The sequence below is a fragment of the Engystomops pustulosus genome, chromosome 1 (genome assembly GCF_040894005.1).
Source record: "Engystomops pustulosus chromosome 1, aEngPut4.maternal, whole genome shotgun sequence".
Classification (NCBI taxonomy): Eukaryota; Metazoa; Chordata; class Amphibia; order Anura; family Leptodactylidae; genus Engystomops; species Engystomops pustulosus.
Window position 1 is genome coordinate 202,696,091 of NC_092411.1, and position 72,089 is coordinate 202,768,179.

The 72,089-nt window shown below is 43.0% G+C and overlaps 1 protein-coding gene across 1 annotated transcript; it reads left to right on the forward strand.

Annotated features, from left to right (window-relative positions):
- Positions 1–17,547: 17,547 nt before the first annotated feature.
- On the forward strand, positions 17,548–36,696 carry LOC140103554 (alcohol dehydrogenase 1-like). Its single transcript, XM_072126702.1, has 9 exons — positions 17,548–17,640; positions 21,262–21,363; positions 24,683–24,824; positions 28,724–28,808; positions 31,194–31,413; positions 32,694–32,954; positions 33,259–33,394; positions 34,030–34,168; positions 36,525–36,696. Exons 1-9 carry the CDS (start codon positions 17,623–17,625, stop codon positions 36,547–36,549), a joined length of 1,128 nt encoding a protein of 375 aa, XP_071982803.1. The 5' UTR covers positions 17,548–17,622; the 3' UTR covers positions 36,550–36,696.
- Positions 36,697–72,089: the final 35,393 nt, after the last annotated feature.

Genomic DNA, 72,089 nt, shown 5'->3' on the forward strand with positions numbered 1-72,089 from the left:
GCCACTCTGAAAAAAAGGGCATGCCCATCATACTCTCAGTTCAAATGCCTAACGGTAGATTTTAACCCAGTATTTGTCCCCTGTTTTACAGCCTTTAATTCCAAAAAATCTAAACCCCTTTATGACTGGTTTGCGTTGTCTATTCCAAAGGCCTTTTCTTTGTGGAGCTCATGCGTAATAGCATATGTCAGTCACCTCTGTATTAGATATTTTATCTTTACATTAAAAGGACTCGACCTTGTCATGTAAGCTGTTCCTCACAATGGCCATGACAATATGAGATAAGTATTTGAAGCTATGTTACAATTTATATTGATAATAATTTACTGCACACAGTACTGTAACCTGTGTGCCTGGAAAGTCTATGTAAATACTTTCTGTCTGTGTATGTCCTACCTCCCGTCTGTTATCCGGCAAACAGCAGATATATACCAAGCTCCAGGCTTCTCTGCAATCTTTTTCACTTTGCACCTTGTAAATAAGATGGCGGCTGATGGTTGGTTCATGGAGCAACATCTTTATTTAGTAAATTATTTATTAAATTATTTTATATTGTTCCCTTATAAAGAATGGCTGGACCATTATACAACCTCTTGTGTCACCCCCTCATCCTCATAGTCTGTAAGCTCTTGTGAGCAGGGCCCTCACTCCCATTGTTCCATATGACTGTTTGTCCTTTAATGTAATATAGTTGTATATGTCCCCTATTATTTGTAAAGCGCTACGGAATTTGATGGCGCAATATAAATAAAGATATTATTATTATTATTATTATTATTATTATAAAGATCAAATAAGTAAAATGTCTAGGGAAAAAATTAATATAATATATGGTTCAATAATGTCATAGCATGCTTCTCAGACTGCATCGACGTAGAGTATTTAAAGAGAATGTGGGGGATGAATAGACCGTGCAGATTTAGACTCCACAGTCTTATTGATTATTTATCCGGAATAGTTTAACCCCTCAAGGACCAAGCCACTTTAGGGCTTCCAGACAAAGCCCTGTGTCAGCCTGCTGTGGTTGCCGTGGACTTCATTCAGGAACTTGTTGGAGTTCCCAGTTTGGATATTGGGCTGAGCTGACTGAGATTTCATCCCCCCCCCTTCCTTTGGTTAGTGTGTTGTTCTTGTCTTGTGCTGGATGAGTGGAGTTTGATTGTTAAGGGCAACATTAGATAGGCGGGCGTTCCATTGAATACCAGGAGGAGGGGCTTTGAGATTTATGATCCTAAAGCATTATGTCCAGAATTTTTTTTTTAAGTTCAGGAACCTAACCAAGGGCTCACTACATTGGTATAGTGTGAGATACTTTAAGTGGAGTCTGCATCCCCCCTGTTATTCTTTTGTTTGTGATGACCACAAGTTGCACATTATTGTTTTGTTACTTCATGTTACAATGTTTTTCAGTGAATGGTATTGAACCATAAAAAGCATTGTCCTTATTCCTAAATGGTCTCTTTCCATAACTGCAATGTTAGAAAATCCATTTGTATACTTATATGCGACTCACCCGAGGTAAATCCAATGTCAGTTAATCCTGCATGTTCATTGTTCCCTGCATCCCTCTTTGTGATTGCCACATCTCACTGCTACCACCATGCTGTTGGTAGGGAATGTCTGCCAATATTCAACTCCAGACATATACAGCTCTCTTTAATTGTAGCCAGAGACACTGGCTATATGAAGAGAAATGAACTTTGTTCCTCATGGTAGATAGAGGAGAAGAGATGACTGGCACCACCTGACACACAGAAGCCGGGTCAAAGTCCACGTCCTACCAATATAGCCACCCGTCGGGGCCGGTAAAGGGAGTCCTGCTGCGGGGTGCACATCCAAACTTCGCAGTCAGCATAATATGAATATCCAGGAAAGATAAACAGAGATGGCACTCACCGAGCTCAAGCAGCAAAGACTTTATTAGGAAGGTATCAGGACAGGGGTGATCCACGCCACGGCAGGCGACGGGCCGTTTCGCGCTAGGAAGCGCTTTCTCAAGCCTCGGACATCGCGAGATCTCGGGACGCAGGTGATATACCCGCCCCGAGCGCGCGTAGTCCTGGCAACCAGACAAACATAGGAAAACGTGCAGTATCATGGGTGCAGGTATACATCAACAACAGGTACGTGAAATACAAAAAATGGCAAAACATGATACATGATTAAAAGCAACGCCGCATATATAGCGACTCACGTTGTACAACATATGCTCAGTACTATTAGACATTAATGAACTATCTACTGGTGAAGAAAATAGAAGAGCACAAACTAGAGAAAAGAAGACTAGAGTAAGAAGGAGCAATGCATCATAGGCAATCAGAGAAGAAGACAGGTAGGTACGGTACACTGGGAAAAGGGCATACATAAGACAATATAAGGAGTGTAATATCTCCAAATTAGGTTGTGAGTATATACCATACTAATAAGGTGTATAGTTTATAGGAAGACACTCAGGTCATTCCTGTCATTTAAGCCCATTGGTCCTAATGCATTATATTTAATGATAAGTCTGGCCTCTAAACGGAGTAGGGCTTTGGAGCGATCGCCCCCACGGGGGTCAGTATCAATTTTTTCCAGGCCAGCAAATTTTAGTGTATCCAAATTACCCCCATGGCTATCTTTAATATGGTTAATGAGGCGAGGACATCCTTTGCCTGTCTGGATAGAGTGGCGGTGTTCACGAAATCTGATAAACAGATTCCGAATGGTCTTGCCAATGTAAAAGAAACCACAGGGGCACAATATTACATAGACCAAAAAGGTGGAACGGCAATTGATAAAAGAATTCACTGTATGCCATTTGTCTCCCAACCTTACCATTTTGGTTTGTAGGTTATAGCAGCAGAAATTACAGGACCCACATGCAAAATTTCCACTAGGAATGCAATTTTTTAGCCAATTGGAGTCAAGCGGGGAGAGGTAACTTGTAACCAAATGATTCCTGATGGACGGGCTGCGTCTAAACGTGACCAAAGGTTTTTTAGAAGTGACTTCAGCTAATTGGTCATCTCTTTCTAAAATCCTCCATGACATCTTCATGGTATGGGCGGGTGATGAGAATGAATTCTTTAATTTTGTCTCCTTCTTTAATGAACAGAATGCAATGAACATGCGGTTTACCGCAGTATTCGGGGGTAAGACTCTAGAATTTCTTGACGTCCAAGTAACAGCATGTGAGAATCGTCTCACTACGACTGCTTTTAGAAAGCCTACTGCGACTAATGCGATGTTACACTTCGACAGCCATCACCCATACCACACAAAAGAAGGGTTACCATACAGCCAGTTCCTTCGGTTAAAGAGACTGAATAGCGACCCCGATCTATTTGAAGTACAAGCACTGGAGTTAAAATCACGATTTATTGAGCGAGGGTACCCCCACCATATCTTAGAAAAAGCCTTGATTAAGGCACGCAATGCCCATGGCCACACTACCACTCACCACTCCCAGGGTAACATCATTAAGCAAAAAAATAGGGGTAAGGGACGTATCGCTTTCTCGTTTGGCTATAGTCCACACGAACGGGCGATACGCACAGCCATTAATAAAAATTGGAGGATTTTAGAAAGAGATGACCAATTAGCTGAAGTCACTTCTAAAAAACCTTTGGTCACGTTTAGACGCAGCCCGTCCATCAGGAATCATTTGGTTACAAGTTACCTCTCCCCGCTTGACTCCAATTGGCTAAAAAATTGCATTCCTAGTGGAAATTTTGCATGTGGGTCCTGTAATTTCTGCTGCTATAACCTACAAACCAAAATGGTAAGGTTGGGAGACAAATGGCATACAGTGAATTCTTTTATCAATTGCCGTTCCACCTTTTTGGTCTATGTAATATTGTGCCCCTGTGGTTTCTTTTACATTGGCAAGACCATTCGGAATCTGTTTATCAGATTTCGTGAACACCGCCACTCTATCCAGACAGGCAAAGGATGTCCTCGCCTCATTAACCATATTAAAGATAGCCATGGGGGTAATTTGGATACACTAAAATTTGCTGGCCTGGAAAAAATTGATACTGACCCCCGTGGGGGCGATCGCTCCAAAGCCCTACTCCGTTTAGAGGCCAGACTTATCATTAAATATAATGCATTAGGACCAATGGGCTTAAATGACAGGAATGACCTGAGTGTCTTCCTATAAACTATACACCTTATTAGTATGGTATATACTCACAACCTAATTTGGAGATATTACACTCCTTATATTGTCTTATGTATGCCCTTTTCCCAGTGTACCGTACCTGCCTGTCTTCTTCTCTGATTGCCTATGATGCATTGCTCCTTCTTACTCTAGTCTTCTTTTCTCTAGTTTGTGCTCTTCTATTTTCTTCACCAGTAGATAGTTCATTAATGTCTAATAGTACTGAGCATATGTTGTACAACGTGAGTCGCTATATATGCGGCGTTGCTTTTAATCATGTATCATGTTTTGCCATTTTTTGTATTTCACGTACCTGTTGTTGATGTATACCTGCACCCATGATACTGCACGTTTTCCTATGTTTGTCTGGTTGCCAGGACTACGCGCGCTCGGGGCGGGTATATTACCTGCGTCCCGAGATCTCGCGATGTCCGAGGCTTGAGAAAGCGCTTCCTAGCGCGAAACGGCCCGTCGCCTGCCGTGGCGTGGATCACCCCTGTCCTGATACCTTCCTAATAAAGTCTTTGCTGCTTGAGCTCGGTGAGTGCCATCTTTGTTCCTCATCCCTCCTTCAGGAGTTCCCTTTAGCCGAGTTATTAGTGTGAGCTTCAGTGAGGAGGCTAGGGTAGCTTAAAGGACCAGGACCAAGGATTGTAAATGCACTGACATACTGGTGTATGCCCCCTCTGACAGGATCCACTCTTTTTAAGCTTCTTATGCACTACTTTTAAGAAAAAAAATGCTTTAACAACTGTGCAAATGAGCCTAAGGTGCTCTAGGCTCCATTAACACCTATGGGGCCCAAAGCCCCTCAGGCTCATTTGCATAATTGTTAAAGATTTTTTTTTAAACCAGGACATAAGAAGCTTAAAGAAGAGCAGATCCTGTCAGATGGGGTGAACACCAATATGTCAGTGTGCTTGGTTTACAATCCATCATCCTGGTAGTAGATGTCCTTTAACTGTATACTGCAGCTCCCCGCCTACATGGCTGGAACAGAGGACATCAATAAAAGTAATTTTTTTTTTTTTTAAAGAATGGTGGCTCTAATCCCATGGACAGAGGCACCAGTGGCACATGTATAAAGACATCTAAAAGGTACTGGGTAGGGGATGTCACTAGTGTCACAGGTGCTCTTTAAGCATATAACTAAATGCTGCTACCAGAACCCAAGCAGGATGGCCACCCCCGTAATAATGTACAGATAATAGAATAGCAAAACTTTTTTATTCTCCATCTAGTTAATGTTGGTGATTAGTGATTTGCGAACCCAAAGTTCGGGTCTGTACCAAGTTTCACTGCTTAGGCACCCAATGTACTCTGAGCCTGAACTCACCTTATCATTTAGGATCTGGTCCATGTTCAGAAAAACACGCAAAGCTGCTTTATTGACTGCTGAAGCAACCACAGACATGTCCTCTGTTGGGATGTCTGTGATTGGCTGGGCTAGACATGTGACTCTGCAGTATATGAGCTGGGTCAAATGTCCAGTCGCCAATAAACACAAGATTAAGCTAGGGAAAGCGTGCTACTCCTCAAAGGGTCATTCAGCTAGAAAGGGACTTGTGAAACAGCAGGACTGACCAGGGAACTGAGGTGTTTTGAAGAGACTCCTGTTATTAGGGACATGTGGAAATTTGAAATAATTGTCCTTATAAGGGTACTGTGAATAATTGCATCAATGAAGAGATATTTATACTGATTATACAAGATTCTTCAGCAATAATTGCAAAGACCAGACCTGGTTATTAGCATTTACAGCATCATTCAGCAAGATCTTCAAAATTTTGTCTCTGTATAGTATTCAGCCACAGTAAAAGTTGCTCTTGTCAGTGTGGTCAGTGAGAATAGCACACACTAATACGTGGATCAGAAAAGTGTGGTTAGTAAGAGTAGTACACACTAATACATAGTTTAGAAAAGTCCTGTCACCAGAGAATATTGTGCTTTTATACATGGTTAAGAAAAGTCGTGTTGTCAGAGAATATTGCACTTTTATACGTGGATCATAAATGTCTTTTCAGTCAATGGTCCACATTTATTAGTGTATTTGCACCAGTTTTCTGACTTTGCACTGAAAAGAATGTGAAAACTGCTTGCACATTTATTTATAAAGTGCTAGTGCCAGTATTGTGTTGCTGCTGTACAATGTCTGCTGCTCCACAAAATTTGGCACCTAAAGGGGCGTTCGATTGACAACCCGGACTATACTCTACATTATATTTTAAAGGGAACCTACCACCACGATTCTACCTATAAAGGTAGAACGGGTGGTAGGTGGATGAATGGGACGTGAGGATAGCCCTTTTTTGGGCTTGACATGGGTGGAAGGCAGTGATACTTCAAATGAAGAGGTGATGGCAAAGAAATCACATGCAGCCAGCAGAACAAGCAAACGGGGGCCAAGTCTTATGGGCCAGGCAATTGTGAAATTCCTGCTTCTGGACACCTGGGTTAAAGTGGTGGTGACCAGCACTTCACCACTAATGACTGGGCTTCCAATATGGAAATTTGTTCAGTTCTGAACCTTTTGCAATATGCCACCAAAATTGTCAGCTTCAATGAAGCAATCGTCAGCTCTACCATTCCCATCCTCATAATGCTTTTGGCAGACTGTACTAGGATATGTCGAATAACGGGCTTCCAGCTGTCTCTTACAGGCTCCCAGCTGTAATGGCAACTAATTGATGCCCTCTGATGATGATGATGGGGGTGACAATTATAGGCCAATGTGGTGGCACCCATGTGTGGCACTGTATAGCACAGTTTAAAAAATGTATTTCAGGCCTGAAGGGTGGCGCCATAAAAACAATAAACATCTTATACTCACCTCCTCTTGCACTTTTCCTGCAGTGTTGCCCATCACTGACGTGCCCATTTGTTTACAGACTTGCACGCCCATCCTGACTACTTCTGCACGCCTGATACAATTTGAAAGAGATGCAGTGGTTGGACAGGAGCACCTGCCTTTGTAAACAAAGTGCGGGAGGTGGCGAATATAAGATTTGTTGTTTTTATAGCCCAGGCCTGATATATAATTTTTTTAAAGCCGGATGCCTTTTAATTTTTATTGCAGGCACACTACAATTTAGAGATAGAATCTAAAAATTCCAGAAAATCACATTGTATGATTTTAAAATAATTAATTTTCGTTTTATTAGATGAAATAAATATTTGATACAAGAGAAAAGCATAACTTAATATGTTGCATAGAAACCTTTGCTTGAAATTACAAAGTTTACATGTTTCACGAATTTGTCACATATTGCATACAGATCTACTCCAGACCTTTCAGGTTTTCTGACTGTCCCTCCGCAGCGTTTCAGCGTTTCATCTTTGATTGGCTTCGGGACCTTGAAATGCTTTTTACGGTGCCACTCCTTAGTTGCCCTCCCTTCAATACGGTTCAGTCGTTATGTGCCCTTTACAGAAAAGCACCCCAAAGTATGATATTTACATGCTTCATGGATGGGATGGTGTTCTTGGGGTTGTACTCATGCTTCTTCTTCCTCCAAACATGGCAAGTGGAGTTAATTAAGTTCTATTTTGGTCTCATCTAACCACATGCTGCCTCTAGAGCATATAGATGGTTCTTGACAAACTTTAAACGGGCCTGGACAAGTGCTGGAATGAACTGGGGGATTTTGCTTAACCTGCAGAATTTTAATCCATAATGGCATATGGAATGTATCATCACCCTTTTTACTCCATTCCCGGTTTGGACATTGGATGTTGGGGGCGGGAGAGCAGAATAACATGAGACGTTTGGTTCCGACTCCTCCACCCTCTCCACGGAGCGTGCGATGCACATGGAAACGCTACGCTTAATAGAGCCCTACAGGATTCGGCGTGCCCTGGCCGTCTGGATTCCCCTGCAGTAGGAGAAGGTGTCTGCGGTTGGTGCTTCCGGAAAGGGACAGGTCGTTATGGAAGGGTGGCAGTGATCCCAGTTGTGGTCCCTGGAGCACCGCCTGAAGGAGAAAGCCCGACATCATAACGGGCTGGTGGCAGCTGTTCTGGTCGTGATCCCTAGTGTACCGCCTGGAGGAGAAAGCCTGACTGCGTGGAGGATTTGCGTTGCCTACGGCTTTGAGATCCATCTGCTCCTACTGAGAAGTCCACGACGAGCATGGGAATAGCTGGAGCTCTTCTATAGTCTACGTGGGGAGCTGAGAATGCAGGCTCACAGCAGCATAAGGAGTGAGCTTTACCGATGCAGCACGTCAGCACAGATACCCATATGATATATTAATATGCTCCATGTGGAGGCTTGCCTGACCAATCATTTCATTTAAAAATAAAACAAAATGAAAATCCTGTTTAATGAGAAGTTTTGAACTTTTCTGAAAGTCATATCTAAGTTTAATATGTGAGTTTGGATACATCTAAGACTAAGGTAAATAAATGATATTGCAATTGATGACTAACCGCTGTGACTAACCTTTGTATGAATCTCAAAATGACTAACCAGGGGATCAAGGCCTTGGCTAATCCTGGTTGGGACAACTTGCATTATTAACCTATGTTCTAACAAAGATAAGAGGTTACCCCTGCTGCTTAATCAACCTTTGCATGGATATCAAAAGGACTTACAGTATTACCTGGGGATTAAAGTTTTGGATAATCTTTACTGCATTACTAACTTGCAACTTGCATTACTAACTTGCAACTTGCATTACTAACCCTCCCATTTAGAAGACAAATTGAGTGTCAAATATGTATGGTGATATAGACGGTGATTGACCTCTGTTGGCTTATATTTCTGATTAAGGGCCTACTATTAGTAGACCACATGGCAGTGGTGGGAATTAGAGGTGTCAGGATTTAGTATACAGATCTTGATAACCAGAATTTGGAAGATTGCCCCCAAGAGTAGGAAATCTGCAGGAGGTGGTTCTCCTAAGGAAACCAAAGATTGGTCAAGGTCGAAAAACGAGACATCAGCTAAATTAGATAAAATATGGAGTTCTCCAATTACCAAAATAAGACAGATGGCAAAGGTAGCCCAAACAGTCCCACAGCCAGGGCCAGAAGACCCAGAAGCCTAGGGAGGAGGGTACACAGATACGCCAGGAGGCGAAAATGTCTATCCCATCCTGTCAGAAATCCTATCTACTGTACAAAAAACAGGGGTGACAGTTGAGGACCTAGTGGTACAGGTGGAGACCCTTACTACAGAGACAGGCTTAATTGAGGAGGAGATGACTAAGATACAAGAAAATATATCAACTACAGTGGCTCAGGTCAAGGTCTTAGAAGTAGAAACAAAAGGTATAAAGAAAGAGGTGGCAGGGATTATCAAGGAAAACTAATTTTTAAAGGAAAAATTTACTTACCTAGAAGATTGATCATGACGGTCTAATATTCGAATTTTGGGGCTTCCTGAAAAGGTTGGCTTAGATGGGTTGGAAACACAGAAATGGTTATCAGAGTTAATCGACCCAGATCTGCTCTCTGGGATGCTTATGGTGGAAAGAGCCCATGGCATCCCCAGTAAAAGACCCCCACCTGGAGCGACTTCTCAGGTTATTTTGGCTAATATGTTATGTTTTTAGGATTATCAATTTTCCGAGGAAAGGAAATTACATACAATGGTTCTAAGTAGAGATGAGCGAACATACTCGTCCGAGCTTGATGCTCGTTCGAGCATTAGCATACTCGAAACTGCTCGTTGCTCGGACGAATACTTCGCCCGCTCGAGAAAATGGCAGCTCCCGCCGTTTTGCTTTTTGGCGGCCAGAAACAGAGCCAATCACAAGCCAGGAGACTCTGCACTCCACCCAGCATGACGTGGTACCCTTACACGTCGATAGCAGTGGTTGGCTGGCCAGATCAGGTGACCCTGGGATAGACTAGCCGCTGCCCGCGCTGCTCGAATCATTCTGTGTCTGGATGCCGCTAGGGAGAGGGCTGCTGCTGGTCAGGGAAAGCGTTAGGGTGTTCTATTAGAATAGTGTTAGGCAGGAGTGATTCAACAAGAACCCAACAGCCCTTCTTAGGGCTACAATAACGTTATACTTTTTTTTTTTTGTTTGCTTGTGGCTGGGCTTGCTGGCACTAGTAGTGCAGCTAGTACCATATTGTGAGGAATTTGCAGGGGGACTTGCTACCGTTGTGTTTAGCTCTTAGTGACACACATATCCACCTCAAACACCAAAGTGGGAAAATTTATTAGGGGTTTGATTTCAATTAGGCACAGTCTGCCATTTACTTTTTATTTTACGTTTATTTTTTCATAACTCAGCATCATCTCATCAGTGTGCTTTCATACTTGGCTAGAAAATAGCCATAGTAGAATCCAAACGGCTTACTTACGCCTACAGTAGCGTTATATATATTTGATTTCTGGTTGATCTGCTGGTGGCTGTCCTTGCTGCAGTGCATCTACTAGCAAATTGTGAGCAATTTGTAGTGAGAGTTGCGACCGCTGTGTTTTGCGCTTAGTGACGCACATATCCATCGCAAAGACCGAAGTGGGAAAATTTATTAGGGGTTGGATTTCAATTAGGCACAGTCTGCCATTTCCTTTTTTATTTTACGTTTATTTTTTTAATAACTCAGCGTCATCTCATCTGGCATAGCAGTGTGCTTTCATACTTGGCTAGAAAATAGCCATAGGAGAATCCAAACGGCTTACTTACGCCTACAGTAGCGTTATATATATTTGATTTCTGGTTGATCTGCTGGTGGCTGTACTTGCTGCAGTGCATCTACTAGCAAATTGTGAGCAATTTGTAGTGAGACTTGCGACCGCTGTGTTTTGCGCTTAGTGACGCACATATCCATCGCAAAGACCGAAGTGGGAAAATTTATTAGGGGTTGGATTTCAATTAGGCACAGTCTGCCATTTCCTTTTTTATTTTACGTTTATTTTTTTAATAACTCAGCGTCATCTCATCTGGCATAGCAGTGTGCTTTCATACTTGGCTAGAAAATAGCCATAGGAGAATCCAAACGGCTTACTTACGCCTACAGTAGCGTTATATATATTTGATTTCTGGTTGATCTGCTGGTGGCTGTCCTTGCTGCAGTGCATCTACTAGCAAATTGTGAGCAATTTGTAGTGAGACTTGCGACCGCTGTGTTTTGCGCTTAGTGACGCACATATCCATCGCAAAGACCGAAGTGGGAAAATTTATTAGGGGTTGGATTTCAATTAGGCACAGTCTGCCATTTCCTTTTTTATTTTACGTTTATTTTTTTAATAACTCAGCGTCATCTCATCTGGCATAGCAGTGTGCTTTCATACTTGGCTAGAAAATAGCCATAGCAATAGGATAGCATCGTTTGGTTTTAAAAACTAAAAAACACAAAAAAAAACAAAAAACACAAAAAAAAGTTAAAAAAAAATTAAAGTTATAACTCTCATTTTCAAAATGTTTAACCCGAGGGCTAGGGGTAGAGGACGAGGGCGGGGACGTGGGCGTCCAACTGCTGCAGGGGTCAGAGGCCGTGGTCCTGGGCGGGGTGAGACACCACCTGCTTATGAGGGAGCAGGGGAACGCCGCAGAGCTACACTCCCTAGGTTCATGTCTGAAGTTACTTGGACTCGTGGTAGAGCACTGTTGAGGCCAGAACAGTGCGAACAGGTGATGTCGTGGATTGCCGACAATGCTTCGAGCAATTTGTCCACCAGTGAGTCTTCCACGCAGTCCACCCATGTCACCGAAATCGGCACTCCTCCAGCTCCTGCACCTCAGCCTCCTGCCCCCCAGTCTGCCCCCTCCCAGGAAAATTTGGCATTTGAACCGGCATACTCTGAGGAACTGTTTTCTGGACCCTTCCCACAGTCACAAACCACTTGTCCGGTTGCTGCTGAGCAATTTTCCGATGCCCAGGTTTTCCACCAGTCGCAGTCTGTGGGTGATGATGACCTTCTTGACGTAGTGGAAGAAGTGTGTAAAGAGGTGTCCGACGATGAGGAGACACGGTTGTCAGACAGTGGGGAAGTTGTTGTCAGGGCAGGAAGTCCGAGGGGGGAGCAGACTGAGGGATCGGAGGATGATGAGGTGACAGACCCAAGCTGGGTTGATAGGCCGGGTGAACACAGTGCTTCTGAGACGGAGGAGAGTCCTCGACCAGAACAGGTTGGAAGAGGCAGTGGTGGGGCCAGACGGAGAGGCAGGGCCAGACCTGGTGCATCAGCGCCAAATGTGTCAACTAGTGAAGCTCCTGTGGCGAGGGCTCCTGCGGCGAGGGCTAGATTTTCAGAAGTCTGGAGGTTCTTTAAGGAAACACCGGATGACCGACGGACTGTGGTGTGCAACATTTGCCAAACCAGGATCAGCAGGGGTTCCACCACTAATAGCTTAACTACCACCAGTATGCGCAGGCATATGAATGCTAAACACCCCACTCAGTGGCAACAAGCCCGTTCACCTCCGGCCGTGCACACCACTGCTCCTTCCCCTGTGTCAGCTGATAGTCAGCCCCCTGCCCAGGACCCTGGCACAAAAACCCCATCGTCACCTCCACGATCCTCCACAGCATCCACCAGCGTTCAGCTCTCCATACCCCAGACGCTGGAGCGGAAACGCAAATATAGTGCAACCCACCCGCACGCCCAAGCCCTTAATGTCCACATCTCCAGATTGCTCAGCCTGGAGATGCTGCCCTATAGGCTAGTAGAGACCGAGGCCTTTCGCAACCTCATGGCGGCGGCCGCCCCTCGGTATTCGGTCCCCAGCCGCCACTACTTTTCCCGATGTGCCGTCCCAGCCCTGCACCAGCACGTGTCAGACAACATCATCCGTGCCCTGACCAACGCCGTTTCTGACAAGGTCCACCTGACCACGGACACGTGGACGAGTGCTGCCGGGCAGGGCCACTATATATCGCTGACGGCACATTGGGTTAACTTGGTGGAGGCTGGGACCGAGTCTGACCCTGCGGCTGGTCATATACTGCCGACGCCAAGGATTGCGGGGCCTACCTCGGTCCAGGTGTTTCAGGCCTACTATGCCTTCTCCTCCTCCCACCCCTCCTCCACCTCCTCCTCCTAACTACCATCCGTGGGCATGGCGCCATCAGTCGGTAGCTCTAGGCACAGCAGCAGTGCCGTCGCTAAGCGACAGCAGGCGGTGCTCAAACTGCTGAGCCTAGGCGATAAAAGGCACACCGCCCAAGAACTATTACAGGGCATCACGGCGCAGACTGATCTGTGGCTGGCACCGCTGAACCTGAAGCCAGGCATGGTTGTGTGTGACAACGGCCGTAACCTGGTGGCGGCTCTGCAACTCGGCAGACTGACACATGTGCCATGCCATACAGGCACTCAATCTATTCCATTTTTCTGGAGGGCCACCTACCTGCTCCTCTGGTTTGAAAACTTTTTTGGACTGCCACATACAGGCACTCAATCTATTCCATTTTTCTGGAGGGCCACCTACCTGCTCCTCTGGTTTGAAAACTTTTTTGGACTGCCACATACAGGCACTCAATCTATTCCATTTTTATGGAGGGCCACCTACCTGCTCCTCTGGTTTGAAAACTTTTTTGGACTGCCACATACAGGCACTCAATCTATTCCATTTTTATGGAGGGCCACCTACCTGCTCCTCTGGTTTGAAAACTTTTTTGGACTGCCACATACAGGCACTATCCAAATTAAATTGTCTCCATAGCAGCCTCCACACGTTGTCTCCATTGCTACCTCCAAAATTCGTCCATATAGCTGCCTCCATACATCGTCCCTTTATCAAACGAGGTGTGTCAGGCAGAAATTTGGGTTGTTTTCATGGATTCCACATCAAAGTTGTTAACTTTGTCGCCACCCAGCTGTGTTATCCACAAAATATACTGGCAAACTTTTATCATTTACCAATATTATTTCAGCGCTTCTTGCGCTTCTGTTTACATTCCCCTCACCCGCCATATCCTAAACTTATAAGAACGCTACTACACTTGATCTTATACAAAAGGTTCTTAGAAGTGCTGTTTGGGGAGTAGCCTAGAGACACGGGCTTGGATTGGCGAAAGCTCGCCTGGCAGCGGAGCGCCAGCTCCATGCCAAGATCCAACTAACATAGTTTTAACTGCAGCACCTTTAATCTACTACTAGTTCACTGCCTCCATACATGGTCCCCTTATCAAACGAGCTTTGTCAGGCAGAATTTTGGGTTGTTTTCATGGCTTCCACAACAAACTTGTTAACTTTGTCGCCACCCTGCTGTGTAATCCACAAAATATACTGGTAAACTTTTATCATTTACCAATATTATTTCAGCGCTTCTTGCGCATCTGTTTCCATTCCCCTCACCCGCCATATCCTAAACTTATAAGAACGCTATTACACTTGATCTTATACAAAAGGTTCTTAGAAGTGCTGTTTGGGGAGTAGCCTAGAGACAGGGGCTTGGATTGGCGAAAGCTCGCCTGGCAGCGGAGCGCCAGCTCCATGCCAAGATCCAACTAACATAGTTTTAACTGCAGCACCTTTAATCTACTACTAGTTCACTGCCTCCATACATGGTCCCCTTATCAAACGAGCTGTGTCAGGCAGAATTTTGGGTTGTTTTCATGGCTTCCATGTTAACTTTGTCGCCACCCTGCTGTGTAATCCACAAAATATACTGGCAAACTTTTATCATGTACCGATATTATTTGAGCGCTTCTTGCTCACCTCCTTTGGTTCCTCTCTGCCACCCATTGGTTTGAAGCCTGAGTCCATTTAGGGTATGTCGCCATGCCACTCTCTAGCCTGCCGCTGCTGCCGCTGCCTCTGCATGAAGTCCCCTATAGTGTCAGGGTCAATTATTGGATGTTTTAGATGCTATCTAGCCTCATTCGGTCACTCTGTCATGGCCATGCTGTTGCCCATAGTTTTGGCATAATGGTGCGATTAAGCAGCCTCAGGGGCATCCATGCATGCTGCCCCTGCTGTTTCCTGTCCATTTCCGTGGTGTTTCCATCCTTTTCTGAGGTTCCCAGGTGTTTGGCCAAGCTTCCCTGTGCAGAGCCTTGGTCCCCTTGAAAAATGCTCGAGTCTCCCATTGACTTCAATGGGGCTTGTTATTCGAGACGAGCACTCGAGCATCGGGAAAAGTTCGTCTCGAATAACGAGTACCCGAGCATTTTAGTGCTCGCTCATCTCTAGTTCTAAGGTTTTTTTCCCCCCCAGATTATTCTAATGCTACACAACAGAAATGGCTTAAGTTTAGAGAGGTTGAAAACCGCCTAAAATAGGCGGGAATGAAATTCTCGCTGTTGTATTCTATCCAACTGAGAATTGTGTTTCAAGATCAAAGTCACTTCTTTGAGAATGCAGAGGAAGCATTTAGCTGGTTAGAGCAAAAGGGTTTCTAGCCGAGGATTTGTTGAGGTAGTCTTATTATTAAAAGGATGGAAACCAATTTGTTGTACATTTGTGGGGAGGGAAAAGGGGATACGCAGGAGGTTGAAGGTCTGTTGGTATGAACAGGTCAGGTAGAAGGGGGGAAGGAAGGAAGTAGGAAGGGAAATAGGCTTGAAGGATTTTTGTAAGCAATGGAATATTAAGGGTGTCTGGCGAGTAAAATATTTAGACAAAAAAGCCTTTTCCTGTATAAGCTAAACACACTCCACACTGTCTGGAATTGACTTATGTTTAGCAAATTATTATTTTCTGACTTGCATTGTAGGGGGACGTTTATACGGCCGATGTATATACGGCGTATATACATCCCCCATACATCGTAATGGCCTCACGGCGCTGTACGGGAACGATACGGTGCAGCACACGTGCGCCACTGCACTGCTCCATAGGCTGTAGAAAGATAGGACATGTCCTATCTCTCAACGAAATACGGCACCGGGCTCTATGTTAGGCTATGGAGAGGGGTGGGATGAGAGGCGCTCTCCCCCTTCTTTCTCTCCTGGGCGTAGTATACAGACAGCCATACCCCTGTAGTATTCAGCCAGCCCCCATGTAGTATTCAGCCAGCCCCCATGTAGTATAAAGCCAGCCAGCCCCATTTAGTATAAAGCCAGCCCCCATGTAGTATACAGCCAGCCATACCCCTGTAGTATACAGCCAGCCATACCCCTTTAGTACACAGCCAGCCCCCATGTAGTATACTGCCAGCCATACCCCTGTAGTATACAGCCACCCCATGTATATAGCCAGCTATACCCCTGTAGTATTCAGCCAGCTCCCATGTAGTATACAGCCAGCCACATGTAGTATACAGCCAGCCCCCGTGTAGTATACAGCCAGTCCCCATGTAGTATACAGCCAGTCCCCATGTAGTATACAGCCATACCCATGTAATATACAGCCAGCCCACATGTAGTATACAGCCAGCCCACATGTAGTATACAGCCAGCTCACATGTAGTATACAGCCAGCCCCCATGTAGTATACGTCCAGCCCCCATGTAGTATACAGCCAACCCCCTTAATACACAACTTAATACACACCCTCGATGCTCTGCGCGGCTCCCGATCCTCGGCACGGTTCCTGGTGGTGGCTTCTCTTCTTTCTTCCATCCATGTGATCTGCTGGCGGGCGCACACTATGATGCGGCCGTGTCGCCGCTGATGACGTAATCAGCCGCATCATAGTGTGCGCCCGCCGACAGATCACATGGACACAAAGAGGAGATTTAAGAGAGAAAAGGAGCTGCCGGGAACCAGAGGGTGAGTATTAAGTTTGTTTTTTTTAAATTGACCTAATATATATACCTAATGTGTTTGTGAGTTTTACAGTTTTTTTTATATTTGTATCAGTTCTAGGGTAAGGCGGGTGATTTGAATTTTTAGGTTTACGGCGGGCAAAAGTCAGTGTACGTGTACCCTTAGCCAGTATTTTTTTTTACGTTCCCATCGCCTTCTATGGGCCGTATAGAAAATAAATACGGTGGGAAATAGGGCATGCATTACATTTTTAAGCTTTGCTCACAGTACGGAACACTGGACAATACGGCCATGTACATGGATGGCTGTATTCTGGCCGTATATACAGCTCTTTTCATATGGTTGTGTGCATGGTTATGGTTTTTATATGGTTAGTGTGTTCCTATATTGTGACTGTTAATTTTTTCATCAATTTCACCCCAGTTGGAATTTTTATCCAGCTTCCAAGTAGAGGGCATGTAATATTAAATACTGATACTAAGAAGTACAATTTGTTACAAAGAAAACAAGCCCTCATACAGCTCTGTACACTGAAAAAGAAAAAAAGTTATGGATTTTTGAAGAAGTGGTACAAAAAATGGAAACTTAAAATTGAAAATGTTTTAAATGTGAGGTCAACCATAGGACCTTTTTTGCCTATTTGGGCAAATTGTAATTAATATTATATTTTGATATATACAAGCTATTATAAGTGAAAAATGAGAAGTTTGTAAAAATGTGACCAAAGGTTTCTTCTATAGATAACTTTGTGTGCAATAATTAACTTTGTGAGCACATGACTATATAAGGCAGAATGCATCAGTACAACACTGCATATTGTGATCTATTCACTTTTTATTCAGCTTACTGATACCAAAGAAAAAGAAATGGAGACAGCAGGCAAGGTAAGCGTATAGATTTTTTCTATTACACATTTGATTATATTACTATCTACTGTATGTACCATGTATGTGCCATGAAAAGCCGCAAATTTAGAAGAAAAATCTAAGCCTGAAATTAGATACATGTGTACCATTGACTTCAATGCCCAAGCTTCCCAAACATGTAGGCAGGAATCCATGCACCCAGGTGGTTCCTGCGGAGAGGGAGCAGAGGCGCTCCCCACTCCGAGTGTCCTGGTCTGCTTCTCCATACCTCTGGGCAGATAAGCCTCCTGGTGATGATCCGGCTGGGGGCCGGCTGTAGTAGGACCTAGGGTGACCTCCTGTTCCTTGTAAACTAGCTGTTCCGAGTATTCTTGCAGCATCAACAGCAGTCTACCAATGAAACAAACACAAGACACATGAAGCACTGACCTATATATCTTAAAAAGGTCAATTTTTTTTCTGAAAAAAGTGGAGTGTTGAAGGATGAGTATCAGCTTGTTTAAATTGGCGTTTAAGAGCGTGAGGGAGGGTATCTTCATTAGGAGTAATGCAAAATAGGGAAGCCAACAAATTTCAGCTAATCCATTATCTTTCCTATCCATAAGGGTATTCAGTGGTAGAAACGTTGTTTGACAAGGCAGTAGTGGTATTGGGGAATTGGCGCCAGGCACAGAAGAAGACGGGATCCCGCCCAACCTCTCTGTGCCATCCGTGTTTAATGGCACTTGGTTGGTGGCCTTGAAGCAATAGGATGAGTTGGAGTGTTGAAAGATGAGTATTAGTTTGCTTAAATTGTTGTTTAAGTGGGTGATGGAGCTGATGGCCCATAATAGGAGGGAGCTGGGTGGTCTTTTGCAGCAGGATGTAGTGCTGGGTGATTGGTGTGTAGAATTTGTGATTCCTAAGTAAAAAAGTAACCTGATTCAGAAAAGGTAAGAGAGTTGTTTTGAGAGCTTTTGTGAGGTTGTCCCTATGTCTGTTTAAAAAAATTTCTGGCAGAGCTTGGGGTCGTTACTGTGTCACATTGATGGGTCATAGATGTCTTGTTTCCAGTTTTTTAATGTGGAGTAGGGAGGCTGGGTTTAGACGAGAAAGAATTTGTGCTTGACTCCTTTAGAATAGGGCCAGCAACCAAGGCAGTGGGTTGGTCTTTAGGCCCAGAAGTGGTGAAGCGGATCTGTAGAAGCGTTATTTGTCTTATGTCAGGCCACATATACTGTCAAGAGTATAGTCGTGAAATGTTGCGGTACCTGCTTGGTTTAATTTAATATATGTATAAAAAAATGGTACTTAAGTACATATGTATAACAAATAGGGGAAAGTCTTGTCAGAATTTCATGAGTTTGCAGAGCTGGATAAGGTGCCAGATGTGGCAGTCTTCCATGTAGAAGGAAAAGACTTGTGAACTGATTAGAGACATAAAGCATGACCTATTAAAATTGGGGTTGTCTTTTCCTTCTCTGATTTTTGTCTTGCCGGGTGTAGTGTACAGAAGAGGTGGCATGCTTGGTCGGTGGGCCAGTTTAATTAGGCCAGAATGAAACTTAACTGAGCAGTGGGCAGGAACAGTATGGTGGTGATGTGCATCAGGAGTTGGAGAAGGGCAGTGGAGGATAGTTTTTCCCATATAATTTTGGTGTCGCTTGGATATAGTTGTTTTTGGGTTGCTGCTGGGTGACATGGATATAGCCATCTGCAATTACTGGTGCTCTTGAACCAGTATTCGTTCCCCATTGACATACATTTTAATCCTGCCCTGCTGTCATGCTGACAGCTGTCAATTGTGACAGCAGTGCGTAATCCTGGCTGTATACTACAGTCAGGCCCCCGCGGTTTCAGCTGAATTCGTGATAGCCGCAATTCCAACTGTTTAACCCCCCTGCGCTGGTTTTAAGGGGAGCAGATCATCTTTATGGCAACCCAGGGGTCCAGACGATCAAATTATCGCTTGTTCAAGTCCCAGAGTGGGACAGTAAAAAAAAAAAAAATTTAAAAAAAAACATATACAAATAAAATAAAGAGTCATAAAAGTCCCCTCAGTGCCCCATAAATGGCCAAATGCCTACATATAAAAAAATGAAAATCACGACACAAACACAAACTTGTACAGTGAAAACTGTATGAAAAAATAATAAAATACACACAAAAAATTTGGATTTTTGTGCATGCAACCAAACAAAAAAGTAACAAAAGTGATCAGAGTCACTTGTATGCCACAGTGATTCCAATAAAAAGTAATCAAATCCCATTTAGCAAAAAAAAAGCCCTAATACAGTTTTTAACAAATAAAACTCTAAATGCCTCTTAGAAGACAGTGTTGCAAAAACAAGTGATTTTTCTCTTCAAATGTGTTTTTATTCTGCAAAATTATTCAAACATAAAAAGCTATATTAATGGGATATTTGCCGTGATTGTACTGAGTCATGGAACAGAAATTACATGATATCCATGAAATATAGTGTATTAAACAAAAACAATCAGTAACAGAATAGATTTTTTTTTTTACTTCCTGCCAAGAAAGTTAATAAAATATAATCAATGTACTATAGACGCCATAAAATAGTGTTACTATTTTAGTTTCAAATGGGGTCACTTTTTAGGAACATTGCTTGTTCAAGCTAATCTATAAAAATGAAAGAAAAGTTTTTCAAACACTGAATAGTTTTTTTTTAATAAAATTAATTAGTTAAATAAAGTGAAAGTCCCCTAAACACCAAGAAGTACAAAAAAACCCACAAAATCACAAAACCCCCCGACATATTTGGTATTGCTGCGTCTGTAAAAATCTGTACAATAATTCAGTAACATTATTGGACCCGTTTGGTGAATGCCCTAAAAACAAAACCTGAAAAACTGTTACAAAAAGTGATCAAAATAGTGCGCCAAAATGGTACCACTGCAAAGGACAACTCAACACATAAAAAATAAGCCTAAACCAACTTGATCAACCAAAAAATATTACAGTTATTTCTCTGAAAAGATGGTGATACTAAAATAAATGAGGTTTTCTCTATATTCGGTGTTTTCTTCATTTTATTGCGAATTTTCACCAAATATTTGTTGATTTCATAAATAAATGCAAAATAAACCACAACATTTTAGAAACTAACATGAAGTAAAAAGTGTCATGAGAAAACAATTTCAAAATCAGTTGGATATGTTATAGAGTTCCAAAGTTATAACCGCTTATAGTGACACAGGGCAGATTTGCAAAAATGGGCCGTGTCAGGAAAGTGAAATGTAGCTTTGGTGGTAAGGGGTTAAAGGATTAATAAAAGCAACAGTGGAGTTCTTATTTGCAAAGGAAGACATCATGAGAGGATACTAGGATTTGGCCAAGGGCAGGGTGACCAAAATAAACAGTGCTGCCTTAGATTTATCCACTGGAAGTAAATATAACTTTATATAGAATGACAGCAAGCAAAAGATCTAAAATAATGTATGAGAAATTCATCCAGAAAATATATTGGAAAATGTATCACTTTTCATCCTATAAACATTAACATTTATTTGCTGAAACAGGTATACCCCTTTAAATAAATGCTACTAATATCTTATTCTTTTATCTAAAATATTTTGCGAAAAAAATGCACAGAAACAGCAAATGCTAATATATTTTTATGTTACTTTTTATATTAGGTAATTAAATGTAGGGCAGCAGTGACTTGGGAAGCGAATCAACCATTTTCTATCGAAGAAGTTGAGGTTGCTCCACCAAAAAGCCAAGAAATAAGAGTCAAAGTAAGTATTTCCAATAAAAAGTATCCATTTTAAATCCTTTTTTTACTTTCTTTTTTATTTATGTCTGATCAATATTTCCTCTGTGTATCATAGTTATTTCATAGTTATTTTAGTTGTCTGCAAAAAAATAACAACTGATGCAGTGTCCATACATTTCAATTATTATAAAAATGGACTCAATTTAAATAGCACACAGATGATGGGGGAGATTTATCATACGCCAGCACTAGCACAAGCATGTATGATGGACCTAGATGGCACCTAGAGGCTTACGCCTACTGATGTATCTGGTGGCACCCTCTTCATACCCCATTTGCGAGGCAAGGCATTGCAATTATTTTGGGGCTGGAAAATGGCCCCCAATGTCTGTATGTAGACTTTATTTGTTTTCCTGCCATAGGCTTACAAGTGCAGGACAAAGAAGCAAATCTGAAAAAAGTGCTCATGGGTAGTGATGAGCGAATCTAAACCACAAAGTTTTGGGTCAGTGCAGAGTTTGGCAGATCCCGAAGAACCCGAACATGGGTCTTGCTTTGGGGTAAAACAGAAAAGCTGGTTGATAGGGTGCTGAGCAAACACAGGCATGCCCATACCGGACATGGCTGTGATAGGCCAGTATTGTTGTATAAGAGGCAAGGACATATGCCCTGGTGCCATTACACAGACGGAGATGGAGAGGGAAAGGCTGCTGCTAGAGATAGGGATAACATGGTAGAGAAGGAGGCTGTTTTATAGGGACAGTTAGATATTTAAAATATATTTTCCCTTTTCTTATTTCAAACAGTTTTATACACAAAATGCCTATGCTGCAAAACTATAACGGATAAATGCACACACTTCTCATCGAATATTACAAAAGAATCTTTCCCAATAAAACAACATATGACCTGTGAATCCTCATTTGGAATTTATTTGATTAACTATATATGTGGCCTACAATACATGGGGTCAACTTAGACTAAGACTCAATGTTAAAATTGCTAAAATAGGTTTTGTTAATCAGAGTGTGTCCAAACATCTACTCCTAGCTCACAATAAAGATTTCAATAGTATTTCAGTCACTCCAATTGAACAAATTCGGACAGAAGAAAAAGATGGAATAGGTACACTTTATAAAAAAGAATCCTGATGGAGCTACAGACTACATACCTTAGCTCCTGAAGGGCTTAATGAAGCTATCGAAACTGCAGAAAATTAACTTTCTATTTACTTAATTTTATTGTATTATAATACTTACCGGATCCATCTGCAGCGACATTAAAAACAGAACAAATACCCATGATGTAGACTCCGAGACCAGAGAGTACCAACCCCCGGCCATCTACACGAACTCAGGAACCAACTCGAAGCACGTAACGGGCTGAATTTTTTCCCTCTTCGTCTAATGTAGCCCTCCAACAAGACTTCTTTACAGTACATTAACAACTAGCATATACTTTTTCTTTAAACACGACTAAGACACTGTTAACCCTGCTGTCCAAAAGTGTACATTGATCCCTTTTTACCAACAAACATCCTTCAATTTTTAAAAGCATATACCAGTACGTTTTCTTCCCTTCTTTATCGGATCGGACCTATTTTTCAGCTTAGGATACACTACAATTTTCTGCTTTTCTACTCATACATTTATCCAGAATACATAAACCCATTCATAATTGAGAAACTTCACCGATGTAACATAGTGAATATGTGCAAAACAATAGATTTTTATTCATTCAGTTCTACCATTTAATATGTTTTATCCTTGTATCATATTTGTAATTTATTTTTAAATATGGAGTTTGTTGTATTTCCTCCCTCTATTTCATGAAATCTTGAATATGTTATGACTGGTGGTACCTGTCCCGCTATGATCTGACTTGATGGTGAGAGGAGATGGACAGGTTACCCATCCTATGACAATGCGATTCTTTTACACAGAGGCTCTGACGTATTTCTGTTGTGAAAACGAGGGTCCGTTTGCGAGTATAAATGTAAACTGATTTTATTATCTGCTGTATACAAATTGGTTTTTAACCTGATGAAGGCATTAGCCCAATGCCGAAAGGCGTAGTTTTACCTGTATAACGAATAAAAACTTATTTAGCTTTTGGAAGATGCGCCTTTAATAGTGGATCAATTCACTGCTTGCTAAATATCGGATATCATCATCTTGATGAAAGACCCATGGTGGACCAAAATGCTCATTTATATATGAAAAGGGCTGTATTTAACTTATCTTCTGTCTGAGGCAAAAGCTAAAATTTAGAAGCTGTAGATACAGTTAAACATACAGTACCAACAGCGGACAGTACTGCAAGGTGGCTGAACCTAGCACAATTTGGTTTCAGGAGCACCCTCCCTCAACTCATGACCTGTTTCACAGTCTATTATGAGACTATGATAACAGACCAAGCGGAGTCCGTCCTGTATCATGGGCTGACCGGATTCCCTACATCATACCAATATACATGATGCAAGGAGCCCCTGCTTAAAGGGTAAACAGCAGTGAAGTAGTGTAATTAATGAGAGTGTCAGCGCGGCAGGGAGCCAGGAACTCGTCAGCCCATGACAAAGACCGTGATTCCAATGCTGATAATGCTGTATGTGAAAAAGCCCTTCCTCAAGGGAGGCATGCTTATAATGCAGGAGAATCCACCATATGCTTAGTATATATATAACAGCTGACAGGTTCTTTAATTCATGCATTTAATATAGAAAACAACAAATCCTTATAGAGAAAATAACCAAGATTCTTTGTTGGCTTGGGTGTTCTTTTTTGTTATTGTGTTAAAGAGTGTAATTACAGGCAGTCCCCGGGTTACATACAAGATAGGGTCCGTAGGTTTGTTCTTAAGTTGAATTTGTATGTAAGCCGGAACTGTATATTTTATAATGTTAGATCCAGACAAAAAAATTTTTTTGCCCCAGTGACAATTGGTGTTTCAAAATTTTTGCTGTATTTGGACCAAGGATTATCAATAAAGCTACATTACAGACACCTTACAGCTGATCATTGTAGTCTGGGACTATAGTAAAGCATCCAGAGAGCTTCACCAGTGGTAACAGTGGGCAGAGGGGTCCGTCTGTAACTATGGGTCGTCTGTAAGTCGAGTGTCCTTAAGTAGGGGACTGTAATTCTATATTTCCACATTTAACAGTTTAAAAAAATATATTCTAAATTAACTAGTGTTAACTAGTTATTTATGACAAATCCTCTCTCAGCCAAAACATGGTGCTATAATCACATCAAGCTGATCAGTAATGACTACCATTTCTACAACTCATACATTGTACATTGTTTGTAAAGAAAAATTATCATTATGGAATGTTTTTTCAGATTATATCTACAGGAATATGCCGATCAGATGAACATGCACTTACTGGCAATATGAAAGATGTTACTTTTCCAGTCATCCTTGGCCATGAAGGAGTTGGAATTGTGGAAAGTGTAGGAGAAGATGTTCAAGACTTTAAGCCAGGTATGACATATTATTTGTCTATAAATTTTCTGCACTTATTTTGGTATATACCTTTTTCATAAGTCTACATGCAAACTACATTAATATTTTTTGCAATTTTTTTTTTCCGCAAATTTCACTTATGGGCTGTTTTAATGGACCAATTCCCCTATTAACCCTTTCATGGTTAAGGGTCATTGGTACATGAGTGTCCAATTGTTCTTGGACTCTGCTTAAAATAATGATATATTTGGAACAGGAAAATATGGTAACAATTTGTACTTATTTTTTATGATATATGAAACTTTACAGGAAATCTACCACCAGGATGAAGGGTTGTAAATCAAGCACACTTACATGCTGACAGAATCCGTTCATCTTTTAGCTTCTTATGTACATGTTTTTACACAAAAAGGCTTTCAAAATGATGCAAATTAGGCACTCAGACTCCTTAGCATAATCTTTAAAGCCTATTTTTCATGAAAACAAGGACAAGGGAAGCTCAAAGAAGAATGGATCCTGCATGTAAGTGTGCTTGGTTTACATTCCCTGTTCTTGGTGGTGGATTTCCTTTAATTTATTTATTGTATTAAAGTTTGTATAGTTTGTACATTTTTGAGTTCAACCCTATTGATTTAAATGATGCTGGTTACTTTGCCAGTGGCATTTAAACAGTTAACACTTGCATGTTCCTTGATAAGGCTTTGATAACTTTCTTTCATTCTTTCAACTAAAATAGCAGATAAAAGACAGGGGTCAAATCTGCGGGGTGCGACAAATATTTTGTGTGGAAAATTGCACTGGAAATTACATTGGTATTTAATTTTACATTCATCTACACAACTGTAACCCTAATAAATACCCACTTTATATATCCCTCAAAAGAACTATAAAAAAATATATTACTAAGGTCACATTCAGACTGTAATACTGTATGTGTGCCCTTGTGTTACCAACGCAATACCCAAACCTCCTATCACTCTGGTTCTGACGAACTGTAGGCTGTGTAAATGTAGTATCTAGAACAGTGATGGCGAACCTTTTAGAGACCGAGTGCCCAAACTACAACCAAACCCCACTTATTTACCCTGATGTGCCAATGTGCCATTTTAAGCAGTAACTTATTGCTACCTGTTCTTCCACTTCTTTAATTGTATCGGCCCCCTGAGGCCACCAATACAGCTGAAAGAAGGTGGGCAAATTCAGACTATCATTGTAGCTTCTCTCCAGGGTCTCTCTGCTTAGAAAGAATGGTGGGTCCAGCATGAGGACCTCCAAAGATAATGCACTTCTTTTAACACCTTCTCACTTTTCAAGCAGTTCCAAATAGTCAATGAGGTGTCGCTGTAAAATAGTGCTGTGCGCAGCATCTCATAAGTTGCCTAGGACTACAGGAAGATTTTATGGATTTTGTCCTGTTTGGTGAACTATGTCCTAGGCTGATGGCCTGAGTGCCCACAGAAAGGGCTCTGAGTGCCACCTCTGGCACCAGTGCCATAGGTTCGCCATCACTGATCTAGAATATGGGTGCTACAATTATTGCAACCATCTGAAAGTCACCAAATACTAATGCATATTTTGTATAATGCATACATTTTTACTATACTGTAAATGTATGTATGACATTTTCCTCTGGTGATAATTGTTATCTCTATAAGAGGGTATCATTAATGGGTATCAGTAAAGAAGAAGTGTTATTTTGCACAAGGTATGAAAGAGAGACAGTAAAATTGTAAACTTTTTTGACGCGTGTTATATCTTTTTTGCATGGTTTTTGACACCGCTATACTGATGGTAGTAAACATCTGGGTCATTACAACATGCACTATTATGGTGGAATAAAACTTTGTTCTTTATTGGAATTTCCGGAGTGCTGCTTCTCAACTGTCTACTATTGCATGTTGGGGTCGGTGTCGGACCTCTTAGGAAGACTTGCACCCGAATCATTCTATACACGGTGCCGTTCTACACATTCTGTTTTGGATTGGGTCATTACATCAATTAAAGAAGCACATAGTTTATACAGTTGAAAAAAGACAAATGTCCATCAAGTTCAACCAAGAAATATAGGAATGATGGAATGAGGAAATGCTCATTCTCTTATTTCTGTCTGTGCTCTCTGATTGGTAAGGGTAAGAGAGGGTTAATAATATGACTATAAGTTCATGGCGTTTAAAAGGCTTGAAAGGGAAAATAATCACAATTTCTGGTCATTCACAAGCTATTGTGATTATTTCAGGGCTTCTATGCCAGTTTTCAGGCTTAGAAGCACAGATAAATGTCTCCCAAATAGTGCATGTAACCCCTGTAGACTGTCAGCTACCTCTTTCTCCATGCTGCCTTAGCAGAGAGGCTGAAGGGGATGAGGGAGGGGCACAAAAAAACTCCTGCTCTTAATATTGCATCATATTGGGGGACATTTATTTCTGCTAGTCAAATTGTCTCATTTTTTGTAGTTGTTGCGACTTTTCACTGCGACTTTTGCTGTCGTTTTTTAAATAACACCTTGGTCTGCACCTTGTGCAGTGTGCCTTATGTATCTTTAGTTTCCAGATGTTCCGTGCGACTTTTCACTTATGTATCACTTTTTTTCCTTATTTTTTTCATGGATTTTTTTCATGGATCCTGTATTAACATGTAAATTGGAATTATTTCACATTCTTTAAATGTTTAAAATTTTGCATAGTAACCTGTTTTTTTATAAACTCATACATTTTTGCATTTACATTTTTTTTAATTTATTGGTTACTTCTAAGGGTGAGGTCACATGTTGCATTTTGATTGTGTTTTAACTGCATTTTGAAACAGCTGAGGAGAGGTGATTTGCCTAATTACATTACTGTTAACATGATGTTAAAGCATACGTTAACATTAGGTTTATTATGTGTTTTGTAAATGCGAATGTTAACAGTTATGTAATTTGGCAAATCGCTTCTTCTCAGCTGTTGTAATGTGTTTCAAAACGCAATCAAAACGCAACGTGTGACTGCACCTTAACCCTTAACATCATGTGTGACCGCAGCCTCATATGTCGTCATCTCCCAGCTGTGTGACTACAGTGCTTAAAAATGCAGGACATGGCCTAAAATCCAAGATTTACAGTCTTGTCCACTCCTGCATATAACCCCCTCACATGGCTTGTGTCCATGTGAATTTGAGACATTTGCAACAAAAGTCTCAAAAAGAAGCCAAAATGTGCGCCTGTTGGAATAGGAAAAAATGGTCACATGGTCTTGTTATGATGATAAATTGTAATATTAAGAGCTTTGTATGTGCTTTTGAAAGATGATAATAGAATTTAAAAAAAAACAAAAAAAAAGACAGGATCATACATTAGGCGCAAAAAAGAGCTGCCAAATGTCTCAAAAATTCACCACCGAAAGAAAAACCTATGATACATGTCGCCCATTGTGTTTCTAAGTACCATGGAAACTTTAACAGTGGATATTTCTGGTTCTGTGAAACCTAGAAACAAAATACTAATGCAATATTAAAGGGAATATTGTCTTCTTTAAAATGATAAAGCCATGGTTCCAAGCCAAGGTGCCATGATTCAAACGATATTGGCCCACATTTATCAGAACTGGTGCAGTCTGTGGAGTGTGCTTAATTAGTGATTAATCAAAACTGGCACACAGTCTTTTTGGTGCACTTTTTTTATGCTTCAGAATTGTGGTGCACGTCAGTAATAAATGTGGCGCAAACTCAAACTAAGCACTAACACACCCCTAACAGCTAACTGTTTGGGATATGTGCTATTACAAGGTATTTAGCTGTATGGTGGCCTTGAAGGGGGTTAAAGTAAATTGGTGCATAAAATCAGGCACCTTTGTAAGCATGCAGCCGACTATCTCCAATTTTTGATCATTTATTGTTTGACTGTACTTTAACAATCAATATTTATTCACTTCATTCTGCAGGTGATAAGGTTATTCCCCTTTTTATTGGCCAGTGTGACCAATGTCCCTCATGCAAGAACCCAAGAAGCAATTTCTGTCTTTTAAAGTAGGTGTTTAAGTATGGATTAGAGATACAGTGCAACGTCTTTAAACAGACCACCTGAATTTTCCCCCAAGAATCTGCCTTTTAGGAGGTTTGACTGTATACTGAAAATAACACACTTCTGTGTCTATTTGCATGTAATATATATAATGAAAAGGCAGCACAAAAAATAGGTGAAAAAACGGTGGTTTAATCCATAGAAGACAACGTTTCGGCTCGTATACACGTGAGTCTTTCTCAAGTGAGGATACAAGAATGAGGGAACATATATATACTCTATATGTGCAGTATAGTAATTAGTACAAAATTCACAATAAAGTGCATAATCAGCAAAGTGCAGTGCTTCCTTTTGGTACATTCTGCACTTTGCTGATTATGAACTTTATTGTGAATTTTGTACCAATTACTATACTGCACAGATAGAGTATATATATGTTCACTTATTCTTGTAACCTCACTTGAGAAAGGCTCACGTGTATACGAGCCGAAACGTCATTTTCTATGGATTAAACCACCGTTTTTTCACCTATTTTTTGTGCTGCCTTTCCATCATTTATTTATTGGAGGGTCCTTTCCTGGCCAGGACCCAGTACGGCTTTGCACACAGCTAGTTCTTTTTGGCTAATTATCGTAGAAAAACTGCTATGCTGCTTGAACTTTCCTTCTATATATATATATATATATATATATATATATATATATATATATACACACTAGAGTGTCAACCTTTAACAGAGCTGTTGTTTAGTTATGGGATTCAAATATTGATGACTTCTACCAAGAGAGGTCATTTATATCATTTGTGGTTCCTACTGATCAGCTTTTTAAAGACAATCAACCACTTGCAAAAATGAAAAAGGCTAGAAATACTCACCTCCGCTCCTCTTCATCTTGATCCCGGTGCTAGTCTTGGCACTCCCAGCATATATACATAATTAGCAGCCTGAAGCACTGGACATCTTGATTTGCTTTAAAAAGAAAGCTTTGGCCTCTTCATTGCTTACTAATCATAGCACCAAACAATGTAAAGCTGTACTGCTTAACTCGTCCATTTAATAGAATGGGACTAAGCTGCAAACAGGCCAAAATGTGACATCACAGGCCTAATAAAGTACCAGTGCTCACATACATGCCAATGCCAATACAATGCCAATACAATTCAAAACACCTATTAACCACATAGGAAATCTACCATCAAAATCAAGCATTATAAACCGGGGACAATTACTCATAGATCAAGGGACTGTGACTGTGGTAATCTTCTTATATTTGGTATCCATGACCTCCTTCGTTCCAAAATCAACTTTTACTGTTATGCTAATGAACAGTTAAGCTCCAGGGGGTGTTAACTGAGCCCCTCCCTTCTGCAGATTCACACATGGTTCAGTGTCCATACAAAGGTATAGCAAAAGATGACGGCACTCACCGGTTCCATATGCAGGAAAAAGCGTCCTTTAATTGGTGAAAAAGCATGCAGGGGGGTAGACAGACAGACTCCGGCCGGTGAGTGCCATCATCTTTTTCTATACCTTTGTATGGACACTCTCTTGCACACATTGACAGAGCACCGCTGGGAAGTCTTGCCGTGATCACTCCTGCCCTTGTAGAACCAGGTTGCGTATTGAGCTGTCAGCGACATCATTGGGACTGTGCCGGCCAGGGATTTTCCTCTTTTTGATAGTCACACATGGTTCAGGGTGCAAGAATCAGCCAGAGGAGGGGGAAATGCTGAAAGAGTAGAGGTAAACAGTAAGACGCTAATAGCTTGTGAATCTACAGCATGAGTGGCTCTGGTAAGACCAGAAATCAGTAGCATGTATAATAAATAAGTAAGTGTCCCTTGTTTATCATTCTTTTTTTTATTTTCTTAGAAGTTTAGGGGAAGTTTACCAGAGCACTTATTCTACCAACTGATCTGAGGGGTAGATGTGTGTTGGAACCCCAATGATCAAATATTGTGGACTTGTCCTAAGGATAGATCATTCATATTTTATCCATGGGAAACCCCTTTAAAGGGGTTTTCCCATGAAGGCAAGTTAGGCCCGCTCCTCAGACTAATGGAGCAGCCGGCTCCACATGACCGTTTTGCTCCATTAATCTCTATGATCTCTGACAGCTCCATGGAGAGGAGCGGCGAAGGGTTGGTCGGCACTGAGACCCCACTGGTCAGCAAGTTAGGGCCTTACTTGCCTTTGTGGGAAAACCCCTTTAATGACTTGAATGTGAATTGGAACCACTCGGTGGCCATGCAAGGTGCATATAGGATATAATTTAGTGACAAAGTATCACAGATACTGTTTTTGTGTCATGATAGGATTAGATTTTCACAGCAATATAATGTTATTGGTGAACAACAAAGGTAACATATAATTCTCTCCCTTCTATCAGCATGGGCAGAACTCCAGGTGTGATGGCTGATGGAACAACAAGATTTACCTGCAAGGGGAAGCAAATCCACCAATTTACTAACACCAGCACATTCTCTGAATACACTGTATTACATCAAAATAATGCTGCCAAAATTGATGATGAGACTCCTCTGGGTAACGTCTGCCTCATCGGATGCAGCTTCACTACTGGATATGGATCTGTTGTAAATACTGCTGAGGTACAAAGAATGCATAGTAAATATACTGTACATGTGCTGAAATAGGAATGTGAAATAATACATGTCTGTTTATATACCATGGCACTATGACTACTTTAAATCTGTTGACTATTATCATTGATCAAAGTTCATAGCTATTGAAGTGAACCCGTCACCAGGTTTGGGGCAAGTAAACAACTAATATGTCTTTAGGTAGCTGTGGTCTAGGGTCCCAAATCTACAAATGTGCTGTCTCTTTTTTTCTGTTGCCAAAGATACAGTAGATACGAGAGTTCTAATCTCCAACCTAAAAACAGAGGGATGGTAGGGACTGATATTGCCAACTCTGTTACCATGCACCTCAATTGCATAAGGACATTCTGGTGATTTAGTGGTCCAAAACTGATGACATGTTTCCAACATGTGAATGTGTAACCAATTCAGTTGAGAAGGGAGAGATCAGGAATGTCAACTCTTAATAGGAATAAGTCTGATTGCTCATGGTACAACCACCGAGACCCCAAGTTATCACAAGAACAGGGTCTAGTAAGGGCTTTGAGTGCTATTTATGAATAAGGGGCTTATGGGCATGGCCAACATGTGTGCAACTGACTAATTTTGGGTATATATACCCATGGCAAACCTGCTGCAGAAATTTGACTGAAAATCACTTTTATTCTTCTGAATTAGTTTTTTCCTGTAGCATGTACATGTATTTCTGCCTCCTCCATTAGATGACTTGTAAACAAAAATATGTTGATCCTTAAATATCGTATGCTTGCCTGGGCTGGAACCTGGGCGTAGCATGTGGCCATCAGGTGAAGGGGAGGGGGTGAGTGCTCCTCACCCCTCCCGTTTCCATAGGGAGCTGTGCAGCAATGCCATAAGTACGGCAAAAGATAAAGCATGTTCTAGCTTTTTTGCGGCTGAGGCACGGTACGGTGACACTCGTTGTGCTCATCATACCATGCCTGTCACAATGCACTTCTATGGCCATAAAGGTTTGTGTGAAGTGGCCTAGATTTGCAGAATCTGTTATCGAACCATAAAAAAAACAGAATTTTAATTAACCCATTCACTCATATTGTAAACATTTTGTTATGAATTCTTGAAACCCTGTAAAACAGCTTCAAATCTGCATTATGCCTTATCTGCCTTTTGGGTAAAATCTACACAAATACTAAGATCACTTTGGGGTACGGATTCACTGCATAATTTTTATTTTACCTTGCACACATTCCTACATGGTTACATTTAAAGTTCCAGCTTTTTGCACTGAAACTTCTTTTAATATTATGCAGGTAAAACCGGGATCCACATGTGCTGTGTTTGGATTAGGTGGAGTTGGACTTGCTGTTGTCATTGGATGTAAGCTAGCAGGAGCTTCTCGTATCATTGGAATAGATGTGAAGAAAGATAAATTTGAGAGAGCTAAAGAGCTTGGTGCAACTGAATGCATTGCCCCACAGGACTGTGACAAATCTATTGTCGAGCTACTGCTTGAAAAAACTGGTGGTGGAGTAGACTATACATTTGAATGCATTGGCAATATTGAAACTATGGTAAGTAAATTTTATCTGTAGAGAACTATGAAATCCCTCTTCCCTCCCCCATCTGAGATCTTGCAGTGTAATTTATGCTTTTCTACTCCTTCCCAGTATGCATTTACCTCTCTTTTGCCATAAATCCTGCACAGCTAGTAAGTCCAAGTACCCATTCAACTCATTTATGGTTCACCCTCCCTATCTGTCACACAGCAGTAGACTTATGTCTCCAATTTCCACTCCTTTTCCAGTACCTTCATTGCCAGTACTCCAGTCTCCAGTCCGTCTTATTTTATTTCACTGATATGTTTGTGTCTTACAGACTTCTGCCATATATTCAAGTAATTTTGCTTATGGGACTACAGTACTTATCGGAATTTCAGGGCTATCAAAAACTATTACCTTTGATCCAATGATGTTGCTTACAGGACGCACACTGAAAGGCTCAGTATTTGGAGGTATTATAAGAAGTGTTTGATGATAAACTATTCAAGTTATATGGCAATAGAATGTGAACTCTAGACCAGAGATCAGCTATACTTTACACCAGTTATAAATCAGAAAAAAATCAGACTGCATTGGCTCTGCTGAGGTGGAGAAAAGTATCATTTTTGCTGAAAAAAATTGCATGTGGCAAAAGCTTTTTTTACACCAGAAAACTGACACGTAAGTGGCCCACATTCATCAAAAACAGTGCAAATTGCACTTGGTGCAGTTTTTTCTGTAGAGTGTGCAGGGTGCACCAGATTAATGAATTGTGGCACACGTTCTTCATGAGTATGGTGCAACCGGCACTGCCCCGAGAGAGTACACCAACACTTTTGGTGCCCCTTTAACACAGAGCGTGCAATTGATAAATGTGGTGCACGGTCCCACTGTCCACCTGAACGCCCCTTTCAGTACAGAATTTTGTGCTGCCACGACACAATTGTGTGGTGTGCGACATAGATGTGTTGTGGACACTTTATAAATATATGTACAAGCAGTTTGCACTAAAAAGAATGTGCAAAGTCAGACAAAAAAAAATGTGGGCCAAAATGCTCCTGTAATGATTCCACATAACCATGAACTAAAATACTTGTTCGCCTTTTAGGTGTGAAAAGTAAAGATTTTGTTCCCAAGTTGGTTTCAGATTACAATGCAAAAAAGTTTGATTTGGACAAACTCGTGTCACATAACTTAACCCTGGAAAAGATCAATGAAGGTTTTGAACTCATGCGGGCTGGCGAAAGGTATGTATATTTTCTGCCATATGATTTGTCCATTGCAATCATATGATTTACTTTTTATGAAGTCAGAATATGACTAAAGGAGGATTATTCATATGATAGAATGGCTGCTGTGGATCATACATCTGTCATATATGAGACTTGGGTATCCTTGTGTCTATTATTCAGCCTCTTCTCATAAGGACATCAATTGGGGAGAATTCAGAGGGATCCTGTCCACTATTTAAGTGTTCTGTTTGACTAATAAGGAGAGCTTGATCAATTGGCCCATATACCAATGCATTGTGGATATATATGAAGTTTGTTTGAAGAGTTTTTATAGAACTTCCAATGGAAATTTTGGCCACTTACTTATATTCCAGACTCCCTGGATAAATAGCAACAACAATCTGATGCGTTTTGAGCCTTTATAAAATGACTCTGACCGTCGGGGTCGTAACTAGGAAAGGCAGGGCCCCATAGCAGACTTCTGAATAGTGCCCCCCCTTTCCACTTAGAAATATACATATTTATATACTTTTACACATGAGTTACAATCACACACATTTCTACACACTAATATATAAATATACATATACACATTTATATAACTATATACATTAACATAGTTCCTTACTTATACACACATTTATATACTGGCACACACATGCACACACACACATACATCACAGGTACTCACATACAGAATAAATATGTCACAAACATGCTATATACATATTATGCTGTACAATGTGCAGCATAATATATACAGGCGGTCCCCTTCTTAAGAACACCTGACTTACAGACGACCCCTAGTTACAAACAGACCTCTGGATTTTGATAAATTACTGTACTTTAGTCCTAGGTTATAATAAACAGTTATAACAGTTATCAAAGGTGTCTGCGATTAAGCTTTATTGTTAATCCTTGTTCTTATGACAACCCAACATTTTAAAATCCAGTTGTCACAGAGACCAAAAGAAATTGTGACTGGGATTACAATAATAAAGTATACAGTTCCGACTTACATACAAACTCAGCTTAAGAACAAACCCGGGGACTGCCTTTATACAGTATATAATGGCACGCATCTTCCATTCTTTAGTGTCAGGTCAGATGACGGAGCCCCCTGACACGGTGGGCCCCATAGCAGCTGCTAGTTATGCCCCTGCTGACCCTCTCTGTTTCAGACACCCATCATATCCACATGATAATGTTTATATGGTAATATATGTATTATAAACAGTCTATTACTTTTTTGGTCAGTACATGAACTATAGTATCTAGAGACCAATCAACTCCTGCAACCCGTGATCCATAATCATTGATGATATAGTATGTTAGTTGTCTCCTCTATGGCCCAATGCATACAGCCAGGGCCGGATTAAGGATGGTGGGGGCCCCTGGGCGCAAACTGGTGGGGGCCCTTCCAACAATGTTTTTGGAAGTATATAGCCTGCCAGCCCCCTCTAGTAAATAGCCCGCAGCCCCCTGCAGTATACAGCCACCAGCCTCCTGTAGCATACAGCCCCCAGCAGAATTTAGCCGCCAGTCCCCTCTAGAAAATGGCCACAAAATAATAAACTTCTTGCTTACCTCACCTTCCCTTCAAGTGATCCTACAACGCTGGCTATTCTTTGCTCTTTAGGCAGCCACCAGCCACTGAAGACACAGCTGCCATCGCTGGGGGAGATCGCCGATGCACTGTTTTGGCAGCAGCATATAGTGATCAGACGCCGACAGTGTGACGTCATCACTCGCCGCCGGCGTCCCATCACAACAGTGCATCGGCGAACTCCCCCAGCGATGGCAGCTGTGTCTCACTGACATAGCTGATATCCTAGACACCTATGTGCGATGCAGGCGGCCTTGGGCTGCTGCAGTTTGCACACGGAGACAGTCAGCGACTTAGCTGAGCTGAGTTGCTGACTGTCTGAAACTGGTGGGGGCCCCTTAAAAAATGAAAGTGGTGGGGGCCCTGGGGCTAGAGCCCCAGGAGCCCCTCCTTTAATCCGGCCCTGCATACAGCAGTATTGGGGGCCGTGATCTGGTGGCCAGATCACTCTCCTGCCCCTGCCCCCCATAGAGGTCTAGGATACCCGGTCACCATACTGAAACAGGTGGCAACACTGCAAAATAAAGAGTAGGTCTTATTTTTAACCAAATTTGCACTGCTCCTATGGAGAGATGTGCTCTGTGCTGCTCACCTTCTCGCCACCTTTTCTAGCCGGTGGTGAGCTTCACCTTGGTTCCAGCCTGTTGTGTGCATGAGGACTAAATCCCATCATTTATAGTATACAACACATATGAACTGACAGACCTGTGTTCTTTGGTAGTATTTGTTTTTAAAAAAAAACATTTTTTTTTGTTTTCCTTACAGCATTAGAACAATACTGACATTTTGAAGCACTTAAATATAAAGTATTCTGGTCTGGACCCGATCAGTGGTATAAAATGTAAAGCCATTGCATGTAAGCATTTCACAATTAATTGTTAATATGATGTCAAATACCATCTACTGTATGTCATTTAATAAAATCTGTCCTACATGACTTGTGGCTGTGTATGTCTTTCTTAATAAACTGTCGGTTTCTAATTATGGGCTCTGGGCCAAGCACATGCCTTTGATACCCATATAAAATATTATAACGTGATATAATATAAGTGATGCTATCATATACAGTAAATAGTCTCCTGGACATATGCAGGACTGAAACCAGAAGTTAGAGAAATACCCTTGAAAAAGGGGTATTTGTATTCCCCGAAACACGTTGTGGTCCCTCCGTTTTTCTGCATGAGGAAGGTTGAGACTGAATATATAGATAAGCCATCCCAGATGGGTTGTGAAGGATAGATGCCAAAGTTGCCCTTGGAAGAGAGCAGTTAGTCCTGACAGGCAGTTGGAGGTAGTGAAGCTATTTGTGTTGATATTAAAAGAAGGGAAGACAAGGTTGCTCTGTGGTAATATTATAGAAAGTTGAAAGGCAGATGGATGTTGAAAAATGGAAAATTCCAGAGGGAACAAAGAAGCTGGTTGCAGTAAAATGATGGAAATGGAAAAGTGACATAGAGAAAGGTTGCTAATACATTGAACAAGAGCAGGTAATCAACAACTATAGGAAAGAGTATGCTGAATGAGTGTAATGACAATGACGGACAAAGACCTAGTACAATTGACAAAGACAAAATCCAGAGAAAAGTTCCACCCCCACCCTATAATGGCCTGTTGGATGGACTTTCAGAGTGTATGGAAACAAATATGCAGACTGGCGGTGGACATGAAAAGCGTGTGGGTCACCTAGATCCAACCCCCACACTGGAATATATCCAATCATGACTAGATTAGAAAAAGTGCGAGCTCTAGAATGTCTACTTGGACCCCCAGAACAAAGAAATAGTACTAATACTCCATTTACAGCTTCAGCTGGTTCTCCTGTAGGGGGGATCCCAAATTGGTATACATTAGTAGACCAGTGGTATGGAGAATGATGTATTGCATTAAGATCTTCGGATTTGCACCCACAGCCCGGTCAGCTGTATTTAGCTGTATTTGGCTATTGGTGTAACCTTAAAGTACAACCAAGATAGTGTAACCAGGGAATAAATGTGGGAGACTGTGCCCGCTTATCTAGGAGTCAACTCTCATAACTTCAAAGTCCCAAAACCCGGGTAGTAACATCTTTGTTAAGGATATTGGGCAGTCCCAATTGGATTCCTTGAGCTGACCCATGCCAGATACTGTAGATGTTCTATGAGTTTATTCCATTATATAGTCCTGCAGATTATGGCAAAGATATAAATATGTGTTTTGTCTATATCATGTATAGTGCTAGTGGTATTTCATCAGAGTTATCAGATGTGGGGAGAGTCCAGCACACAATTGTTGATATTGTTCTTTGCAGGCTTGGACCTGAGAAACCTTGTGATGTATGTTAAATGACGTCAGACATGTAGTGTAAAACTTTATAAATACACCTAAAAATGTGCTGAAAATCCTCAACTCGGCTTATACACAAGTCAATAGCGAGCCCAGCACTTTAAAAAAAAAAACTTATATACTCACCCTCCGGTGGCCCCGATGTCCGCGCTGCTCCCTCGATGTCCGTGCGGGTCCTCTTCTATCTTCTATCTTCTTCTGTCTTCCGCAGGGCGCCGCCACGTTTTTCCCGGGCACAGGCGCATAGTATGACGCGGCCGCTGCTGACGGCATACTATGCGATGGCCAGGAGAAGGACATGGCGGCGCTCTGCGGAAGACAGAAGACTGAAGAAGATAGAAGACAGAAGAGAACCTGCGTGGACATCGGGGGAGCAGCGCGGATATCGCGGCCACCGGAGGGTGCGTATATAAGGGTTTATTTTTCTTTTACTTCTGGGCTGGCTGTATACATAAGGGGGCAGGCTGGGCTGGCTGTATACATAAGGGGGCAGGCTGGGCTGGCTGTATATACTGGGGGCAAGCTGGGCTGGCTGTATACTTAAGGGGGCAGGCTGGGCTGGCTGTATATACTGGGGGCAGGCTGTGCTGGCTGTATACTTAAGGGGGCAGGCTGGGCTGGCTGTATACTTAACCCCTTCCTGCCGCGGCCCTTTTTCGATTTTGCGTTTTCATTTTTCACTCCCCACATTCAAAAATCTGTAACCTTTTTATTTTTCCATGTACAGAGCTGTGTGATGGCTTATTTTCTGCGTAACAAATTACACTTCAAAATGGTGGTATTTAATATTTCATGCCGTGTACCGGGAAGCGGGAAAAAAAATTCCAAATGCAGTGATATTGGTAAAAAACGCATTTGTGCCGTATTCTTGTGGGCTTGGATTTTACGGATTTCACTGTGTACCCAAATGACATGTCTACTTTATTCTTTGGGTCGGTACGATTACGGGGATACCAAATTTGTATAGGTTTTATAATGTTTTCATACATTTAAAAAAATTAAAACCTCCTGTACAAAATTTTTTTGGGGGATTTTGCCATCTTCTGGGGCTAATAACTTTTTCATACTTTGGTGTATGGAGCTGTGGGTGGTGTCTTTTTTTGCAGATTTTGATGACGTTTACAATGTTATCATTTTTAGGACTGTACGACCTTTTGATCACTTTTTATAGAATTTGAAAAACTTTTTTAAATGGCAAAAAAGTGGCATTTTCGACTTTGGGCGCGATTTTCTGTTACGGGGCTAAACACAGTGAAAAACCGTTATCATATTTTGATAGATCGGGCATTTTCGGACGCGGCAATACCTAATGTGTTTATGATTTTTACTGTTTATTTATATTTATATCAATTCTAGGGAAAGGGGGGTGATTAGAATTTTTAGTTTTTTTTATTATAATTTTTTTTATTTTAACTTTTTTTTAATTTTTATTTTTACTATTTTTCAGACTCCCTAGGGTACTTTAACCCTAGGGTGTCTGTACGATCCTATCATATACTGCCATACTACAGTATGGCAGTATATGGGGATTTTACTACTCATACATTACCATGTGCTGACAGCACATGGTAATGTATGGGTTAACCCGAAGTAGCTACCATGGCGACGGATCGCCGCTCCCCGATGACGTCACGGGGAGCGACGATCCACGGAAAGATGGCGGCGCCTGCGCGCCGCCACCTTTTTGAAGCCGCCAGCACCTTTGCCGGCACCAATCGCGGGTGTTACCGGTAAGCCTTTGCTGCAATATGCAGCAAAGACTTACCGGCTATGGAGAGGGCTCGGCCCGCGAGCCCTCTCCATGTACCGGGACCCGACATGTGGCTGTATACTTAAGGGGGCAGGCTGGGCTGGCTGTACATACTGGGGGCAGAATGGGCTGGCTGTATACTTAAGGGGGCAGGCTGGGCTGGCCGTATACTACTGGGGGCAGGCTTGCAATATACTGGGGGGTTTCTGCGATTAATGCATTTCCTACCCTAGGCTTATACTCGAGTCAATAGGTTTTCCCAGTTTTTGGTGGAAAAATTGGGGGTCTCAGCTTATACTCGAGTATATACGGTAAGTTAAAGCCAAGTAGAGGAGAGGAAACAGACCAGAAGCTCTGCTGATCGTGTGTAAAATGACTCAACCTGGACCCTTCTTGGATTGACAATCAATTTCACGGGCAGTTAGCAAGACACCGTCAATAAAGGAGTGGTTCTGCAAGTGGGGACCACAGACTTCTTCTCAGTACCAATACTTTCTGGCTGATGTTTTGGTCAATTTTGAATGTTGGGGGTACTTTCACACTTGTGGTCGCATAAGACACTCTACATCCCACACAAGTGGCTCAGGTAGTGCAGCTCATCCAGGATGACACAGCAATGTGAACTTTGGCCAGAAGGTTTGCTGTACCTGTTAGCATAGTGTCCACAGGCTGGAGATGCTACCAGGAGACAGGCCAGTACACCAGAAAATGTGGAGGGGGCCGTAGGAGGGCAAAAACCCAGCAGCAGGACCACTACCTCCACCTTTGTGCAAGGAGGAACGGAGGAGCACTGACAGAACCCTGCAAAATGACCTCAAACAGGCCACAAACGTACATGTGTCTGGCATTTGCCAGAGACCACCAGGCTTGGCAAATTCACTACTGGCACCCTGTGCTCTTCACAGATGAAAGCAGGTTCACACTGAGCACATGTGACAGACATAAAAGAGTCTGGCAACTTCGCAGAGAGCAATCTGCTGCCTACAACATCCTTCAGAATGACTGGTTTGGCAGTGGGTTAATAATGGTGTGGGGTGGCATTTCTTTATTTATCATATGCCAACAAAAACACAGCAGCACGATCCTTTTGTGAAAAACGAGATATAGGGTGCTATTCTGCACTCTCACCAAAGAGTCCAATGATATAAAGAAGAAAACAGCAGCACTCCAAGTGAAAAAAATGATGTTTATTCCATCCTCTGCTTGATAAAGGCTGGGATACAGCTGAACTGTTGCAAAGGATGGAATAAACACCATTTTCATATATATATATATATATATATATATATATATATATATATATATATATATATATATGAAAGGCTCCAGTGTGTGAGGAGCTGAAACGCGCTACACGTGGTAATAAAAGTACCCTTAATTTTCACTTGAATTCTTGGACTGCTGCCATTATTTTATATATGGATATACTCGAGGATAAGCCGACCCGAGTATAAGCCGAGACCCCTAATTTTACCACCAAAAACTGGGAAAACCCATTGACTCGAATATAAGCCGAGGTTGTAGCATACAGCCAGCCAGCCCCCATGTAGTATACAGTCAGCCAGCTCCCTGTAGTTTACAGTCAGCCAGCTCCCTGTAGTTTACAGTCAGCCAGCCCCCTGTGGTATACAGCCAGCCCCAAGTAGTATACAGCCAGCCCTAAGTAGTATACAGCCAGCTCCATGTAGTATACAGCCAGCCCCAAGTAGTATACAGCCAGCCCCAAGTAGTATACAGCCTGGCCCCATGTAGTATACAGCTAGCCCCAAGTAGTATACAGCCTGCCCCTATGTAGCCGCTCGCCACCCGATTTGTGTCGCATGAAAGCCAACATGATTACGCCAAAATCCGATCGTGTGCTCCAAAAACCCCTTTTAAATCCCTGTCCCAGTGGTGCAAAAAGGAAATCGTTTGGATGTCCGACGAAAGTGCGGTCCACGGGGCCATTAGTAAATGAGCTCAATTGTGTCTTTGTGTGACACAGAAAAGGACAAATGTACTCCACTTGCCTGGTTCCCACTGTGAAGCATGGAGGAGGTGTTGGGGTGCTTTGCTGGTGACACTTGTCACGGGCACCCCGCGATCCACACCACGGATCGCGAGTGCACCCGTGCCTCTCTCTCTGCTGCCCCGGTCCCGCTCCCATGCACTCACCTCTCCTGGCTCCCACTCCCATCTGGACTAGGTCCCGCGTGCGGCCCCGCTCCCTAGGGCGCGAGCGCGTCAGTGTCTCCAGATTTAAAGGGCCAGCGCGCAGGTGATTGGCGCTGGTCATTTCCTGTTTTGTATTTAACCCTATGACTCCCATCATTCCCTGCCGGATCTTTGTGCCTCATAGCCTTAGAGAAAGCTTCCAAGCGAGTATTCCTGTGTATTCCTGCGTTCCTGTGTGTTTCCGCTCCTGAGTCGTTACCCAGGTTCCTCCGTGTTGCTGTGTTCCCGTTCCCACCTGCCTGGACCTCCTGTTGCTGACTCCGGACTTGAACTTGACGTTGCATCTCTGCCGCCTGCCCTGACCCTGACTACGTGATTGTCATCCGCTAAGGTACCTCGACCTCGGCTGCCACCGCGGGCTAGTCACACTTGGGAACGTCCAGCAAGTCCAACCCGCTTGGCTCTGGTGAATACCAGGTGCCACTAGACTCCGGTCCCAGGTGTTGGCTAGTTCCACCTCCCGCGGTGGTCCAGAGGATCCACTGATCCTGACAACACTGTTGGGGATTTATTCAAAATTGAAGGTATACTGAACTAGCATGGTTACCACAGCATCTTGCAGCGACATGCTATTCCATCCGGTTTGCGTTTAGTTGGACCATCATTTATTTTTCAACAGGACAATGACCCCAAACACACCTCCAGGCTGTGTAAGGGCTATTTGACCAAGATGGAGAGCGATGGGGTGCTACGCCATATGACCTGGCCTCCACAGTCACCTGACCTGAACCCAATCGAGATGGTTTGGGGTGAGCTGGACTGCAGAGTAAAGGCTAAAGTGTCAACAAGTGCTAAGCATCTCTGGAAACTCCTTCAAGATTGTTGAAAGACCATTTCAGGTGACTTCCTTTTGAAGCTCATCAAGAGAATGTCAAGAGTGTGCAAAGCAGTGATCAAAGTAAAACGTGCCTACTTTGAAGAACCTAGAATATAAGACATCATTTCTGTTGTTTCACAATTTTTTGTTGCGTAAATAATTCCACATGTGTTAATTCATAGGGGCTCATTTACGTACCCGGTCTGGAGGAGTTCCCGAAAGTGCATTGTCCAACGACAATGCGCTGTGCCGCTATTCAATAAGATTGTGCGCCCGATTTCCTGAATGTGTCGTTTCCTTGATCAGGTCAGCCAGAGTTCACCATCTTCCTCCCGGTGTATGTAAGTGTTTGTCTTGCGACACAATTTTTAAGTTAAATCCTGCGGTTTGTTAGAATCAGTCTTATCGTCCGATGGCCCGCGCCCCGATTTCTGTTGCATGAAAGCTGGCGCCACTGCGCCAAAATCCAACTGCCTGCGCCAAAATCCCTTTATAAATCTCAATGGCGTATGACGTTTCGGCCTGTATGGCCTTTGTCAAATACAAGGCAAGATCAAAAAGACAGGTGATTGTAGATTTCTGTCTACAAGTACCTGTCTTTTTCATCTTCCCTTGTATTTTACAAAGGCAATACAGTCCGGAACGTCATACGCCATTGCTGTATTTTTTGTAACTTGAAGATATTAAGCGCATATTGAAAGATACCAGAGTGCTTGATCCTAATTTTCATACAGTATCTTGGGGTAGGATCCCTGGATCAGTTGCACCAACATTTATATCATCTCTACAATTTTTATAGTCAGGAAAATACAGAAAACACTTTGAATGAGAAGGTGTATCCAAACTTTTGTCCTGTACTGTATGTAAGAGCGTATTAATGTAGCAGAAATCTGCTATGGGGTAGAATTTGATCAGATTTTGGTCTGTTCAGTGTTTCATAGTTCATTCACACTTCAGTCCTTCAATTGTTTAAAATATGTTAATGTTTAAAAAATAAACTTGAATAAAACATAATCTCACTGTAAAAGATAGATTGTAGATGAAGGAGTAGATGCAGTAGAAGATATAAGTGGGTAAAAGAAGAAGGACTTGCTCAGCAGGATCAAAACACATGAAGTCCCATTCCCTGCTGCCGCAACTCATGCAGCCTACAGGGATTCTCTAAGAATGTGGGTGACCTGAACAGAGTCTTGTACTTACCCTGGTAAAGTTTCTGTAAAGGGAACCTGTCAGAAATTGGTTTAATAAATGATTACTGTCTAGCAACTATACACCTTCCAGATTATGTTTCCGTCATGGCCCAGCGTGGTTTCATCATCCACAAAAGATGTAAATAGGTTGTATAAAGTCAAGCAGGCGGACAGTCTATCATGGAAGTCAAGCTCTACCTGCCTCAGAACACCTCCTCCTCTGTGATTGACATCAGGCACAGGACTTGTGGAGATCTGGTTAGTAATTTCTCTAGATGCAGGACCATCAATTACAGTGAAGTTTGTGTTTTGAGGAAGAGAGAGCTTGAATTTAGTGTCAAAATGTCTGCCTCCTTGACTTTATTGATCCAACTTATACTTTTAAGTTGATTTTCGGAATGATGCCACCAAACTGGACCATGAAACAAACCTGACCTAAAAAGGTATTCAGCTGCTTGACAACATACTTGTAGTGGTTAATAGGTTAAAATAAGAAGGTTAAAATTAAAGTTAAAATTTTTTGCCCTTTATTACTTGAGGCGGACTACCCATTTATTGTAAGAAGCCCATTACATGTTACATGAAAACCACATCTAGCACTGTTCATTCTATATTTTATTTTCAGTATGAATAAAACTATATTATTGGAACTCAACAGAATATAGAGTCAAAATAATAAAAGATAAGCATGCTATCAGTTAAAGTCTCAGAATTACAGGATTAGAATGAACTTTGGAGTTCTATTTTCTATGCTAAAGGTAACAGGCATCAATAACACAAAAAAATGGAATGTATACTACATAACAAAAATACACCTTTGTGGTGTACAGCTCTCAGGTGTCTGGTCTGGCCAAGCCATGTCTTGACCCAGCTGCGAGCTGCAGGTGGGAGAAGCTTTGTGAGGGGGGCCAGTGAAGGTCAGTGTTCCTCAGATCCAGCAGTTGAGGCCTCCAAGATCTGTTCAGATAGGCTTCAGCTGTGGTTGAAGGTGCCAAACTAGGCCTGAGTAAAAGCTGACCTGACTGAGGCAACTGGCAGGGTGGTGGCGGCTGGAGCCCTTATCATAGTACATGCGGGGATCGAAGGAGTGTGCAGGGCCAGACTGTCTGTTGGTGGCTTATCTGGACTAGGCTGACAAGTGGATACAGGCTGGAATGAAAAATTAAGGCCAAGGCTTCAGATCCGTTCAGGCCTCAAAAGTAAGATAAGCTGTAGAACCTCCTAGGTAAGTGCTAAGATGGCCATTAAGGCACCAGAAGGGAGCACGGGTGTCAGGGAGGACCAAAGGATGAGGGCCAAACCTAAAAAGAAAGCCACAGGAAGGGAGAGGTGGGTGGTCTAAGTTCCCGTCTGGCCAATGGAGCTCTGCTACTGGTCGCAGCAATAAATCGAGTCAGGGGATTCGGCTTGAAGGCAGGCTGAGATTTTAAACTTATCCCAAAGACATCAAATTTAGGGGGAATAGGTTGGTGGAACAATCGAGGGTATCCTGTGTTCTATGGAACTTGGGTGATGCTGGAGTGGAGAGTCTGATTCCAAGGGTGGCTTGTCAAGGCCTGTGGAGGACTGTGTCCAGTTAAATTTGTTATGAGGTTCATAGTAGAGTCCCCAGCAGTCTAATAATGGGGATTGTGGAGCAATTTGGGCTCATCTGAATTAAGATGACAGTGGATAGTTACTGTACTGGAGGAGTGCTTCCTAATTTCGTCCTCCTGGCTTGGTCATTAGCAATACTTAAAATAATTATAAAAGCTATAATAGATAGAGGAGTAAAAATAGGATAAAAAGTCTTATGCCTAAATTTAGACTCTACAAAAAAATCTGCTGTAGATGCACTGTCCTTGACATCATTGTTACCCATTCAAGACCTTGGAGAACAGTACAAACATTGCTGATATAAGGACAGTATCTAAGCATTTAAAGATAAGCTGTTAAATGTGCATTGATAAGCTGCCAAGGTTGACATCATTTCAGATATGAAAAGTTGCTCAATGTTGCTTCTTTGTTTTTAATATCGTTTTTATTTCTTTTCTCATTTTCATTTGACATGTATAAGAAAGAAGAACATAAAAAGAATATACATTGTCATCACAAACAATTGCTCATATTAGATTGCACGTGCCTAATATTCTGTCTGTCCCAGGTGAAGTTTATATCACCTCCCTGGTGGCTGGGAAGTTCCGGACTATGTGGAGATCCAGTAATTAACAGATGTGTCTGAGACCTGCTGTCCAGGCACATGGCCTGCAGAGATTCCAGGCCTGCAGAACTCTGAGCCATACCAGAGCCTGCTTTGGAGCAATACTATAGCAGCTCTTCATAACTCCAGCCTGAAGATAACTAAACCAGACTGTAAGCATCCTTTGCCGGATATAATCCAACCAGTGACCTGGGATCTAGACCAGTTAGACTGTTACCTTGGCATACCGCTACCTCTGTCAAGTTGGTGTTCATTAAAGAGGGCCTTTCACCATCTCACACATGTAGAGATTATAATACCATCCTGTAGGGGCGGGTACACAGATTCAGGGGCACTTTGAATTTTCCTCCTAGCCCCCACAGTTGCGGAGATATCATTCCGAGGTTCTGACTATTGTAGTCAGTGTTTGGTCAGAGAGGAGGGGCTGGGGCTGGAGCTGGAGGCGTGTGTTATGCTAATCTTCTCTCATACTGTCCAATCAGTGGCAGGCAATGTCAGAAAAGCTATTATTAATATTGAGCTATGAGTTTTTTCTATGTTCATCTAATAGCTGTGTTCACACACATTCTGCTATTATTCTCTTGACATTGTGTTAACACAATCACAATGTTTTGTCAGTTTTGCTTGCGGTTGCATTTACGCGGCGTTTGCGTCATGCTTACACTGCATTTGCGCCACGGTTATGCTACAGTTTGTGACAGTTACTTTTACATGGCGTTTGAATTACGTATATTTTTACACAACATTTGTGTAACATGTACGCTTACACAGCGTTTGCGTCACGTTTTACGCAGCATTTGCATCATGTTTACGCGCCATTTGCATCACGTTTATGAGGCTTTTGCGTCACATTTACGCTTACACGCCCTTGCGGCACGTTTGCGCTTACACGCCGCTTGCGGCACGTTTGCGCTTATGTGGCATTTGCATCATGGATATGCTTACGCGGTGTTTGCGGCGCGGTTACATTTACGCAGCATTTACAACACGGTTATGCTTACGCAGCGTTTGCATCACGGTTATGCTTACGCAGCGCTTACATCACGGTTACGCTTACACAGCCCTTGCGGCATGGTTGCACTTACACAGCATGCGGCATGGTTACGCGCCATTTGTTTCGCGGTTACACTTATGTTGCATTTGCGGCACGCCTACACTTATTCCGCATTTGCATCACGTTTACACTTACGCCACGCTTGCATCACGTTTACACTTACTCGCCGTGACTTGTGTCATGTTTACTCTTATGTAGCGTTTTAATTACGTTTACTTTTACACGTTTGTGTCATGTTTACGCTTACGCAGCGTTTGCGTCACGTTTAGGCTTACGCAGCATTTGCGTCACGTTTACGCTCACGAAGCGTTTGCATCACATTTATGAGCCCTTTAGATACACATAGAGAAATTACATCTCAACACTGACAGTATGAGAGAAGATTAGCATAAGACCCGCCCCCAGCTCCAGCCCCAGCTCCTCCTCTCTGACCAAACACAGATCATAATGGTCACATCTCGGGACTAATAACTCTGCAACCGTGGGGGCTAGAAGGAAAATTCAAAGTGCCCATGAATCTATGTAGCAGCCCCTACAGAATGGCATGCTAATCTCCATATATGTGAGGTGGTGAAAGGTCCTCTTTAAACAGTGAACAGTGAGTGAGTTGATGATTTAAGCGTGATCCCTGGAAGCCGCATACCATCACAGGCCTCCCCTCTACTATCTACTCAGGTATCCTCACATACATATACATAGGGAGTGCCCCAGGGAGAACTATTTCCATCCATTCGCAACATCTTTTCATACGAAACCATCTGTCAGACACCTGCCCGGCATGGACACGGCCTGATTCACCTGTACCAAGTGAGTCGAGCGCTAGGGAGAGCTCAAGACTGCCACTCAGGCCCCGGTGATGGATGTTGCAAGGGTCTTCCACAGAGTGGAATAGAAGATATCAGATGAGAGATATGTTCATTCAGGGTCAGACTGGGGGGCCGTGGAATCCCCCAGTGGGCCCCGGTCCCAGACACCCGACATCGAAGCCTGCCAGCCCCTAGTAGTATACAACCAGCCCCCAGTCGTGTACAGCCTGCCAGCCCCCTGTAGTGTACAGCCAGCCCCCATGTAGTATACAGCCTGCCAGCCCCCTGTAGTATACAACTTGGGAGAAAGGAGGTAGACAAAGTAAATCAGCTCCTGTTTGGAAACTATTATCTCCCAGTGCACAATTTAGCTCAAAACATTGGAAGTTAGCATGGGATAAATACATACAAGCATACAGTTGGAAAGAATATAGATAAACATAGGGGGGAGGGCATTTAACTATAGCAAGCTAAATATCTAGTGCAGTTAGGGCTGAAGGTCATACAAAGGTACAGTGATGTGTGACCTTAATGATGGAGTGACAGGTACCTTTTAGCAAGGAATTAACCTCATCCAAATCAGCAGAGCCAGCAGGTAATAGATCTCAGGTGGGACCATGTAGAATGAAGCATATAAGTACCCCAACCATCAGGGCCGCCGATAGGGCAGTACAACTGGTACTGCCCTATGGGGCCCGGACTCTAAGACACTAGGGGGGTGGGGGGGGGCCCGGCCGGTGGGCCGCAGACTGTGCGGTCTGTGCTGCACAATATGTGTGGGGTGGAGGCGCAGTGCGCTGCGTACAGTTCTTTCATGCTTACCCTGCCGCCAGCGTCGCGTCGGTCTCTGCGCGCTTCCTCCTGGGCTGGCTGTGTGATCCCGCGAGATCCAGTGCTGGGTCACAGGTCTCGCGGGATCACACACTGTCTGCAGGAGAAGAAGGCGCGCGCAAGAGAACGAGAAGAAGACCGGAGCAGCCTTTTCCTTTTTGTAAATATATTTTGTGGCTGGGGCCAGAAGAGTGTGCCTTGTCGTAGCAACAGGCCTCAAACCCTGTTTGTGAAAGGTCACTGCGGGGGGCAGGAGGCTTGTTCGGTTTTGGGGTGTGTTGGGGCCCAGACACTTTTGCTGTATGGGGCCCCGAATTTCCTGATGGCTGCCCTGCCAACCATGGACCATTAGGACAGACAGCTATACCTTCAAAGTACCATTTGGTAAGTCTTAAAGGATACAAGATATGTCAGATTTTCTCTGTGAGAAGTTGCTGTCTGCAGCAAGTACATCGGCGCAGGGACAGGAATGCCTTGTGCTGACCGACTCCCCCACCAGCCACACACCCATACATCCCTCCACTCCAGACGGAAAAGGTAAAATTATCGCAAGTACTAGCCATACACTAGTATTTGTTATTATTTCAGGGCTTCTACGCCACTTTAATTACACCCTGAATAATCCTGATAAATACCCCTCCTTGCATCAACAAGTTGCCTACTGTGGTCTGCAGATGGATCATTACATGTCTACCAATATTATCATGTACATCATGCAATTACAGACAAGTAGCAATATAAAAACTCCTGCCTTTCCTTCCATTGTTTTTACATATACTGAAAATCCAGCTGTCTCAGATGGGTCTCTTAAAGTAGTGCAATGTCCACTTTGAGTCTTATCAAATGGCATAAGATCAGTGCAAGCTTGTGTGGGTATCTGACTCCTATCACTTTCCAGAACATTATGTGCATAAAATTAGTCTGAAACAGTCAGATTCCCAAACAGCTGAGACCAATTTAATTGCTCTTACCTACTCCTTTGGAGGAACCCTGGGGAAGAGGGAGTGGAAAGAAAGACATTCTAGGAGGGAGGGAGGGGGACAGGGTTCCTATCAGGTATGAACTTATGACAAAGAAAACAGAATAAGCTAAGTAACACAAACCAAATAGCACTAAAGGTACTGTTAATTAACCACTGTTAATTGCCGTATTTAAAGAATCAAATGTTGTAGTACCCCCTTTAATGAGGTACGTAATATAGCAACAAGACCTTATGAGCTAATATTCAGTCATGTGCCAACCAATGTATAAATATATACCTTGTGGACTACAGTTCTCTAATGATAATAGTCACCAGGAACAGTTGCTATATGACCAGACACATTTGAATATATTACATCGGGATTAGCCTCCTTGGATGTCTTTCGTTCTTCGGTCTTTAGTGCATTGAGTTAGCAGTAAGCATCTTATTCCAATGTTGAAGCATCTATTTCATTAGGCACCAGGAAATGCTGTGGGGATACGGAGAAAATTCCAGGCACTGCAGTAGGTGTTATGTATGTGACTTTGTTTTCTAGTAAAGTTATTCAAGGAGTTAACTAATGATGTATGTATATATATATATATATATATATATATATATATATATATATATATATATATATATATATATGTATATATCAGTGCAATCTAAAACATAGGTTGGATGGCTTATGACAGTGGCATAACAAGACTCCAGTGGGCCCCGATTTAAACTTAGAATCGGGGCCCCCAAATACCTATACCCTCACTGCCGGCCTTATCCCGCACATAATACTTCAGAACACACATACATACATGCTCTATTGGATTCAGATCTGGTGACTGTGGAGGCCATTTGAGTACAGTGAACTCATTGTCATGTTCAAGAAACCAGTCTGAGATGATTCCAGCTTTATGACATGGCGCATTATCCTGCTGAAAGTAGCCATCAGATGTTGGGTACATTGTGGTCATAAAGGGATGGACATGGTCAGCAACAATACTCAGGTAGGCTGTGGCGTTGCAACGATGCTCAATTGGTACCAAGGGGCCCAAAGAGTGCCAAGAAAATATTCCCCACACCATGACACCACCACCACCAGCCTGAACCGTTGATACAAGGCAGGATGGATCCATGCTTTCATGTTGTTGACGCCAAATTCTGACCCTACCATCCGAATGTCGCAGCAGAAATCGAGACTCATCAGACCAGGCAACGTTTTTCCAATCTTCTACTGTCCAATTTCGATGAGCTTGTGCAAATTGTAGCCTCAGTTTCCTGTTCTTAGCTGAAAGGAGTGGCACCCGGTATGGTCTTCTGCTGCTGTAGCCCGTCTGCCTCAAAGTTCGACGTACTGTGCATTCAGAGATGCTCTTCTGCCTACCTTGGTTGTAACGGGTGGCGATTTGAGTCACTGTTGCCTTTCTGTCAGCTCGAACCAGTCTGCCCTTTCTCCTCTGACCTCTGGCATCAACAAGGCATTTCCGCCCACAGAACTGCCGCTCACTGTATGTTTTTTCTTTTTCAGACCATTCTCTGTAAACCCTAGAGATGGTTGTGCGTGAAAATCCCAGTAGATCAGCAGTTTCTGAAATACTCAGACCAGCCCTTCTGGCACCAACAACCATGCCACGTTCAAAGGCACTCAAATCACCTTTCTTCCCCATACTGATGCTCAGTTTGAACTGCAGGAGATTGTCTTGACCATGTCTACATGCCTAAATGCACTGAGTTGCCGCCATGTGATTGGCTGATTAGAAATTAAGTGTTAACAAGCAGTTGGACAGGTGTACCTAATAAAGTGGCCGGTGAGTGTATATATATATATATATATATATATATCCACAGACAAATGCACACATAGACTATAAATGCACAGATTTTAATCTGTGAAAGCCGCTGGTATCACCCACCCCCACAGGTATCACCCCCCCCCCCCCCGCCCAGGTATCGCTGCTGCCCCCCCTCTCCGCAGCTATCACCAGCAGCCACAGGGGGGACTGGGTCATGAGTGTGGGTGTGGTGGCTCGGGCCCTTCTCTTTACAGGGCTCCCCCTGCAACCTCGATTGTTATGCTTGATGAAGTTTTCTGCTTTCGTTAGGGTTGGTGAAGGACATCTGGATGAGACAAACGTTAAGTGTCAGGGTACTGTGACATAAAGCGTACTTTGGCTTTGAAAAGCGTGGAGAAATTACTTGAGAAGGCCTCCCTTCTCTGTTTGACCTCAGAGCAATAGTCACCAAAAATACACACTTTGTCCCATGTAACCCAAAGCGTTTATGAGTAAATTTAAAATATTTCACCATCACTTGCCTAGGTCCTGGTGTTGTTCGCTCTGACATGTTGCATTGTTTGGTCCCCTCCACTGATGCACCATCTCTCCTGGTTCCTGCTCCTTGCCCTCCTTCCAGTATGCATGAAGACAAAAGGCCTAAAGCAGCAGGAAACGTAATCTTACATAGCTGATGGAGTTATGGACTGGGACCGACTCAGGAACATTTACTATGTGCAGGTTGTTGCATTGGGCCCTATTTAAGGGCCCTCGGTATTTTATCCCTGCAGCTTGCGATTTTCCGGGGTTTTTCCACTGAGTCCTTGGCAGGAAGCTGTTTTTTGCGACCCATATTGGACATCTTGCCCAGCTCTAAAGTTGTTGTTTTTTTCTATAAGGTTGTCGATGGTGCTCCACTCTACATTATGAAGTTGTCCAAACAATGTGCAACACCCCCGCCAACGTATAGTAGTAAGGCCCTCTACCTGTCAGGATCCATCTGGTGAGCCTGCGCAACTTACCCAAGGGATAATGCATGGAGATCTGAGGTAATCTGCAGCTGTAGCCTCTGCCTGGAAAGGCAATAGTTAAATGGGTGTAATATGTTATCCAATTATGGGGCTGTATTGTAGACTGGAGTGTGATTGGAGAAGTGCTACCACATGACCGGGCGGGAATATAAAACCCCTGTGCAGTGGGACCTATCTTATAGACACTTAGGGGTTGCCCCAGGGAGAAACCAGTACTTCAGTCTCTCCCTCCTTATTTCTTGCACACACCACCTGTTGGAGACCTGCCAGACTGTAGGACAGCCCTCCAGTCCCCATACCAAGCACCGTGACATCAGTGCACCCTAGGCCGCAACCTCCAGCCACTCCAGTATTCTGGACCCTGGCTGCCTCCAGGCCCACAAGAAAAGGCTAGGCCCCGGTGGGGGATGTTGCAAATGGTACTCAGTACAGAAAAATCTCAGGACCAAAGTGCATTGTTTAGCTCTCTAGTTAATGGGAGATTGAAGTAGCTTTTGTGGTAGCAAGTACAGAGCATTCTCTCTCTCGTGCTCCTATATGTGTGGTGCTAGAATTGAAAGTCCACTTTTTATCTTAATGGAACAAAAAGATGGACAACACTCATATTCTGATAGAATTTTGAGAATATCCCAAAGAACGCTTAAATTGTAATTTTGATTCAGTTTTTATTAACACGTTAATACTGCCACCCTTTTCCATTCTTGCATTTCTGTTTTTCTGTTTTAGGTAAAATCTGTTCATGTAATACCTATTTGTTTTGCTTTTCAGTAGTTTTCTAAATATTTATTCAATTATTAAAATTGCAGCATATTATTGGGGTTTTATTCAGTCATTTGGCAGGAGGACTGCTCATGCTGTAAAAAAAACCACATCTTCTTCTATGATGACAAGGGGCCCCTCAATTGTAAGGAAGGGGATACATGGTGGCACAATCCCTTAGCATATTTTGTGGTGTTGGTGAACCAGACTATTCAGTTGAGCAGGTAAAGGGTTAAAATGTGGTTTTGTGTGATAACTTTCTGTCAAGTTTTCCAGCTTTTTTCCTGACAGGAATTGTTATGAAAATAATGCAGCGAGCTGATTCGCTGCAGGTAAGGCCAGCTGTTCATTGGTGAACAGCTGGGTCCATGGAATAGTTGTATCCAGGTAAAGAAATGTTGGCGGTCAGCTGATTGGCAACTGGCCACATCAACTTACAAATAAAAGGGGGCTGTCAGCAAGGTCCTGGTGTCAGAATTTTCAAGAAGAAGCCGTGTCAGCGCCTCATCGGGATGGATGATACTAATTCGTGACCTGATGATGAAGAAAGCATCTGAAGCTGGCGGAGAAGAATGGCTGCGGAGCTGTCTACAAGCGGCGTTACCTGCATCAGGAAGAGAGCTGGAACCGGGGGAGCTGTCGGACCCTGAAGAAATAGAAGTGGAGATGCCGGATGGACGGCGCCGAGTAGAAGCGCATGCTGAGGAGTCAGCTGGGGCATCCCGCGGTGCTCGCGCAGCGGAGGAGCTGGTTACCAATGGGGTTCTCAATGTCCTGCAATTATTTTGAGGACTTCTCATCCTTCCTACAATGGACGTTTGAACGGGAGGTCGGCATGGGTGATGTTTTGCATTATCTAGACGATTTTCTGTTCATCGGTCCCAAAGATTCGACAGTATGTGCTAAGTTACTGAGAAGCTTTCAAGTTTTAATGCGAGAATTTGGTGTGCCAATAGCAGAGGAAAAAACTGTTTGGCCATGTTATGAGTTAGAGTTTTTAGGTATTGTGATTGACACTGTAAATATGGAATTTAGATTGCCAGTTGTTAAGTTAGATAAGATTAGATCTTTGTTGGTTTTGTTTTTGTCTAGGAAGAAAGTTTTGTTTCAAGAATTGCAATCATTGTTAGGCTTATTGAATTTTGCCACTAGGGTGATTCCTATGGGTAGAGTTTTTAATAGCCGTCTTTACTTTGCTAGGAGAGGGGTCAAGTCCCCGAGAGCTCATATTAGGTTAGTACAATCCTTAAAGGAGGATCTGTCTATGTGGTTGGAATTTCTGTCTAAATTTAATGGTAGGAGCTGTTGGCAGGATGATTTTGAAGTGTCCACAGCTTTAAATCTGTTTACAGATGCAGCAGGAGGTGTAGGCTATGGTGCCTTTTGGAATGGTAGGTGGTCTGCTGAGAAATGGCCAGACAGTTGGGTCAAGAATAAGTTGGTTAAAAATATTGTGTTGTTAGAATTGTTTCCAGTAGTTGTATCATTTGTTATATGGGGTGGTTATTTAGTTAATAGGAGAATAATGTTACATACGGATAATCAAGGTGTTGTTTTTGGAATAAATACTTTGTCTTCTAAGTGTGATATGGTGGTCAAGCTGTTGAGGCACTTGATTCTTTGTTGTTTAAAGCATAATATTTGGTTAAAAGCGAGATATGTTCAAGGTGCTTCTAATGTGATAGCAGATTCTTTATCTCGATTACAGTTTCAGAGATTCCATCAGCTGGTTCCAGAGGCAGAAGCAGAAGGAGTTCCTTGTCCTCCCCACCTTTGGAACATTATTTGGGACTGATGGCTCAAAAAATTAGAAGTTCGTTAGCTCCTAGTACATGGGCTGGTTATTCAGCTGCATGGGGAGAATGGACAGCATTTTGTGATTCTGTTAATGTTGATTGTTTTCAGAATGTGTTGTCATTGGGTCTTTTATTTGTATGTGATTTAATGCAAAATGGTGCAAGTTATGCCTCCATTGTTAAGAAGCTGGCAGGTATTGCTTTTTTCTTCAAGCAAGCGGGTAAGTCGCCCCCCTACGGATTATTTTCCGATTTAACAGATGCTGAAGGGTCATAGGAAGGTAGGGAATTTGAGGGATATTAGGCGTCCGATCTCAATTGATTTGCTTTCCAAGATTATTCGGACATTACCTAGTGTTTGCTTTGATGAATTTGAGTCGTGGCTTTTTAGGGTGGGTTTTATTCTGGCTTTCTTTGCAGCCTTGAGGGTTAGCAAGCTGGTATGTAAGAGCAGAAAGGCTTGTTCTGGTATTTTGTTTGAGGACCTGTTCTTGGAGCATAGTTCTGTGGCCATTTTATTAAGGAGATGCAAAACTGATCAGTTGGGGAGGGGAAAATGGATTTATCTATCAAGACTAGCTGATGATTTTTTATGTCCCATTTTTAATTTGCGAAGATGGCTCTGCTTGAGGCCTAAGGTAGGTGGCCCTTTATTGGTACATAAAAATTTATCTCATGTGACAGTTTTTCAATTTAACGCTGTTTTGAAAAAGTGTTTAACCCTTTCACGACCCGTGACGTAATAGCACGTCACGGGTCGGCCGCGGGTGCATGGAGAGGGCTCACGCGCTGAGCCCTCTCCATAGCCGGTAAGTCTTTGCTGCATATTGCAGCAAAGGCTTACCGGTAACACCCGCGATCGGTGCTAGCACCGATCGCGGGTGTTTTCACCTCGATCGCCGCCGGCAATGCTGCCGTGGGCGCCGCCATCTTTTCGAGGATCGACGCTCCCCCGTGACGTCATCGGGGAGCGGCGATCCGTCGCCATGGTAACCTCGGGTCACGCGAAGACCCGAGGCTACTTCGGGTTAACCCATGCATTACAATGTGCTATCAGCACATTGTAATGTATGAGTAGTAAAATCCCCATATACTGCCATACTGTAGTATGGCAGTATATGATAGGATCGTGCAGACCCCCTAGGGTTAAAGTACCCTAGGGAGTCTGAAAAGTACTAAAAATAAAAATAAAAAAAAGTTAAAAAAAAAAATTATAATAAAAAACCCTAAAAACTCAAATCACCCCCCTTTCCCTAGAACTGATATAAATATAAATAAACAGTAAAAATCATAAACACATTAGGTATCGCCGCGTCCGAAAATGCCCGATCTATCAAAATATGATAACGGTTTTTCACTGCGTTTAATCCCGTAAAGGAAAATCGCGCCCAAAGTCGAAAATGGCACTTTTTTTGTCATTTAAAAAAATTAAAAAATTATATAAAAAGTGATCACAAGGTCAAACAGTCCTAAAATTGATAACATTGTAAACATCATCAAAATCCGCAAAAAACGACACCACCCACAGCTCAGTACACCAAAGTATAAAAAAGTTATTAGCGCCAGAAGATGGCAAAATCCCCCAAAAAAATTTTGTACAGGAGGTTTTAATTTTTTTAAATGTATGAAAACATTATAAAACCTATACAAATTTGGTATCTCCGTAATCGTACCGACCCAAAGAATAAAGTAGACATGTCATTTGGAGCGCACAGTGAAATCCGTAAGATCCAAGCCCACAAGAAGGCGGCACAAATGCGTTTTTTTACCAATTTCACTGCATTTGGAATTTTTTTCCCGCTTCCTAGTACACGGCATGGAATATTCAATACCATCTCTATGAAGTGCAATTTGTTACGCAGCAAATAAGCCATCACACAGCTCTGTACATGGAAAAATAAAAAAGTTATGGATTTTTGATCATGGGGAGTAAAAATTGAAAATGAAAAAACAAAAAAGGGCCAGGTCCTGAAAGGGTTAAGTCAGTTAGGTTTGGATAATTTGAAAATTTCCTCTCACTCTTTTCGGATTGGGGCAGCGACAGAGGCTGCGCGTTTAGGTTTAAGTGACGCTGTAATAAGAAGGATGGGCAGATGGGAATCGGGCCGTTTCAAATTGTATGTAAGGCCTAACTTATTACTTGTAAATTAATTATTTTGTTTTTTAGGTTCCCCTTTAGTGATTTGGATTCTTGGCCACTCGTTTATTTTTTGGGCAAAGAAAAGAGCCGGAAGTCGTTGTTACACCGAGAATTTGAACTTTGATCCGGAGCATGTAAATGTTTTTTGGTTTGGGTTCAGGGGAATGAGATGGAAAAAGGTAATAGAGGAAGTAAAAAGTTTAGTTAGGATTTGGCCTACCCCCAATGCTCTAATTTTGCACGTGGGTGGGAACGATATTGGTAAGGTGAAGACATTGGAGTTCTTATGGGAATTAAAGAAAGATCTAGCAATTCTCAAATGTATCCTTCCTGACACGGTGCTAATTTTCTCCGAAATTATCCCACGCCTTTTATGGCGGGGGGAATGGGATTTTATGGACAAGATTAGGAAAAGAATTAACAGGAGGATACAAAAATATTTACCTTGCATGGGGGGTTTCTCTTATAGGCATGTGGACCTAGAAGGGTTTGTAGAAGGTTTGTATAGACCTGATTCGGTGCATTTATCGGAGGTGGGGTTGGATATATTCAATTTAGGTTTGCAGAATGCGTTAGAGCATTGGCTGCGGTGCTATGGGGGGAGGAGCCTTGCCTAGTTTGGCTAGGCCTTGTGGGGGTTTGTCTCCCAGCTCAGGCTGGGGAGAATTAGTTTTACATTTTATATATTTAGTTATGTGTTTGAATTATTCTGTTTTATTATGAATAAAATTTTATGTTTAATTTAAATGTTCTCATTTTGGTTACCCCATAATAAAGCATCGCAGCCTTTTTATTCCACAAAATCATTGTCTGGTGTCTTTTGTTCACAGTATTGGTTATTAAGTTTTTATTTCTTGCGGGAATGGGATTTGTGCTACCATGTTTTAAAATAGGTTTTTCAATAGAAATGGTCTGTAGTACCACACGCAACCTGTAGATCGGCACTGCATTTTGGAAGAAAGCAGCCATGGTTTTCTAATCATAAACAATCCCTTTAACTGACCTTTAAGACACCATGTACTTGCACTTCATGCACTAGATATCATTACAGGGCCAAGATGTAAAGCTTATGTGCCCATACAATCAACAACAGAAACTGAGATGTGACTAAGGCTTTATTACCACACACGTATGCTCAGCCCTCCCCTTTACATAGGAAACAAGGCATCACAGGCGAACACACAGGGAAAGATGGAGCATGCTTTATCTTTTCCCTGGGTACAGTGCGGTACGGTGCCATAGCTGTCTATGAGGACGTATATTGGATATTTGTCTCCACAACGGTCATGTTAATTGGTCCTTACAGAGAGATTTTGCTGTAACAACAGGGGCGTAACTACAGTGATAGCAGCCATAGCAACAGCTATGGGGCTCACAGTGTCAGGGGGCCCCAGCATCCGACCTGACAAACTAAAGAGTGTAAGATGTGCATCATTATATCCATTTTATGCTGCACTTTGTACATCATAATATCTATATAACATATATGTGATGTATATATGCTGCATCTGCGATGTGTATATGTTGTATGTGTATACAGTGTATGGCGTCTGCATATAATGTATGTGTGTTTATATGCTGTGTGTTTGTAAATGTCACTGTATGTGTGTGTATATGCTCTATATCAGTGATGGCAAACCTTTTAGAGGCCGAGTGCCCAAACTACAACAAAGACCCACTTATTTATCGCAAAGTGCCAACACAGAAATTTTAATTTGTGATTTATACTCCCTTCTCTGTCACAGTTTTCATTGATACCAGCACCTGAGGACACCAATAAAACAGAAAATAGTCCCAGGTAGAGCTGTCACTTTAAAATAGCTCTGTACACAGCAAGTCCTGGGCTGTCTGGGACTGCAGGAAGATACCTGGAGTCATCTCTGGTGAAGGCTTGAGTGCCCACAGAGAGGGCTCCGAGTGCCACCTCTGGCACCAGTGCCATAGGTTAGCCATCACTGCTCTATATGAATGAGCGTATGTGCATAAGTGTACAAATGTGTGATTGTAACTTGCATGTGTGAGTATACAAATATGTATAATATTCAAGTGGGAAGGGGGGCCCCATGGCGAAATCCGAAGCCTGCTATGGGGTTTAGGGTTGGGAATCTCCAGTTGTTGTGCCAGTTTTGTCCACTAGTACACTATCTCCAGTGAAAGATGAAGGTTTAAAAGATAATCTAGATAGCAAATGGTCTTTAGGAGAGCTTATGAAATGGGAGCAGCGCAGGCAAAGTTCTTGACCGCTAGTTCTGCAGTCGAGAAGCCAGTTAGAAACTAATTAATATATAGAATGGTATCAAGGAGCATTCCGGAGGAATTTAGGGAGTTGTTTTTAGCTTCCAAATTACTTTGTGGCTTTATCGATGGAAAAACAGCGATAAGGCTCAAACTATGAGTAGCTGACATAAAATCTAAGAATGTTCTTTGTGCTTGGCAAGAATGACAGACTTTTTTACATTAGAAAAGCTAATGGAGAAGCTGTCTGTTAAGCAGGAGAGACGTGATTGCCTTTTCTGCAGAGGAGCAGAAGAAAAATTCAGCACAGAGCATTGCCTTTTGCAAATTGTGAAAGACTGACTGATAGATTTTGTGATGAAGTCATTCTACCAATAGAGGAGGTACACAACTACCTTAATGGAACAAGACATTCTAGCCAACCTTACTTATCTGAGGGTGGAAGAAAGAACAAGGGACACTGTAGATCCCTGTAGCAAGAACATAGGATATTGTAGACCCATGGATTGTGGATGTCATTGACCTCACCTAAACTCACATATTGAAAAGTTGCAGGACACTGATTGATTTGCTTGTGGCCATGTTGACTTACAATTTTCCAACAGTACGTTTGTAAGAGTTGCAATTCCAGAGGGAGTTACTGCCATCTTGTTGGTGGCATGTAAAGTTATTACTTCATAAATACAGGGTAGTAGTACTTTGCATAGCCCATGTAGTAATGTTCACATATATACAGGATAGGTGTAAAAGTCCTGTGCTCATATATTCAGGATATTAGCTGTAGTACTGTACTCACATATACAGGCTAGGCAGGGGCGTTGCTAGGGTGGTAAAACATCCGGGGCACGGGCCCCAACTTGTATACATAACAGTTTCAGTAATGCCCACTCCCGTACACAACACATACAGCTACATAAAAGACAGGAGAAATCCCTACCTGTTACCTCCAGTGCCAGGAGGCCATAAAAACTATATACAGGTGGTCCCCTACTCAGGAACACCCGACTTACAGACGACCCCTAGTTACAAAGAGACCTGGACGTTGGTAATTACTGTACTTTATCTCCAGGCTATAATAATCAGCTGTAACAGTTATCACAACACAACATTTTCAAAATCCAATTGTCACAGAGACCAGAAAAATTCTGTCTGGGGTTACAATTATAAAATATACAGTTCCAACTTACATACAAGTTCAACTTAAGAATAAACCTACAGAACCTATTTTGTACGTCACCCTGTATATATTATACACATATATTCTGGTTTACACACAATAAAGCTGACAATTACTGCCCCACCACAGTATAAGGCTCCATAATTTGCATTACAGCCCCTCAGCGTGCCACCTACTTAATAATGTTCCCTAATCTTGAACTAACAAGTAAGAATGCAATTTACACTTAATAACTGTGTTACACCCCACTAATTAGCTCTGAACGAGGCCCTAAACTAAATAATGTCCTGCCTAATCATGCGCACATAAAGAATCCCCTCACCTATTACCTACAATAAGTAATGTCCACACAGCCCCCAATAAGAAGTTCCCCAGAGCCCCCTGTAACGTTCCCCACAACCCTAACTAAGAACCCCCCCTCGGCCCAATGCCGTCACAGCCCACGATGTCCCCTATGCCCCCCTCAACAGCCTCCTAGTAATGTTCCCAAAGCTCCCCAATGTCGTCACAGTCCCCTGTAATGACTCCCACAGCTCCACTAAGAAGTCCCCCACAGCCCCCAGTAATGTCTGCAACAGCCCCCCCCCAATGTCTTCACAGCCCCCCAGTAATGTTCCCAAAGCCCTCTAATGTCCTCCTCAGTCCCCCAATGTCTTCACAGCCCCCCATTAATGTTCCTAAAGTCCTCTATAATGTTCTCAATACAGCCTCCTAATGCCTTGACAGCCTCAATGTCCCCCACAGTAATCTCTCCAATATCCCCTCAATAATGTTCCCAAAGCCCTCTGTAATGTTGCCTACAGCCCTCGCAATGTCTTCACAGCCCCCTGTTATGTTCCCCACAGCTCTCAGTAATGTCCCTAACAGCCCCCGCACCCCCAAAGTCTTCACAGCTCCTAGTAATGTCCCCAAAGCCCCCTGTAATGTCCCCCACATCCTCATCAATGCCTTTGCAGCCCCCTGTAATGTCCCCCACATCCCCCCAATGTCTTCACAGTCCCCGTTAATGTATCAAAACCCCCTGTTATGTTCCCCACAGCCCCCCCTCGAAGTCTTCACAGCCCCCAGTAATGTCCCTAACAGCCCCCCTCCACTCCCGAAGTCTTCAGAGCCCTTAGTCATGTCTCAAAAACACCCTGTAATGTCCTCCACAGCACCCCTCCGCAATGTCTTTATAGTGGATTTACTGTCCCCCAAAGCCTCCTGTAATGTTCCCCATGGACACCATAAAGTCCCCAATGTGCCCCATCCACCTTGCATAATTAAAAAAAAATAAACACTGCTACTCACCTCTGTGTCTCCGTTCACTGCCGCGCTGAGTGATCCCCACTACAGTGCTCCTCAGTGCCGCCGGCTCCGTTCATCCGCTCTTCACTCCTCATCGCTATCTACGTCCTGAGGATGTAGATAGCGATGAGAGTAGGGAAATGTGCGTGGACACCAGGACATTCGGGGCACAGGTCAAAAGATCCGGGGCACAGGCCCCGGATCTTTTGACCTAGCGACGCCCCTGAGGCTAGGAGTATTAGTACTTTGCTATCCCGATACATGTAGGTTAGGAGTAGGAGTGCTAATCTATCCGCATATATATATATATATATATATATATATGATAGAAGTAGAAGGATATAGTAGTGGAGTAGTAGTGTTTTGCTGTGCCTATACATATTGTTAATGATATATTCCTCTACAGCGGCCATTTTGACCACTGTCCAGCTAATGTCAGGATTCAGCCATTTTTATGTAACCTGTTTGCTGGCCTTCCAGCTTCTCCTTGACATTTTATTACAGATGGTTGTCCTTCGGCCTGTTTCCTTCTTCTTTTGGTTAGTAAGAAGCTGTTGGAGCCATTCTCTGTACATTTTGTAACTGGGATAATACAAACATATCTGTGAGAAAGGCCTCTGAGAATACAGTGCACAATTTATTAACCTTTACGGAGAATGTCCTGGTAAATTCATTATGGCCAATACCATTTCAGTATACTATCTCCTTGTCACGCCCTGTTTGCTGATGATGATTTTGTGTTCTATATAAGGGCCTGCGTGTTAATAAACGGTGGATTCTACATTTACTAAGAGACTGTCTTAGTTTCGTGCTCTTGTCCCAGTACCGAGAGTCATGAAAGGGTTAATTAGAAAGTCACCTTTACAACTGAAGGACTTTTTGAGTCCTAGATAAAATCTCTGTCAATATACAGGACAGGAGTAGTACTGTGCTTTGCTGTTCCCAGACACTGTAGGATATGAGTAGTAGTGCTCTGTTATGTAAAAAGTAGAAAAGGAGTAACAAAAGACAAACATACACAGTCGACAGTAAGACACACCATCCATACTTACCTTATATGTCTCCTCTGTTTTCTTCCTGGTGCACTTTCAGGACCTTTGGAGGAGTCAAATAGTAATTATTGTGTGTCGTGGGTCTACTATACTCCTTTATTTTTACATTTTATGCCAAAGCCAGAAAGGCATTCCAGAGTATTTCTAGGACTTAGACACATGAATACATTGTCAAAGAAAATTCCCATGCAATATTTCAGGAGAAAGTTTGTAAGGGTGGCAATTCCAATAGAAAGTGTAGTACCTTTCCAGATTTCTTGTCTTAACTTTTTTCTAGCTACGGCTCCTAGTTAGGGTGGTGGCACATGTGGCGTTTTGAACCCGATTTTGGGCATTTACTCATAGATCCAGGCACAGCAACTGTGGTAATCTTCTTATATTTGTTATCCCTGGCCTCCTTCCTTCAAAAATACACTTTCTAAAAATATGACAATAAAACTGAAGAGCTACCAGAGTTACCAGAGTCATTCCATGTTGTAGCTTCACACGCTGTTACACTGTCTCCCCCTCCCCCCTGCTCCGTTAGACTTCCCCCTCCTTCTGCCTGATGTAATCTCAGTAAAGCAGAGAAAGTTTTAGAACCCAGTGGGAGGGGGAAGCGCGAAGTGCTCTTGGTAGCACTCCCAGACCTCTTCTGACTCATTAGCATAATTTTAAAAGTTTATTTTAAAAGAATGGAGGCCATGGATAACAAATACAATAAGATTACCACAGTCAGAGTATCTGGATCTATGAGTAAGAGCATACCTCCCAACTTTTGCAGATGAGAAAGAGGGACAAAATGGCGGCGCGCGAAGCCCACTGTTAGGGGGCTATTCCAGCACAACCATAACAGACTGCAGACGCCCCACTACCTGACCATCTATAGACGGTCAGGTACTGGTTTGTACCCGGCTCTTCCCGGCACCCCTGGGGGCGGTGGGTACCGGGGTAATGGTATGGGCGTTAGTGTGAATTTGTCAAAAAATTAAGGCAAACACTAAGGCCAGCCCGTAGTAATGAGCACCATCATCTAGCCGGCACCACTACTATGGCAAACTATGAACAGTGTCGCAAAAAAATAAATCACACCGTTTGTAACAAATATAAATTTAATTGAACAAAGAACGCAGACACACCCTCGTTGACAATTTTATTTGTTAGAAATGTCGGTCATCGACGTAATCCTTCGAATCCGAAGTAGTCTACAGCAGGCACGGTCCTGGAAGACAAAAATAACACACACTGTGGCGGATGCACTGAATTGTTGTGACATGCTCCGTGCACACGCTCAATAAGATGCCCCCAAAATGGTATTAATGTAAATGTCATCTCATACAGCAAAAATGACACCTTAAAGAGGACCTATCACCCAGAAATTCAGCACTAGGAGGTGTTACTAAAGTAATCAGCTCCTGGTGCTAAACCAAACGCAGTGGTGTTACACAAAAACCTCTCATAACGCTAACTAACACTGAGAGTGGTCTGGCGTTTCTAGTGTACACCGCAGCAGTGTTTGTTAGTGTTATCGGAGGTTTCCGGTAATGCTATCAGTGTAACACTTCTGCGTCTGTCTTGGCACAAGGAGCTGCTTACTTTAGTAACTGTCAGGTTCGCTAGGGAGATTGCTGGGACTTCTGGTTCTTCTGGTGGTACTAGCAGCGTTCTCCGAACCCCGGCGCGTATCCGCGCAAACTCCACCTCTCGTCCTGGGCAGCGGCTGCTAAGATCTCGCGCTGTCTAGGAGTGGCTGGGACTTTGAACCCCTGCTTGGTGCCTGGTTGTTTCTGCACCATGAGGGGTTAATTCCCAGATGCTGTCCAGCACCTATCAGGTTCTGGAGGTGGAGTTCTGGCTGCATAAATTGCAGCTTCACTAGTCACCTGTGCCAGTGTTTGAAAATCCCTTTCTCCACTCGCTGCTCTAGGTTGTATTGCTCAGTATCTTTATCTGTATTGTTGTTACCTCGGCTAGTTTTTGACTTTGACTCTTTGCTTACTGATTTTGCTATTGACGTACCCTCTCGTTGTGATTCCGGCTTGTTTACCATTCTTTTGTGTTTTATGTTGTCAGTCTGTTTGTGTTTTCCTTCCCACACTTATTCCAGCGTATCTCGAAGTCTTCAAGTAGTCGCCCCACGGTTTAGCGTGGGGGGGCTATAGGAAGGGACAGAGGTTGGGGCAAGCTCAGGGCTCACTATCCCCTGTCTTTTGTGTACCAATCTTAACAGAAACACTGGCCACACATAGGTCTGCATCCTGTATCCGACCTGCTACATTCTCTCCTCCCATGGAGCCTTTGTCAGCTGTGGTCACTCAGGTCCAGACCCTAACTCAGTTTGTTCAGGATCTAGCCTCCCGTCTCCAAATTCAGGAATCTATGCAGGTTCCGCGGCAGACATCACCGCAGGATCCACTGCCACCCACACCTGAACCTAAGGTTCCTCTCCCTGACGTGTTTTTTGGTGACCGTAAGAAATTTTTTTCATTTCGGGAGGGCTGTAAACTTTATTTTTCCTTACGTCCTCGTTCATCGGGCACAGAGATTCAAAGGGTGGGCGTGGTAATTTCCCTGCTGCGTGGGGATCCGCAAAATTGGGCCTTTTCTCTCCCACCTGAATCTCCATCCCGTTCTTCTCTTGACGCTTTTTTTTCTGCTTTAGGCCAGATTTATGACGAACCTGACCGCCGAGCACTTGCAGTTTCCCACCTTAGATCTCTGTGTCAGGGAAAACGGACAGCAGAAGATTATTGTGCCCAGTTCAGACAGTATGTGACTGACTCGCAATGGAATGACTGCGCCCTAAAAGACCAATTTATGTCCGGACTGTCAGACCGAGTACAGGACTTAGTCTTAGCTTATGCCGAGCCTCAGACATTAGATGATGCTATGACTCTGGTCATCCGAGTTGATCGTCGCCTAAGATCCAGGCGATCACCTCGGGTGTCCTCTGACTGTCAGCCAGCGGCCAGTCTGTCTCCAGGTAGTCCAGAATTGGAATCCATGGAGCTGGATAGCATCTCTCCTGCACAGCGGAAGCAACATCGACTGAGACGTCATCTTTGTTTCTACTGTGGAAGTCCTGATCATCTGGTCAACACCTGTTCCAAGAGGCAGCAGCAGGAAAACTTTCGCTCCTAAGCAGTAGTCGGGGGGACTGCTTAGGAGCTCAGGTACTCCCAATTGTGTCTAGAATGTATTTACCTTGTACGGTTAAGTTTCAGTCTGTTTCCTGCACTGGTCGCGCCTTTTTGGATTCAGGTGCTGCGTCTAATTTAATCGATTATAAGTTTGTCTCTCAGTTTTGCATGTCATTGATTCCATTGTCCACTCCTATCCAGATGTCGGGTGCGGATTTGACCCCTCTACAGGCAGGGTTGATCAAATTCAGAACCCCGCAGATAAAGCTTATGGTAGGAGCTATGCATGAAGAGTGGTGTTCTTTCCTAGTTATGGAAAACTTGTCTGAAAATGTCATTCTTGGTCTACCCTGGCTCCGGATCCATAATCCGGTAATTAATTGGGAAACTCTGGAGCTGGTTCATTGGGGTCCTCACTGTAAGGATCACCTGTCCAAAGTTTCATTATGTACAGTAGTAGCGGAAGATCAGAGTCTTCCAGGTTTTCTCTCTGATTACTCAGATGTGTTTTCAAAACCCTTGTCCCAAGTCCTTCCTCCTCACAGGGAGTTTGATTGTAAAATTGACCTTCTTCCTGATGCTAGATTGCCAAAGGGTCGTATATATAACCTGTCAGTACCAGAACGGGAGTCACTGAAGAGTTATATTGATGAGAGTTTGGCAATCGGACATATCCGTCCCTCTGAGTCGCCCACTGGGGCCGGGTTCTTTTTTGTTGAGAAAAAAGATGGTGGTCTACGGCCGTGTATTGATTATCGAGAATTAAATAAGATAACGGTAAAAAACTCAGGTCCTCTCCCCTTGATCCCGGATCTCTTAAATCAGGTTTCTGGGGCCCAAGTTTTCTCTAAATTAGATCTCAGAGGGGCTTATAACCTGATTCGGATCCGAGAAGGGGATGAGTGGAAAACCGCATTTAATACACCTTTGGGGCACTTTGAATACCTGGTTATGCCCTTTGGTTTGAGTAATGCCCCAGCGGTTTTTCAAGGGTTTATGAACTCCATCTTTCATGATTACATCGGTGTGTTTATGGTGGTATATCTAGACGATATTTTGATTTTCTCTCCTGATATGGTTTCTCACCAGCAACATCTCCGCCAAGTACTTACCAGGTTGCGCAAAAACCACCTCTTCGCTAAGCTGGAAAAGTGTGTTTTTTGCGTCCAGAAGGTTTCCTTCTTAGGTTATGTTGTGACTCCCTCTGATGTACAGATGGATCCGAGTAAGGTTCAGGCGCTCACGGACTGGGTTCGGCCTACCAATCTTAAGGCCCTACAACGTTTTTTAGGTTTCGCTAACTATTATCGGAACTTTATAAAGAGCTTTTCCGTGATCGCCAAACCCCTCACGGATCTGACCCGTAAGGGTGCTGATCCGAACAATTGGTCCCCTGCCGCTTACTCAGCGTTTGAAACTCTAAAAGCGGCATTCTCGTCAGCCCCGGTTTTGGTTCAACCTGACCTCTCTCTACCGTTTGTTGTGGAGGTTGATGCCTCCGAGGTAGGAGTAGGTGCAGTGTTGTCTCAGGGGTCTTCCACTCTCACCAGACTTAGGCCCTGTGCATATTTCTCTAGAAAATTTTCTTCTTGTGAAAGGAATTATGATATTGGTAATCGAGAGCTCCTTGCCATTAAGTGGGCATTTGAAGTCTGGCGACACTTTTTGGAGGGAGCTCTTCATCCGATAACTGTGCTCACGGATCATAAGAACTTAGTATATTTGGATACTGCTAAGCGCTTGAACTCACGTCAGGCTAGGTGGGCCTTGTTTTTCTCTCGCTTTAATTTTGTGGTCACCTACCGACCTGGGCCAAAAAATGTGAAGGCTGATGCCTTGTCCCGTAGCTTCGGGACTCCTGAGCTTCCAGAGGCTGCTGACAGTAATATTTTGTCTCCAGGGGTTGTGCTGGCAGCTGTCTCCTCCCACCTCTCCTCTCAAATTTTAGCAGGACAAAGATCTGCACCTAAAGACCTTCCGGAAGGCAAATTATTTGTTCCTCCTTCTTGTCGTTTGAGAGTGTTGGAGGAGACGCATTGCTCGGTATTGGCTGGTCATCCGGGAATGCGGAGTACCTTGGATCTCTTAAAGAGAAGTTACTGGTGGCCTCACATGACTAAGGATGTGCACGCATTTGTCCAAGCCTGTCAGGTCTGTGCGCGAGGAAAGACTCCCAGGAGACGTCCTGAGGGGCCTCTTCTTCCGCTTCCAGTTCCCACCAGGCCATGGTCTAAAGTGTCTATGGACTTCGTCACTGATCTGCCAGCATCTCAAGGCTGTTCAGTGGTTTGGGTGGTAGTGGACCGTTTCTCTAAAATGGGACACTTTGTTCCATTAAAAAAGTTGCCTTCAGCTGAAGAATTGGCTGAATTGTTTATACAGAATATTGTACGCCTCCATGGTATACCAGATGATATTGTGTCAGACAGGGGCGTACAATTTGTTTCCAAATTTTGGCGAGCATTTTGTTCTAGACTGGAAGTTAATTTGTCGTTCTCGTCGGCGTTTCACCCTGAGTCTAATGGTCAGTCTGAGAGAATGAATCAGGAGATGATTCAATATCTGCGACTCTTTGTCTCGGACAGTCAGGACCAGTGGGTGAAATTCCTTCCGTTGGCAGAATTTGCTATTAATAACCACTGTAGTTCGTCCACACAGGTATCTCCGTTTTTCTGCAATTATGGTTTTCATCCACGTTTCTCTTTTTCATCTGTGCCTGTCTCTAATATTCCTCGAGCGGAAGCTATTACATCCAAGTTGCGCTCGCTCTGGTCACAAGTTCGGGAGAATATTCAGAGGGCACAAAATTCTATGGTCCAACAAACTGAAAGAAGGCGCACTAAATCTGATACGTTTGTGGTGGGGGATAAAGTGTGGTTATCAACAAAAAACCTTAAATTGAAGGTCCCCTCTTTGAAGTTTGCGCCCAGGTTTGTGGGTCCGTTTGTTGTTACTCATATTGTTAACCCGGTTTCCTTCAAGATTACACTTCCAGCAGGGTGGCGGGTCCATAACACCTTCCATAAGAGTCTTCTGAAGCGCTATGTTGAGCCTGTTTTGCCTCTTTCTGACCCTCCTTCTCCATCTATTGTGGAGGGGAATCTGGAATTTGAGGTGGAAAAGGTGGTGAATTCCAGATGGGTAGGTAACTCCCTGCAGTACCTGGTCCATTGGAAAGGTTTTGGTCCTGAGGATAGGTCTTGGGTTCCGGCTAGAGATGTTCATGCTCCACGGTTACTCAGGTTATTTCATCAGACCTACCCTCAGAAGCCATCTTTAAGATCTAGCGGTCCGAAGGCCCCCCGTCAGGGGGGGGGGGTACTGTCAGGTTCGCTAGGGAGATTGCTGGGACTTCTGGTTCTTCTGGTGGTACTAGCAGCGTTCTCCGAACCCCGGCGCGTATCCGCGCAAACTCCACCTCTCGTCCTGGGCAGCGGCTGCTAAGATCTCGCGCTGTCTAGGAGTGGCTGGGACTTTGAACCCCTGCTTGGTGCCTGGTTGTTTCTGCACCATGAGGGGTTAATTCCCAGATGCTGTCCAGCACCTATCAGGTTCTGGAGGTGGAGTTCTGGCTGCATAAATTGCAGCTTCACTAGTCACCTGTGCCAGTGTTTGAAAATCCCTTTCTCCACTCGCTGCTCTAGGTTGTATTGCTCAGTATCTTTATCTGTATTGTTGTTACCTCGGCTAGTTTTTGACTTTGACTCTTTGCTTACTGATTTTGCTATTGACGTACCCTCTCGTTGTGATTCCGGCTTGTTTACCATTCTTTTGTGTTTTATGTTGTCAGTCTGTTTGTGTTTTCCTTCCCACACTTATTCCAGCGTATCTCGAAGTCTTCAAGTAGTCGCCCCACGGTTTAGCGTGGGGGGGCTATAGGAAGGGACAGAGGTTGGGGCAAGCTCAGGGCTCACTATCCCCTGTCTTTTGTGTACCAATCTTAACAGTAACATCTCTGGGCCCGTTCACACGGTGCATTGCGTTTGAAATGCATTACAACAGCTGAGGAGAGTTGATTTGCCTAATTACATTACTGTTTACGCTTGTTAACACATGCATTGACAATGCGTTTAGAGTGTTCTGTAAACGGAAACGTTAACAGTAATGTAATTAGGCAAATCATCTCTCCTCAGCTGTTGTAATGCGTTTCAAACGCAATGAAAATGCAGGAAATAACGCACCGTATGAACGCGCCCAGATATGTTACTAAAGTAAGCAGCTCCTTGTGCTAAGACAGACACAGCAGTGTTACACTGCCACACCTGGTAAAATAAAAGCAGAATAGCAGGCACTGGGGGAGGGGGGTCCTATTTGGCAGGGGGTCTATGAGAGTTAAAGTATTTAACACTTGAGCTGCCTATACAGACAGCAGTCACAGAACAGATACCTGACATTACTGCTGCTGCTGCTGCTGCACACTCCCGGCCCTGCTACATAATGTGCTGTCTTCCCGGGCTGTGAGAGGGGGAGGAAGGGAAGGGGGCAGGGAGCTGATATACACTTACAGATAAGACGATTTTCCGAGGCTGCTGCTGGGAGACGTTCAGTGCAGCCTGTGCTCCATTCATAGAACAGCCCTGTGGGGAGGAGGACACTGGGATCTGATTGGTCGTTGATGGGGGAGGTGCCGGCCTGAGCAGGAGATTGCACGGACCTGAACACAGCAGGAAGACGGAGGCGGCGCTGCGGGCGGAACACAGACGGGACAACCACAGGTAGCGCGGGGGAGGGAGGGACTCATCGGGACTTTATCTTAGCCGCCCGTTCCAGCAGGACAGGGGTTAAAAACCGGGACTATCACGCTGAAATCGGGACGGTTGGGAGGTATGGTAAGAGTCCCTGGATTTATCATGCTGGTTTCAGTGGTAGACTTCCTTTAAAGGGTTAGGTCTAGAGATAAGGGCATATGTTTTTATAGATTGTGAAGTAGGAGTGAATTAAGGATAAAAAAGATCCGTCCTTTATATTTCCTCCAAACCTGGTTTAGGCTTCCAAAACGGTTGAGTCAAAACATGAGCCGAACATGTCTTAACTCTTCAGATATATATCTTTGAAACTTTTTCCTTAAAGGAAACCTACCAGTTATAATGGTAGGTGTAAGCTGTAAGTACCGAGTACCAGCTCATGGTGAGCTGGTGCCGGTACTTATTTTCGTTAGTGTTATTAACCGCTGTATCTCGGTTTTAACACTTTTTAAACTGTAGAGCAGAAGAGGCTTCGGCGATGCGTGCGCACAACGTCTCCGGCATTTCCTATGTAGGCGCGCGCACGAAGCCTCTTCTGCTCTAAAGTTTAACTCCTTAATGACGCAGCCAGTTTTCAAGTTAATGCTCAGACCTGTTTCTTAAAATTTGACCAGTTTCTCTTCCTGTGGTAATAACTTTTCAACACTTTAAGATATCCTTGTGATTTTGAGATTGTTTTTCGTGAGATATTGTAGTTTATGTTAGTATTATCATTTCGGTGATCAGTTTCTTTTTGGGGGGGGTAAAAATTCAATAATTTAGGAAAAATTTGAAAAAAAATTACAATTTTCAAATGTTATACTTTTTAGACAAAAAGTCATACCACAAATTTTTCTTTGTAGAAACCTTTCGCCATTGGTCTTATTTTTATTTCCATAATTTGTTTTACATTTCCATTTTTTTATGAATCTGAGAAGGTTTCAAGTTTTAGTAGCAACTTCTCAGATTTTCAAGAAATTTGAAAAATGATACATTTTTAGTGACCAATTCAGTTTGGAAGTGCCCTATAAAGGCTTATGTACTATATACCCCCACAAGTACACCATTTTATGAACCTAACATCTCAAACTAT

Coding starts and splice junctions, on each gene's coding strand:
- LOC140103554 (XM_072126702.1), top strand. Junction 21,364..24,682: donor GCCAAGAAATAAGAGTCAAA/GTAAGTATTTCC, acceptor ATGTTTTTTCAG/ATTATATCTACAGGAATATG. Junction 31,414..32,693: donor CTGTTGTAAATACTGCTGAG/GTACAAAGAATG, acceptor AATATTATGCAG/GTAAAACCGGGATCCACATG.